The sequence below is a fragment of the Scleropages formosus genome, chromosome 7 (genome assembly GCF_900964775.1).
Source record: "Scleropages formosus chromosome 7, fSclFor1.1, whole genome shotgun sequence".
Taxonomy (NCBI): domain Eukaryota; kingdom Metazoa; phylum Chordata; class Actinopteri; order Osteoglossiformes; family Osteoglossidae; genus Scleropages; species Scleropages formosus.
In genome coordinates, this window is record NC_041812.1 from 26,943,446 (window position 1) to 27,015,534 (window position 72,089).

Consider the following 72,089-nt stretch of genomic DNA (forward strand, 5'->3'; position numbering starts at 1 on the left):
GGGTGCCCCTGCCTCTGAGAAAGGATGGCTCCCACTCCCACAAGCGAGGCATCCATCTCGACCACGAACGGCAGAAAGGAGTTGAGGTGTTTGAGCACTGGGGCAGAGGTGAACTGGGCTTATAGTTCCCGAAAGGCGTGGTCTGCAGCCTCGGTCCAGTGCAGCCGGGGGCTTTTGCCCGCAGTCAGGGGTGTGAGTGGGGCTACGATGGTGCTGAATCTCCTGATGAACCGGCAATAGACGTTCAAGAACCCTAGAAAATGCTGGAGAGCCTTGATAGTGGTGGGTCTGGGCCAGTCCAAGAGGGCACACACCTTTCCAGAGTCCATGTCGACCCCACCTTTGCTGAGGATGTACCCTAAGAAAGACACCTGGGGCTGGTGGAATAAAAACTTCTACCCTTTCACGTACAGGCGGTTTTGAATCAGTTAGATAATGGGCTCTCACTGGGCTGGGCTTCTGGTTCAGTGGGGTGCTCCGTGGCGTGAATAACACTGCTGTCTTGTAACTCCGCGATAAGCCCATGAAGTGTCTTCTATGCACTTTAGGGACTGTTCATGAGCCCCCAACTAGGCACTCTGCGTGGAGATAGCTTGACGCACGCGTGTAAATTCTGCTACGTCTGTAGTGTTGCCGGAACCTTCTGTCATGATGGGGATCCGGAAAGAATGACGGACACAGGTGCGGGTTCATTTCGTTTATTGAAAAGACTAAGCACAAGAATGGTTGAGTCGTTCGGGGGTCGATCGACTGGCAGATGTCATACAAAGGAAAAGGCAATACTCGTGGTCCAGAAACAATCCAAGGTAAACGACTGGAGCAACACAATCAGGAAGCAAAAGAGACCAGCACTACAGTTTTCTATCCAAGGTTCCGCGATGAGGGGCTGTCCTTTTAAGCTGTGTTCCCCGGATTGGCTGCAGGTGTCACCAATTGGCTGCTGGACGAGGGCATGATACTTACAAAAGAAAACATCACTGAGATTAACTTAATCTGTTTTAACTAATTTTTAGAAAATTAATCTACTAATATAGAAAGAATAAGAAAAATAGCGCTTACCTGTTAGAAATAATACAAATAATATTTATTCATGTCCAATTCAAGAATGGAACCGCTGCAAGATTCAGAAGCGGGAACAGCGCACTTGACCACTCCACCCCACGGTGCTCCGGCACATGCTCCCCTGTGAATATGTTCCAATATGGTTCTCAGCCAAAGCCGTAAAGTGCATTGCTGTTGTAGAAGTTGAACTGAAATGAGGCAATGACGGAAAAAGATATGGTTATTAACAACCGTCTAGAGTAGAAACGAAATCAATAAATAAATCATGTGGGTTACATTTACATTTGGATTTATTCATTTAACAGATGCTTTACTCCAAAGCGATGTACATCTCAGAGAAAAATGCAATTACAAAAGTTAGGATTATGAGGAAAACAGGGAATCAGATCCAGCACAACGAACAATGCCAAAGGGAATATAATGAAGAAGAAAAAATAAATTAATAAAAAACAAAAATGTAAATGAATTAAAAAGAAAAATAAAAACATAAATATACAGAAAAATAAATTGACATTCATCACAAATGGGGTAAGATGTCAAAAGAAGCACAGTACTCGCACCTTTCTGAGTTTTAGAAAGGAGAATAGTGTTCTTGTAATGTTTAATTTCTTTTATATACAGGGGAAAGAAAGGCTTTGAATTAATAAATGTACACATATGCATATAATATTTGGCTAATAAGAGAATAAAGTTAAATACATGGCACCTATTGTCATCTCTTTCATATTTGTGAAATCCAAGCAATCTGTGTTTAAAAGTAAAGAAGACATCAAATGAAAACAAGATTTCTACTACATAAAGAAGGTCTGACCAGAATTTCTGTGCGTATCTTCAGAACCAAACTGGTGAAGACCTGTGGCAGAGACACCTTCACAAAATGAGCACATGTTGTCGATATCTTTTTTAAGTCTTTGGGTAAAGCATTTACTTGGGTAAATTTTATTAATTAATTTATAGGAAACCTCTCTCATGTTATTGGTCAAAAAAAATTCAAGGGTAAAGTCCATACTTTTTTCAAAGGTATTATCCATCCATCTTACTCCGCTTATCCGGGACCGGGTCGCGGGGGCAGTAGTCTAAGCAGAGCCCCCCAGACTTCCCTCTCCCTGCACACCTCCTCCAGCTCCTCTGGGGAAACCCCAAGGCGTTCCCAGGCCAGCCGAGAGACGTAGTCTCTCCAACGTGTCCTGGGTCTGCCCCGAGGCCTCCTCCCAGTGGGACAAGCCCGGAACACCTCCCCAGGGAGGCGTCCAGGAGGCATCCGGAACAGATGCCCGAGCCACCTCAACTGGCTCCTCTCGATGCGGAGGAGCAGCGGCTCTACTCCGAGCTCCTCCCGGGTGACTGAGCTCCTCACCCTATCCCTAAGGGTGCGCCCAGCCACTCTGCGGAGGAAACTCATTTCTGCCGCTTGTATCTGCGATCTCATTCTTTCGGTCATGATCCAGAGTTCATGACCATAGGTGAGGGTAGGAATGTAGATCGACCGGTAAATTGAGAGCTTCGCCTTACGACTCAGCTCCTTCTTCACCACAACAGACCGGTACAATGACCGCATTATTGCGGACGCCGCACCGATCCGTGTGTCAACCTGCCGCTCCATTTTTCCCTCACTCGTGAACAAGACCCCGAGATACTTAAACTCCTCCACTTGAGGGAGCAACTCCCCCCTAACCCGGAGGGGGCAATCCACCTTTTTCCGACTGAGAACCATGGCCTCGGATTTGGAGGTGCTGATTCTCATCCCCGCCGCTTCGCACTCGGCTGCAAACCTCTCCAGTGCACGCTGCAAGTCTTGACTTGATGAAGCCAACAGGACCACATCGTCCGCAAAAAGCAGAGACGAGATCTCGCGGCCACCAAAACAGACACCCTCCGTTCCCTGACTGCGCCTAGAAATTCTGTCCATAAAAATAATGAACAGAATCGGTGACAAAGGGCAGCCCTGGCGGAGTCCAACATGCACCGGGAACAGGTCTGACTTACTGCCGGCAATGCGAACCAAGCTCCTGCTCCGGTCATACAGGGAACGAACAGCCCGTAGCAACGAGCCCCGAACCCCATAATCCCGAAGTACCCCCCACAGGATGCCACGAGGGACACGGTCGAATGCCTTCTCCAGGTCCACAAAACACATATGGACTGGTTGGGCAAACTCCCACGAACCCTCCAACACCCTAGTGAGGGTATAGAGCTGGTCCAGTGTTCCACGGCCAGGGCGAAAACCGCACTGCTCCTCCTGGATCCGAGGTTCCACTATCGGCCGGATTCTCCTCTCCAGTACCCCGGCATAGACTTTCCCAGGGACGCTAAGGAGTGTGATCCCCCTATAGTTGGAACACAATCTCCGGTCCCCCTTCTTAAAAAGAGGGACCACCACCCCGGTCTGCCAGTCCAGAGGCACCATCCCTGAACTCCACACGATGCTGCAGAGGCGTGTCAGCCAAGACAGCCCCACAACATCCAGAGACTTGAGAAACTTGGGGTGGATCTCATCCACCCCCGGAGCCTTGCCACCGAGGAGTTTTTTGACTACCTCAGCAACTTCAGCCAGGGTAATGGACGAGTCCCCCTCCGAGTCCCCGGCCTCAGCTTCCTCTACGGAAGGCGTGTCGGAGGGACTGAGGAGATCCTCAAAGTACTCCTTCCACCGCCCGAGGACATCCTCAGTTGAGGTCAGCAGCGCACCACTTCCACTGTAAACAGTGTTGGCGGAACACTGCTTCCCCCCTCTGAGTCGCCAGACAGTTTGCCAGAATCTCTTTGAGGCCGACCGAAAGTCTTCCTCCATGGCCTCACCAAACTCCTCCCAGGCCCGAGTTTTTGCCGCGGCGACTGCCAGAGCCGCGTTCCGTCTGGCCCGCCGGTACCCGTCAGCTGCTTCAGGAGTCCCATGAGCCAGCCAGGCCCGATAGAACTCCTTCTTCAGCTTGACGGCATCGCTTACCTCCGGTGTCCACCACCGTGTTCGGGGATTGCCGCCGCAACAGGCGCCGGAGACTTTATGGCCGCAGCTCCGAACCGCCGCCCCGACAATGGAGGTGTGGAACATAGTCCATTCGGACTCAATGTCCCCAGTCTCCCTCGGGACCTGGTTGAAGCTCTGTCGGAGGTGGGAGTTGAAGACCTCTCTGACAGGGGCCTCCGCCAAACGTTCCCAACAGATCCTCACTATGTGTTTGGGCCTGCCAGGTCTGTCCAGCTTTTTCCTCCGCCATCAAATCCAACTCACCACCAGGTGGTGATCAGTTGACAGCTCAGCCCCTCTCTTCACCCGAGTGTCCAAAACATATGGCCGAAGATCAGAAGAAACGACTACAAAGTTGATCATCGACCTCCGACCTAGGGTGTCCTGGTGCCAAGTGCACTGATGGACATCCTTATGCATGAACATGGTGTTCGTTATGGACAAAGCGTGACTAGCACAGAAATCCAATAACAACTCACCACTCGGGTTCAGATCAGGGAGGCCGTTCCTCCCAATCACGCCCCTCCAGGTGTCACTGTCGCTGCCCACGTGGGCGTTAAAGTCCCCCAGTAGAACGACAGAGTCCCCAGTGGGAGCGCTTTCCAGCACGTCCCCCAGGGACTCTAAAAAGGCCGGGTACTCTACACTGCCGCTAGGCGCATAAGCACAAACGACAGTGAGAAACCATTCCCTGACCCGAAGGCGCAGGGAGACGACCCTCTCGTTCACCGGGGTAGACTCCAACACATGGCGGCTGAACTGGGGGGCTATTAATAAGCCCACACCCACCCGCTGCCTCTCGCCCTGGGCAACGCCAGAATAGTGGAGAATCCACCCTTGGCCGAGAAGAGTGGTTCTAGAACCCAAGCTGTGAGTGGAAGTGAGCCTGACTATATCTAGACGGTATCTCTCAACTTCCTGCACTAGCTCAGGCTCCTTCCCCGCCAGTGAGGTGACATTCCAAGTCCCAAAAGCCAGAGTTGGCGCCCAAGGTTTGGGTCGGCCGGGCACTCGGCCCTGACCACCGCCTAAATCAGAACGCACCGGCCCCTTATGTCCTCTCCGGTATTCCAACATGGCACCATATATGGCACTGTAACAATATCCCTTTGAAATAAGGTCCTGATCGCTCTTTTGGGTGAGAAACAGATCTGCCCCATAGCAGAGGAAGACGGATGCATGTCTGGGGTGGCAGGGTTTAAAGGAGGTTGTTGGTTTTTTAACAGCAGGATGACACCTGAAGGAATTGCATCAAAAACTATGGTGAACTGCTTGGGGTAACAGGTCTCTAGTCTTTTATCATAATGCATCAGAAGTCCACAAGAATGAATGAGGTGCTTCACCAACAAAATGTCATTTTTAAACCAGTTTTCAAGAAATACACACACACACACACACACACACACACACACACACACACACACACACACACACACACACACACAGTGGCTGAAACCGCTTGTCCCGAGCAGGGTCACAGCAAACCAGAGAAAAACCGAAGAACGCAGGGCGCAAGGCTGGGGGGGGGGAAGGAACACACCGAGGATGGGACGCCAGGCCATCGCAAAGCACCCCAAGCACGACTCGAACCCCAGACCCACCAGAGAGCGAGACCCAGCCAAGTCCGCTGCACCTTTTGAAAAATCATTACTTGTTTTTATATGGGGGGTGCGGTGGCGCAGTGGGTTGGACCGGGTCCTGCTCTCCAGTGGGTCTGGGGTTCGAGTCCCGCTTGGGGTGCCTTGCGATGGACTGGTGTCCCGTCCTGGGTGTGTCCCCTCCCCCTCCGGCCTTACGCCCTGTGTTGCCGGGTAGGCTCCGGTTCCCTGCGACCCTGTATGGGGCAAGCGGTTCAGAAAGTGTGTGTGTGTGTGTGTGTGTGTGTGTGTGTGTGTGTGTGTGTGTGTGTGTGTGTGTTTTTATATAGAAGATCCCTATTGTTCCAGATTACATATTTGTGTGGAGAGAAGTTCTGTTTATAAACCAGTGACCAGGTCAAGAGCACCTGTTTTTGGAAATTTGACAGTTTGATGGGGATTTCACTAACTGTAATTACACATTAGAAGAAATCAGAGGCCACGTATGTTAGAGAAGACATACTGTGGGATGAGATTCGAAATAGAAGATGGAGTATTAAAGATTGTTTGAACTAGTTTATTTTAAAGGTGTTATTCAATGTTGCAAAGACAAGGAAATTCATACCCACACACACATTCCTGGAGTCTTCACACAGACACAATAGTGAGAGCAGCCCGTCACTGTCTCTACTTCCTGCGGAGGCTTAAGAGGTTTGGCATCTCCTCTGGCATCATGTCAAACTTCTACCGCTCCACCACAGAGAGCATTATGAGCGGCTGCTTCACTGTATGGTACGGCAGCTGCTCTTCATCACCGCAAAGCTCTTCAGAGAGTGATGAGAACAGCTGAGCTCATCACCGGAAATAAACTTCCAGCCCTACAGGACACTTACCAAAGACGCTGTTTGAGAAAGGCCCAGAATATCATTAAGGACTGCGCTCACCCAGCTCACCACCACCTGTTTGCGACACTACCGTCTGGCAGACGCCTCCGTTGTATCCATTCAAGAACAACAAGACTGCAGAACAGCTTTTACCTATGGGCCATCAGACTACTTAACAGCGAGTTAAGTAGTGTCATCTGCCTATTGACTCATGGGGATTTGTTCGACAAGATACCCTGTAACTTACTTTCCAACAAGTAGGCAGTGAGGCAATGAATGAGAAAAAGATATGGGGAGACTGGACAGCCCTGTCGACTCCGGCTAGATACACTAAATTTTGGGGATGTCCCGTATTTCAGGAAAAGGTGTCGCCTCTGCCGCAGAGTCAAAGTCGCCTTCATCAGGGACTTCTTTCAGTCACTGTGCAGCATGGCCTGCCACTTTGGTCTTTGCTGTCTGTTAAGTTACACTGTAACACTATGGAGATAACACAGAGCAGCAAAGATAATTCTCCCTCGTCGAATGAAGATAAAGACCGTGGACAATATTTATCACGCATTTAGCAGATATATGAAAGCAGTTTTAGGAACAGAACAGTACATAACTGAGTTAAGCACAGCGGCATCTCGGTCGCCGACCCTGCGTAACTGCCGGTGACTCCAGTACCGCGGAGAGCAGCACGCGAACTGCGCGCGACGTGCACACGCCAGGAGTACGGGGAAACGCGGGCGGTATTTATCGCGAGAATTGAGCCTCACGGCTGTTGGTCTGGAGCGGCTGCGTTGTTCGTACAGCGGATCCTGATAGGAGGAAAGGGAAGGTAGTTGTTATACACCCATCGTCGACCTCAGTGGAAATAAAAAAAATTAAGTGTGGAGACAATCTAGCTGTTTTAATTCGATGAAATCTGGTGTTACTATACGTCGCGGTCAATGGAAGTGCAGTGAGTGATTGAGGAGGACAGCGAGAGGAGCGCGCAGTGCACACTGGGACAGAGGAGGAGGTAAGGAGATGGAGGCGCTCGGCTCGTCCTGCTCCGTTGCACACCTTGGAGGTGCTGTCCGAGGCCGCCGTCAGGATTTGCACGTAAAATTAACGGTGGATGGAGATTTGCGCCGCTCTCGCAGTTTTGGCGCAGGCAGGGCTCAGCGGGTGCTGCTGTGAAAGTGCCTGCTGCTGTCCACTGGTCGCACTCACACTGGTCACTATGCACGACGTCCAGCACGTCCATTACGGCAGGCGGATGCGTTCAGGGTCACGATTCATCATGTCCCGTCAAACACAGGAGACCAGTCCCAGCCTGTTTTCTCCCTATCTTTAGCCATTGATGCTTGTCTATTGCCAGTACCACGTGACATGTCGGTGTCTTAGCGTTTGCACACCCAGCTCGAGACCCATTTCTGCCATTTCCTGTCCAATCAATGTCTTCCACTACTACTACCCTGTTCGTTGTCCTGTCCCTTGCACTACCCATTGTTTTCCGTGTCTTGTCTTCCATGCCATGGACCTCTCCACGGGCTTGTCCATGACCCTGTCCACCACCCTGCCCGCCATCGCATGTATGGACACCTCTCAGTTTACATCCACTTCCATGTGTGGACGGTGACACCCACTGCATGCTGCCAAGAGCTGTGTGACCTCTCTCTTTCCACAGCCGTGGCGTGAAGGTTACTGTTGACTGTAAACGGTGGATAGCAAAAAAGTCAACACACACTGCTGCAAAGGGTACAATGATTCTAACATGGACACAACTACCATTATATGTAGTGAGACCAAAGAAATTGACTTAGTCTTTCTTCCATGTGTCCACAAGAGCTCTTCAGTTTATGCAAGTAAGATATGCCTTGAGATGCAGAAATGAAGATATGGATGTGGATGTCTTTGAAGAGATGTACCCCTGTATATTTTAGGTTCTAGAGGAAGCACAAGACTGATTTATACAGCAGAGCAGCAGAATAAATCCAGGTGTCTTCATGGCAGGTAGGAACTTCAGAATTCTTTTGGGGAAGTAAAGTTTGGGTTTGTTTTAAGTTTTATGAGGAAAGGGGACAAATTGTGGGTGCTGATGAAATTTGGTTCCATTTTACTGGACACTTGACACAACATGGTGAACAGTATTATTAATAAATATGAACTAGGGTAGGAAGGGTAAGCACAACTAAATCAAATTCAACTGATAGTGATGACTTGCGTGGCTTTCTTGGTCAAGTAGGGTACGGAAGTGTTGCATCATTGCCTTCTTCTGCACACGTGGTTCTTGCTTCATGCGCAAACTCTACACACTGTGAGCTGGATTCAAACTTATGTTCGAACACACAGCTTACGAGGTCCGAGGCACCAACTTTTTCTGCTGCATCAACATGCAGCTTAAATTCGATTTATATTAGACAGCTGGTAGCCTATAGGTTAAAGTGGCTGCCTTTGGACCCAAAGGTCACAGGTTTGAATCCCCCCCCAGCTGTAGTACCCCTGAGCAAAGCACTCCCCCTAAATTTCTCTAGTAAGATTACCCAGCTGTATAAATGGATAAATAGTTGTAAATAGATTAACATTGTAAGTCGCTCTGGAGAAAGGTGTCAGCTCAACAAATAAATGTGAACTAATGAATATAAATGCATTAGCACACCATTAAACTGAATTTGTAATCCTCAATATTTGTTAAAACCTCTAATTAGTGGTACTCAAACACTTCTTTTTTGGGGATTTATATTTACAATTGCTAATCCTTGTTATTGCACTGATACGGAAGGCACTTAGTGATGTATTATACAGATCAACTTCACGGACCTCATAAAACTGACAGTTACAGTTTACGATGAAAGCAGAAAGACGGAACTGAACTTTGAGGAAACCTTCAGCCTGTCTGCGAACAGTCATGTCAATAAGCACGTTTTTGTGCTCAAAACTGCCCAGTTGTTATTGAATGGCTCCGCAAAATGCCGTTTCTGTGTGCTGCAGAAAACAATTTCCCCCCGCTGCCTCGCTTCATTCCCCTGAAGCCATGCTTCTACCAGGACTTCAACGAGATCCCTGACCAGCATCGCACAATGTGCAAGAGGCTGTACTACCTGTGGATTTGTGAGTATTCTCTGCCGATTTGGCCCTTACTCTAAGAACAAACTATCTATCCCTTGTCGGTAAGCACTTGGCCAGGGCAGGGTCACGGTGACTCATACCCATAGGACGTGAGGTAGGGTACACCTTGGATGGGGCATCAGTCCATTGCATGTCAGTCACACACCTTCATTCACTCGCACATACTCACAATAAGGGAAATGAAGAATCTCCAGTCTGCCTGGAACACATATCTTTGGACTGTGGGAGGAAACTGAAGGAGACCCATGCAAACACCAGCCAGATTCTAATCCACATCCAGACACGCACCCTCGGAGCTGTGAGGCACCAGCACTACCTGCTGCACCACCATGGTGCATTTTGGAAAATTGTACAAAATAATTGTGGTGTTCTTCAGAAGAGTTTGGTTCTCTGTGTTATGAAGATTGTTTGCCTCCAGAGAATTTCTCTTGTAGCTGTCATTTCTGGTTGTAAACCACTTTGCCTCAGCAATGTTTTGACTAAACAATGGACATGTGTATGGGTTATTCTGGCAAAACAGAAAGTGCACCTTTAATCTGACCAAACACCTTTCCTTTTTTTCAGATTCCCCTTAAAAAGGTAAACAAACTGAGATGTTCAGTCCCTTGAGTTTTGTTTTGTTTTGTTTGATGAGGTTGTCTTTTTTTTTTTTTCTCTTCTAACTATCAGGCACGATGTGTTTCCAGTAACAGATGACTGCACATCTGACACTCTTCGCTTTTTCCTCTTATGCTCTTGTCAGTTGCCTTGTATTTTTGCCTTGATTCTTTCCAAGCTGCCCATGACAGTTGTAACATTTGGAATGCTGTACAATCTGCTCATTTTACTAACTAGCAACTCAAGTTTCTGTTCAATTTTTAGCCACAAATAATCTTCTCATCTGATATATCCGTTAAGCAGAATGTGATACAAATGAGCTCATGTATACTGTGCTTCTTCATCATGTTGACAATTGACAGAGTTAAAATCTTTGGTTAGACCTCACATTCAGTATTTCCACAATTCTAAACCACAGTCTGGTTTCTGGTCATTGTGCTTCTGGAGTTCATTTCTACTGTAGCTGACAAGGTATCTTGGTAGCTCGGTAGAAATCTAGGGCCTGTGGTTAAGCCCGCAGGCTTCTTATCACATTGGTTGTGGTTATGTTCTTACAGTAATTGATGTCAGACATAATACATGTTGGTATAGTTACATAACATGTAATTGGATGTCTTCATGTATGTATGTCCATTTTGCATTAAAGTAATATGTTAATAATTGAAAAATCACACACTCATGAACCTCAGGCTGTTCAGGAAGAAATTTCCACTCATGTAATAATAGATACTCGTTCACTTTCGCTAACCATCTGTCCTGGTCAAGGTCATGGCCGTCCGTAGCCTATCCCTGAATAACTGGGCGCAAAACTTGGGGGGTAAACCTTGGATGGGATGCCAGTCCTTCACAGGGTTGCCACACATAGGCGCACTATGGGCAATTTAGTGTTACCATTACACCTGAACTGCGTGTCTTTAGAATGTGGGAGGAAACCCATGCACACATGGGGAGAACATTGCAAACTCCACACACACTGAGCTTGATTTGAACCTATTGCCAGGACAGCCCAGGCACTGTAAGGTAGCAGCTGAATGGCTGCATGAGAGTGAGTGAGTGGTGAGCGAGAAGGTGCTAGGCACAACAAATGCGAGGAGCATAGTTGGACCGAGAACGCTTTGCTACGGTAATCCCCTGCCAGTGTGCTGATTAACCACTCCCCTTTGCTCATTTTCTTTTGTTGGGCCTGGGTGTGTGCCTCAACCTGAAGTTCTCTGTATTCTCCTGCCCTCGCAGTGAACAGCGCCACCCTCGCAGTCAATCTGATCGGCTGCCTGGCGTGGATGTGTGGTGGGGGCGGAGCCACTAACTTTGGGATGGCCATCCTGTGGCTCATTCTCTTCACGCCCTGCTCCTACGTGTGCTGGTTCCGGCCCATCTATAAGGCCTTCAAGTGAGTGAGCCGCAGTCAGTCGGATGTCCTCCATTTAACAGGTCTTTTGATGGCCATTCTTGTGAAAACATTCTCTTGCTCTTCCTGGTTTTTTCCTTGCCAGGGGCTCTTTTGTTCATTTGTCATCATTTGCCTTTTGTTCTCACCAACAGAACGGACAGCTCCTTCAACTTCATGGCGTTCTTCTTCGTCTTCATGGCACAAGTAGTCATCAGCATCATCCAGACTGTGGGCATCCCAGGCTGGGGTGTGTGGTAAGGGCTCCGTTCCTGTGATTTGCATCATTTTTTTTCTTTGCAGATGCTTTTGTCCACTTTGTAAACAAATTCTGTAAACTGCCCCCATGCCATCATTCTTTCCTTCTTCTTATTGCTCAGTGGCTGGCTGGCGACCATCACCTTCTTTAGCACCAACATTGGTTCGGCCGTGGTCATGCTGATCCCCACCATTATGTTCACTGCAGTGGCTGTGCTGTCCTTTATCGCCCTCACTAGGGTAAGAGATGGTACTTTGAGAAAAGTTACTCCATTATGCATGGGTATAAACACCCAGCCAGGCACAGCAGAACTCATAGCTTTCTATTTGCTTAAGTTTGGCAAAGACCTTTGGTAGCAAGTACAGAGGTGAGTAAAAACATACAATGTATTCTGCTAAACAAACTCTGCAGACATGTGAGTCCTATTTAGTTGAAATAGTTCATTTTTAGTATTGTTGTATTTCTTCGGTTCATCAAGCTTATGAGCAAACTGACAGAACAGTAGGTGGCTCAGACTCAAGTCACAGTATGCTATACGGGTCCCTTAGCCATATTTTCACATACACTTTGGTTGATAAAGTTTGCGACTGGATTTAGTCATAAAGACTGCGTCCGGCTGGTGTAGTGGCAGCTGGTTTCAATCCACCTTTGTTGCAGGTCCACAATTACTACCGCGGCACTGGCGGCAGCATGAGCAAGGCACAGCAGGAGTGGGCCACTGGTGCCTGGAAGAACCCCCATGTGCAGCAGGCAGCACAGCAGGCTGCCATGGGGGCCGCTCAAGGGGCTATGCATCAGCAGGCCCCGCAGTATTCGGACACCCCTGACTATGGCTACGGCAACCAGATGTAGGGAGGGAGGTGGGGTAGAGATGGGGTGGGGGGATGGGGGACAGGGAACATGGGTGGTGTACATATCACAGGGTCAGCAGGTATAAGACGCCCATTGCAAAGAAACTTTGAGACAAACATCTTGTCACATACCGTTACACCTGGTTTACAAAAAGGGATGCTTCTGATATTTTTTCAGGGCCAGCTGGAATATGCAGTTCTGTTTTGCTTCCTAGACTCTAATTTGCAGTCTGAGTAAAGCTTTTCATTGCTGTAGGTGCATGTGGGAAAGACTATGTAATCCCACTGATATTTTCACCAGATTTAAAGAGAATGACATTTTCGAAAGACCACCAGCCTGTGGCTGGGCTCCGAGTACTGTTCTGTTTCTTGTTGCCGCCCTTCCCTGTCTCGACAGATCGCTGCCACTCATGCGGACACCTGTGAGCCATTGCGGGTGGAATGTGTGTGCAGCTTCCCAGCGCTGTAATCAGAGCACTCTCCACCACACACTGATTGAGGCCAGATCATTGGACAGCCAGCATAGCTTCAGGTTACCAAACAGCTCAGTTACACTGATTGAGTAAACTTTGTTAGAATTTTTGGAAAGTGGGCTTTCACGTATTTACCAGATTTTCTATTTATCAGACACAAGATGGCAGTGTGCTACAACATTTTGCAAATGACACTCCAAACTTTGCACCTACTGTACCCACCGTTCTAGAGTACTTCACACTATACAGGAGAGGCGTACATAGGTAAGGAAAGCAATAACAACTCCTTTTGCACATTTAAGTTAATAAGTTGCACGTTTGTTTCCCTCTAGTCTATTTTCTTCACAGTGCTGCTGTCAATTTATCATCTCGTGCATTTTTAGGCATGATGTATTGTAACCATGTATGCCATGACATGCAATATTTATTACAGTATGATTTTTTGAGTTTCTACACTCAGCAGGCTTCAACACATATGCTGCAGTGTAAACTAATACGATTTTGATATTGAAAAATATCAGGAAACAAAACTTTTTGTAATCACATATACAGTTAGAGGGATTCGTTGACTGCAATTTGGAAATAATGTGGGTGTCTAGAATGAAATTTGAGTGCAAGTTAATTCCTGCCTTTTAAAAAAAATATTAATGTTCATGTTGTGGTAAAGTGGACTATAACTATTTACCTTGTATTTTTTTTTTTTTACTTTTAATTCCTCTGATATTTGAAACTTATCTGAAGGGATGTGTTGCCTTAAGATTACACTTATTCTCAGCAATGTTTATCTTAATTACTCTATTTATTGGCTCTTCAAGCCTCTCTTCTCTGAAGGCCTTTGTGCGGCATGGAAATTACAAGCAGGAGTCTTTGCTTGCAAACATAGATGTACGTCGTGTGCCCTGTCCATAAAAATGACGAGTCCACAGACAGATCAGTGGAAAAACCTCATGCTGGACTATCCTTGCCAGGGCTATTACAACTTAGATCATACACACAATTCCAGTTTTTCTTAAAAGATTCTAACCATTTTAGTAAATAAGTAGACAGGAAAGACAAGATAAGTAAAAGTCCTCTCAGAATTGGGAGTTAAACATTCCAGAGAGATTGAGCCCAGAATCTCCCACACGTGCTAGTGACACAAGATCCCGTGGACACTGCTAGCTATGCTACTTTCAAATGTCTGTGTGAGGAAGGGCAGGCAGAAGCTTTGGTCTGGTCAGGACAATCAAATATCTTGGCACCCAGAACAGGCTGGTGTTCCCTTCTCAGTGTTTTAATGCTATTCCACGCCCAGTCACAAAAAAACAGATTTATGTATGAAAGTGGCACATTCCTGTGATCTGAAGTGATTTAATTAAGAGAATATTATCATTTGATCTGTTTATATGTTTGTGTAAAAAGTGAGCCCCTGGGACCTCCTCTCTGGTGATCATCCTGTCCCTGATAGGGAGCTTGTTCAGAGTCTGAGTTGTGTGTGTGTAGGAACCAGCAAGAGCTGTGCATCTGGAAGAGCGGTGGGGAGAGCAGTTAGAGAGCAAGGAGGAGTGAACAGGGTGCAGGGTACATTGAGGGGTGAGCTCTGTCATCTTATAGCCATGGGGGTGCGTCCTGTTCCCCTGAAAGTCCAACTTAAGATATAAATCATACAAATTAAAATTTTATGCTGTACAGAATGTCCTCAAAGTCTTAATAATATGATGTAGTGCAAATATAGTGCCAGAAATTTCAACGTGAGTTGCAGGTGCTGTGATACCCATGTATGACCATTTTCGTTTGTGTGCTCTTAATGAACCTGTACAGAGACCAGTATATGTGTTAAATGTTTTACTCAGTGCACATGTAACTGTGAAGCAATGCTGTTCTCCGTGTTTGTTGTTCTGTAGGTGTGGGCAGTGGGAGTGGTAATGTAATACATGTACAAATGGTCCAACTCTTAGATCACCATTTAATCATAGAATTGTGATGGGTGTTAACGCTGTTACTAGTGTACTACTGTGATTTCCCTTCTCTGTCTGTGGGTTCTGGGAGGGGGGGAGCGCAAACAATAATCAGAGTTAAAGCAACAGGTGTAAAATGGAAAGGGGCAACATCCCCTGCTGACTGCTACAGGTTGTCGAATGGGGAGTAGGTGGTGTGTAGGTGGCTCTGTCTGGTGACGAGTTTTAGGAGGCAATGGGGACAGCTTTCTGGCAGGCACAATCTCTTCAGTCTTACACAGGGAAAAAAAAACATCCGGAGATCCAGAACTAATGAATAGCTGTGCAGAATACAGCACAGTGCTCTAAGGTGTCATTGTGGAGAAGTTTAATTCGGTGTGTCTTGTACATTGCCAGTAAGGGACGGAACGGAACGTCAAGCACTGCACTAGCTAACAGGAAATGTTCTGCAACCATACGGAAAACAAATAACATTTGCTTTGTATCTTAAGTGAGCAAGCCCAGCACTGCCTGTGTTAGTCAGTAGTCTAAACTATGCCTTATGTCCAGTATAACAGCAGGTATGTGAGGGGGGGAGCGTCGGGGAGTGAACCTTTAGAGACCTGGGACTGTTCTGCTGTGCTACTTCGCACGCTGCCATAGACAGCCATCCCAGTGGTGGAAAAAGTCACCTGTGGACACAAGATTAGAAATAACACCATATATGATGCTACTTCCCGGTTGCGTAGTTGTTCCTCTTGATGTAAATTAAAGAGCTAAAGGTAAATTTCCGCTGATTGAAACTCATAGGTGTGTTTGTAGATGTGCCAATTATGTGCCATGTCGGTTTCCTTTAGGAAGCAAGCTGTAATATCACAAAAGTTTCCTTTTTACTTTTTTTTTGCTTCTATTTAAAGAATGTTCTTTGTTTTTTAATATTGCTTTGAATTTCATTTCTGTAAGAGCGTTTAAATAGCCTCATTGTATGTTTTGTTTTATGTTGGAAAGGCTGAGATTTTTAAACACTTGTATAATGTGCAAAGGTGACGCAGAAGGAGTACACATTTATTCTTGCATTTTCTTCATTTCCATATTGTTCTGTTTTCCTGATCTCATAATTTTTCCACCAACTGGTGTGTTTACATGTGGCTAGGACGTGCTGGATCTGATGTCTTCACGACTACTTTCCTTTCAGACTTGACCAGTGAAGTCACAAGGTTCCAGTAAATGACTAAAGTAGCAGTGCGTTCAGTGCCAGAAGGGGGCACTATTGTGTAAGTGCAGCTGACCTGAGGAAAACTGGCTGATTCACCAGTTCACCGCTGTATTAACTGTCTGGTACTTTCAAAATGATTTACATTCTCACTTTCCCTAGATACAGAAACAGACAGAGACTGGAGATAGTAAAGATTGCATAGTTTGCTTCGATATGTGATAATGGTTTCCAAAACAACTACGACACAAGATTTCATTCTCACAGAAGGTGTTTGATTCTGTATTAGAATATTCAATTTAAATATTCAATTTAAAAGCACAAAAATTATATAAGTCTTTTGTTTCTGCTGTGATAACTCTTCCTTTGCCAAATATGACTGGATGACTCTGAAGAGTGAAATAAAATAACATGATGATGCAAACAAAGTTCCACAAGTGTGACTTCCATGAACACAGAAATATAGCTCTTTCCATTAAAAGACTGCATTGAGGAAAAATGTGTCCATAAATAATCTGTGTAATCTGAAACAGAACAAAATGGCATACTTATAGCCATAATGTTGGAGGTCAAAATTAAAATATATATATATATAAATAATCTGAGGACAAATAATATATATTTTCATTTCAGAACGAGTATGGAGAAACTGAATAGACCGGAGAACTACTTTACCTGTATTTGAGGACTTGCTCCAGATGGAGATCTGTACATATGCCTGGTGCTTGGGCAGAGGGGATTAACCCACTCAGACAGTCCAGCTGGCCAGCTAACCACGGTAAACAGGTGGAGCAAAATCAGCATGAAAAAGGTCACCTGCTAAGGTGATCCAACTTAAGGAAGTAAAACCTATTAGTCTTTCCTAGCTGCTCTGCTGGTATCTGCTTCAGTAAGGGTTACTGCGGTAGGCATCTGGAATGGCCACACCCATTTACTATACTGCCACCAGGTTGATGCCAGAAAGTTTGGATCTGTAATATGAGGGCACTGCTGGTCTGCAGAAAAGAGTGGGATACAGAGTCTCACTGCCATACCTGATACCTGTAGGGATGTCACCTTAATTCATGGATTGTCTCCTACCTCAAAAAGTATTTTTTTTGTACCTTTTCTACTATGCAGCTTGAAAATGATAACCATTCTGTAGACTGTACATGTCTCATTGCTAATGGAATTTGCTGAACTTACACTCACTGACCTTGGCATGCAGCAAGGAGATGACCGCTACACATAACCCATATTCTTTTGTGCTTCGTCTTCGGCTTCCCTGCATCACTTCTCCTCAGTCACGTCTGCGGCGACAGCACAGTGTTGGCTTCAGGTTACTGAGTCCTGGCCGCAGTCCGCTCAGCGATCTGCAGGCGACACGGAACACGACTGGAGGTGCTCTCAGTGCCGCCTGAGTGGAAGCCATCTGTGAAGTCCAATGTCTCAGACACCTTGAGCTTTCTGGTGTGGTGAAGGCACAACATTGTTAACAGCAGGACGTGAACGTCCTCGACAACCAGCAGGGATGACACTCTGCAACATAAGACATCAAGCACTGCACTGGCTAACAGGAGATGTGTTTGGTCTGCAACCAAAGACGACAATCAGTAGTGTTCTTCCAGAGCACACAGACAGTGCAGATCCCGAAAAGGTACTGTGATGTGACCGAAACAGTTAAACACAGATGAAGGGCGCATAATGTTATCGAAACTTGACTGCAACCGCAGGTTTTGGGTTCAAAAGCACCTCTTTGACAGAGGTTGAAATGAGCCAGGAAACAGCAGGTATAATAATGGTTAAAATGCTGTTTTTGGATCCTAAAGTTGCAGGTTTAAATTCCACCTACTGCTGGCATGCCCTTGAGCAAGGTACTTACCCTGAAGTGCGCCAGTAAAAATTACCCAGCTGTATAAATGGAAAAACCACTGCAAGTAGCTGAAGTAAATGGGGTTGGAGAAAAGCTTCAGCCAAATGAATGAGTGTTAAATGTAACATAAGCCCAACTGTATACATGTAGATTTACATCAAGCCCAATTGTCACCACGACAATGGTGTCACCTCAAAGGGACATTGCATGCCTAACAGGATGCCAGCTGTCCTTGTAATTGAGGATGGAAGGAGAGTGGGAATGACAACAAGTGGATAAATATGATGACATTCCCTGCCAGAGAGCAATAAAAGCTCCCTGGATTTGATGGTCTTTTCACTGACTTCATCCACAGCACCCCTGGGCTTTAGTGCTATCGCGTGACAGAGCTTCATTACAGTGCACGCATTACTGTGCTTCAGGAGAATCCCAGCCATTTGTTCTAACTTCCTGAAGCCCTAACCACGAATGTCCCACCTTCAGCTCTTGCATTCTGCACATGACGACCCTTAATGAGAATTTATAGGCCCGTACCCGAGCTCAGAGACTCTTGGGAGCTGGGCTGTTTGCTTACAGCTCCAAAGAGGGAGGGAGAGTGCCTGCAAACAGGACGTGTCCATGCGAAGCCTGGCAGATGCTTCCCAGATGGTGGGTGGGAGCGGAAACTCTCTGGGTGGTGTGAGTGAGTGGGTGGCTATCTGGCGTGTCTCCCGTGCCACTAACGCATGTCGGCAGCAGCGTGCGGAGTCAACGTGTTCCACCGAGCTCCAGCTGGATTTCCACAACTTGTATGGCCAAGCCTCGGCCACCTGTGCATGGACACCTGTGTCGCTCCACCTGCAGACCGTTACTGACCTTTATTCGCTCTTCATTCAAACCATTACACTGGGGAAGCACAGCCAGGCCGGAAAGTCCAAAGGCAGGGGACGGTGTGACAGCTATGCAGGTTGTGCTTGGCAGCTGGACTCCATTTAGACTCTTTTCTTCTCAGTTATAAATACCCAAGGTACACATTTTTGAGGACAGGACCGTTCTGCAGTTTATTGAGCTGCATTTTCTTTTCTTATCTTTTTTCTAACAGTTCTGTTTATATCTGAGTGAAAGCAGTCTGTATTTATGTGTCCAGCCAGTAGATATCAGTGAATAAATGAAAAAATTAATACATGTAAATGTCATGGCAAGGAAGATTTTTGAAAGTTACAAACAGAATAAGAGGTTTCCAGCCAAAATTGTGTCTGTAAGTTGAGGAGTCGGTGCACTTGATGTGTACGCTCAATATTTTTTTAGGACTCGTGTTTTGTTTGCCTACCTGTAGCCCCATGGCACGCTCCAGCAATACAGTCTCCATGCCTGTTTGGTCGATTTCCCATGGTGGCTGTATTCTGGAACTCCACGTATCTGAGGACTTCGGCACTTAAGCCTTACTCTGTAAGGCTGTTCAGAATCTGGGTCTCCTCCAGAGCGCATCGGTAACAATCCAGACATTTCAACGTCACATCAAACCTGAGCCCAATAAGAGTTCATCTGCACGGCATGCAGAGTGTTAGTCATTAGTCACCAAAGGAGCAAAGATTTATCATGCTAATGTGCCTGCAACATGCCAGGCATTACCGCAGATATGTGTGAATAATGACAGCAATTAACATAGGAGGGCTTGCTGCTTGGCAACACCAAGAACCCTGCAATCTGTGATGGACAGAAAGGCCCAGTCAACGTAAAGTTTGCTTTTGTAGCGTGCTCAGCCAGAGGAAGGTCAACATTCCCAGCCAAACCCTCTCGCAGATCCCTTCCGAAAAAAAGCAACAACAACAACAACAAAAAAACAGGACCGCACATTTGCATTCTTCTCTGAGGCCACAACATTTCTGCAGTTTTCTGCAAAAATATCACTTAATGCTTCATACAATAACTTTTTTTATTGTTACTTTAAGGAATACCAAACATATTTCAAGCAAATTCGTCACAGTGACAGATTTTTAACAAGTTATGTTGAAACAAATCATGTCAAGGATTGTCTGGGACTTGACAAACATCAAGAATCCCTCACCTCTAAGGTCCTGAACTCATGGTAAAGCGACACCTTAGCGAGTCCCCTGAATGTCGGAAAATCTCGATTAAGCATTGCATAGACAAAGTAATAAGCTGTCCATTGGTAAATGGAATATATATGTAAACAGTGTGCAATAGAAAAAAGTCTGTACTACAGTTTATCTCCCACAATGCATGGAGAACATGTTCAAAAGATGCTCAAGTGTGTGGACGTGTTTAGAAAAATTGGTTATGAGAGGTCAGAGTGACTCATGATAATTCTCGACAAGGATCTGTGGCCTAAACCGTGCACCGAAAACAGTAACTCTTTACTGAGAGGCAGGTAAAGACACTTTGCAGCTTCAGGCCTTGCAGCCGAAATGGTCTCGAATGAATTCCAGCAGCACTTGCCCTCCCTACGCTATGGGCTACAGCTAAAGCTGCTGGACATGCTGAAGTACCAATCAAACCTGACAAGTATGAATCTCCTTTTCACAAGACCAGCGAAAGGTCAGACACAGTACCAAAGATCTTCAAAACTGAACTTGGACTGATCTTGTTCTGGTTTAAAAAAGCAATCAAAAGAGAATAAAGAACACAAAAAACTCAAAGGATCAAAAAAGTACATGCCTCGGTGGGTAAAATATGTACATTCCTACAACGGTGATGATGACCAAAATGTTGGCTTCAGTGCTCGTGGCAAAAGGAAATTCTGAAATAAAGTTAAAATCCTGTTAATTTAAGGACATTTTTCAAGTCTGGAAGGACTTCTATGTACACACACATCAGTACCGACAAAGTTAGCTCTGCAGTGTGTTTAGGTATGTTTGAGGTGTGTTTCAGGTCTGTTCCAGGTGTGTTAGCTGAATGAGAACCCAGGATGAAGGCCAGAGTACCTTTTACAGCAGGGGCTCAACTGTGAAAACATGGCCCATGAGGGGCTTAGCATCTTCATACCTCTCAGCTCCATTTTGTTGGCCCTCAAATGTATCCATCAAGAATGCAAAGACAAAACATGTAAACATGACAAGAGCTTATTGTAATAGTTCATTTTAACTGGTGAACACTGAGGTCTCTTGTTCCAAAAGAACCGGTGAGCCCTGCTGAAATGCCATCTCGAGCGTGCGTCGAACTGCTGCCAAACCTTGACGCATCCTTGCTGGTTAAGTGTTCGCGCCCATCCAACGCACCAAACGGACTGGCTCCAGAGGCACAGGTCAGAGCGGTGCATGCACCGTAATGCTGCCCATGACACATACAGAAAATTGAAAAACATAGTGAGAATTAAGGGGAAGACAATAATGTTGACCACATACTGGTTATTTTCCATTTCAGTGAGTAAATACACGTGATGTCATGTCTGTGCCGCTGGGACCGTGGCTTCCGAAAGGTCCGCGAGAAGGGACCAGCAACGATATAAAAGACTCACCAGGGCGGTCTGCTGCGAGTCCAATCAAGATCTTAAGAGAGGACAGAAACACAGAAAGACAACATGAAGCCTGATCTTTACAATTGTGAATTAAACACACTATCTGGGACTCGAGGGGGGTGCGGTGGCGCAGTGGGTTGGACCGCAGTCCTACTCTCCGGTGGGTCTGGGGTTCGAGTCCCGCTTGGGGTGCCTTGTGACGGACTGGCGTCCCGTCCTGGGTGTGTCCCCTTCCCCCTCCGGCCTTACGCCCTGTGTTACCGGGTTGGCTCCGGTTCCCCGTGACCCCATAAGGGACGAGCGGTTCTGAAAATGTGTGTGTGTGTGTGTATCTGGGACTCCTATTTCCCTGCTGCACTGCAGCAAACAAGAAATAAAGGCAGATTCATTTGCTGGTAACTAAACATAATTCTAACGTTTGTACAGCTTTATGCTTTGTTGTCATATGTGGAATAATTATTTTGCAGCTAGTCAATTATTGTTGTCAGTGACTTAGTTTTAAACACCTACTCATATACATAAAGCTGCTGCTATGTTAATTACAAAGTCACAATATGCAGCAGTCAACACTGTACCGAGATTAAGGATGGAACGTGTTGACGTTTATTCCAGTTCCATGTACCATGACATTATATACACCTTACTAGAAGATCAGTGATGTTATAACACTCTTCCTGAAATATGGTGAAAATAAATCAGTATGATATTACCAACGTATAATTTTAACCGTTAAGCTTCTGTAAGCAAGGAAATCAAGCGGCTCATTTAGCAGGTGCAGACCACGGGAGTGATGTGGGATACTCACTGCGCCAGCTTGCAGTTGGTCGCGGTGACGAAGCGGCCCGTGTAGTGAATGTTACATCGCACCACGTTGTTGGTGAAATCCAACTCCAGCACTTTGTACTTCGGGTTCACATGAAGCTGAGACATGGTGGGGAGAACCAGCTGTTCCTTACACTCACACACAAGGGCGGAACTTAGCTGCCTACCATTAAATTACCACATCTTTTTTATTTGCCTGGCATCCCGTTGGTCTAAAATGCCCTCTGCCCGGATCAAATTTAAGACCCTGGTAAAGGCCTACAAAAGCATCAACCGCTACACCCCAGCCAGACCCCTTCGCTCGTCTACTTCTGCTCGCTTGGTGGTCCTGTGCACAAAAAGTAATGCACAAAGGTTCTCAGTTCTAGCTCCGTTGTGGTGGAATGACCTCCCCCTCTCACTCAGAACTGCTGAATCTCTGTCCACATTTAAAAAGGACCTGAAAACTCACCTCCTCCTCACTTCGCCCATCATCTCTTAAATTCAAGTAAGCTGTAAAAGTTCATGTACTATAACTTTAAGATCATGCCCAGATAAGCCTTTACGCAGCTACTCCTTAATGTAATGTAAATATTTCCATGTATCTCAAAAAAACAAACAAAAAAAAACAAAAAACTTATTACTAGGAAGGTGATCAGGAATTGTGAATATTCTGATAGTTTCATGCAACTCCTTGTCCGACGTACATTGGTTCATATGTTGGAAAGGAACTGTGCTTAAGAAACACGGGTCTGCATTTATATCTCTCTTCTTGTTAATGTGATTAACACATAGTATTTTCTATGAGATGTACATCGCTTTGGAGAAAAGTGTCTGCTAAATGAATACATGTAAATATAATGTAAATTTAAAGTGACCATATATAACCGCATTGCTGTTCTGTACAGAAAGGCAAGCTATCGAAGCAGTTCAGGGGAGGGCGCCTTCCTTAAAGTTGCCTCGTCACAAACCCCCGTGACGTGTCGTTTAACCACCGTACCCTCAAATCTTGCATAAGTGATAGTGAGAAGCACAAAAAAGAAAGACGGTTTACTGCGGTCACCTTAAGGATGTACTTCCCAGGCTGGATGTCTGTGATGTCAATCCACTGGCAGTCAATGTCAGCATTGTAGGTATCATAGCAACCTGGACTCAGGCCCTGAGAAGAGAAAAGGAGCGGGTGCGTGGCTGTTTAAGAAGAAACATTTACTCGCCTCTCCTCACCTCATTCAAAACCTGGAGCACTTAAACATTTCACGCATATACGAGCATCTTCATTTGGCCGAAGTTGTTCTTCACAACAGCTTAAAGTTTGGTACCGTTTACACAGCTGGGTAGTTTTCCCCAGAGGTATTCAAGGGTCATACAGTAAGAGATGGGAGTGAAACCCTTCAAAGTCCTTTGAGTCCTAAGATGGCAGCTCTAACCATTACCACTAGCTGGCTGACCGCTCACTCCAGGTTATGAACGATGTAGCACTGAGAAGTTCAAGGAGACACTCCAAATCCACGGTAATGGATGTGATTCTGGGCGTGGTAACGGGTAGGGGGGTGGTGTACCTGAGTGTGCGCCGTGCAGGCATAGCGCTTCAGGTGGCCAAAGTCACACGTGGTGTCTTCCAGGCAGAAACTGGCCTTGTGGCCCTCGGCCACCTTGCGGCCCGTGCTGACCTCCAGAAGGTCGTAATGGCTGAACTCATCCATGCTGTGGTAGTGTCTGCAGGGTGGGGGTCAGGGAGGGGCGCCATCACAGCGGGGGAGAACGAGCACAAAGCACTGTCTTAGGTAAAGTCTCGAGAGAACATAATTTTGTTGTTATTATTGGGTCGCCTGATTTATGGGACTCTTTTAACTTCAGTGTAGATTTACTTTAATGAATTTACCTGCATGCTGCAGTACATTAAACACTACTGCTCTCAATTAACTAATTTAAAATGATCTAGTTAGTGGCTGGCAGTTTCAGAATTGTGAAATGACATGGAAAAATGACAACAAATGCATTTAATTCAAACTAAGAATGCTTTCCTTACTGACCTTGTAAGATTCTGTGTGCAGGCAGAAGATCAGTCCAACTGGCTCAATCATTCACTTGCACAGTTCTTAATACGGTAATACGGTACAGTGCGGTACAGGACGAACAAACTAGACCTAGTCAACCATTGCAAAATGCTCGCAAAATGGAAAGAACGCTTTAGCCTGTCTTTAAGACAAGCTCCCAGGTTTAATGTGGGCTGTAGTAAAGGCAGAAGTATTTGATGCAGGGTTGAAACGTACACATCAGACTGCTGCCACGGCAACCGAAATCCTGGAAAACACTTGTGTCAATGGCAGCTGTGCTCTCCAACTCCTTGGGTCAAAGGGCACCGCATACTTTTGAAAACCAAAGACCGATCGAAAGTCACTTGAGTACATCACCGAGTCCGCAAACCCAAAGCCAAACGTGCGAGCCTGTCAACACACGTGGACAAGTAAGCACTGTGGCACTTGCGGAGCTGTGACGAGTGCCACCATGATGTCACCCTCCCGAATGGTTCACGTGGGGGTGAAATTTTGCTGCCGTTACATGGCCTGTTGGCTCGATGGCCTGCACAGACTGCAGAACGGAAAAACGTGGACCCGATGATGTCATTTGGCGTGAATAAGCATGAGTAACGCTGAAGACAGCCAGCAGAGCAGGAACTCGGGTCTCCGGAGGACGCGGTCCAGCAATTTATAAGACACGCCCTGCACCCAAAAGGTCACATATGATTGTGAGTCACTAAGGTTGCTTAATTTCTGTCGTGTAACAAAAATCCTGAACCATTAAACACCTGTAAAGTGATTTATTATACTGTAAATACAGTCAGACACCCATACTGTGTTGGTTGTGTGCAGAAATGCCCTTCCCCTTCCAGCCTGGACTTACTGGTGGCAGCTGTGCCACTCCCATGTGTGTCGGGGTCGGTTGGGCATGAAGTCAGCTGTTCCCTGGTTCTTCACCCGCTGAGGGAAGCGCAGCAGGACCCGGGTGTCATAGTCGGTCACACCGGAGCCATAGGCGGAGCTGTAGGGACAGATGGCCCAAGTCACGAGGAACTCTCTTTGAAGAGTGACGTGGATGAGGAGCCCTCACTTGCAGAGTCTGTCAGTCTTACGCTGGAAGGAGCTGGGAGTTACTTCGGATTTTTACACCTTTCAAATACTTGAAGTTGCTGAGAAACTTCAGTAAGTAGTCCAGAGCATTCTAGAAATTCAATATTCATGTCTGATACTTTTGGCTGCTGCCAGCCCAGGTGGACAAGGAGCTATAGATTACTGGCAAAGGGAAAACAAGATGTCTTACTATGAATGCCCGTATAATGCTTTGGAAAGTGTCCTCACACCTGCTTGTAAACATAGCTGCAAGGGATTGCAGAAGACCCTTGCCAGGACTAATCGAATTTGGGAACTATGGGATCCACGCTGCCACCTGGTGGCTGGAATGCAGTATAGGTTGTCCTGGGGACTTGGTGGACGACCGCAGGGAATAACAAGTGACATGAAGCCATGTGTCTGTGATCATTGAGATACAGTACTGGCGGGATGTGTGGGGTGGAGCCTCTGAAGAGCCGTTTCCCCATGATTTTTAAAATGGTTCTTAGAGCCAAGAGAGCAGCTGCCTGCAAATTCCAAAATCCTCTTACATGTAGATGGAGAAGTAGTGCGGAGAACTGCAGGAGGTGACAGTCAATAATTGATCCCTTAACCACAAAGAAGAGGAGAAATCACAGATCTTGGACACCTCTCAGAGAGTGACACACCTAGCAGTTTCACCCAAGGTGACCAGAATGCCATTTCGGTCGTTCTTAAGCATGTTCGGTTTACCGGTTGGACTTCTCCCTGCTTACCTCCGATGGACTCTCTGGAGAAAAAAAACTTTGACTACAGCGAGAAAATGGATTTTCAACCTATCCAAGATTTAGGAAAGCAAGAAGAAGTATAAGCCAATTCAATTTGATGTTTGAGACCCAATGAATTACATTATCTGCACTGCAGAGCTCGAGCACTGCATGGCGACAGAGCGATATGTCAATTAGCTGGACGGCAGTGAGAAGTTCAGCTGGATGGTACACAAGAGTTTGGAAACCCAGCTGAGGGAACAATACAAACAAAACTGAAATGTGAGTACGCCGGTTAAAATACAGTAAACTGTTGGAACTGTGTTGTTATAGAAAGACTGTGGGACGGGCAGATACGAGAACGAGCAGAAAAGGGAGACAAACAATCAGTGAACAATTAAAACAAACTGAAAGAGAAAAACTAAATTGGAAAGGAAATATATAAAGTGAATAAAAGAAATGACAAAATACACAAAACTGACCAGTACGTCGATGAACAAATTACAAATCTATGCAAGAATAAATACATTTATGTGCAAATTAAAATGTGCCTACTTGCTTTTTGTCTGCGGGACGATGGGCACTCGTACCTGGCCAAACAGTTCTCCTCTGCAGCACAGCGGAGGGAGTACAGGTGGGCTCTCTGGACGTATGTAGAGGCTTGCACGTAGTTTGGGTCCGGGACCAGGTCGGGCAACCCTAGGATTTCACATTGGCGTTAATATCACTGTTGTCCCTCTGTGTGTGTGTGTGTGTGTGTGTGTGATTGTTCTGAAAGCTAGCCACATGCATAGGCTGAGTGATGTGCACCCCAGAGTGTCTGACGTCCACCAGCCACAGCCTGAAGTGGATAAGCAGCTTCTGCGCAAGGACTCTGGACACGTGGATGAAATCCGGTGACTCCTGAAGATCAGCTGATTTACCGCACCAGGACCTCACCGCTGCGATCAAACCATTGCGGACTCTGCTCAGCTGGGCTCCCGCCAAGAAACTTGTCCAAGTTTGGGCAAATTTGAACAAAGATGAGCTTCCAGTCAATTTATTTTGTTTCCATCCCTGACACAATTGAGGTGTCTTTTCCGAGTAACAGGAGTACGTTGTTCGCAGCTGAAGTTTGGCACTCAAGTGACTCAGCTGTCGGGCTCGGCAGGGGCGATTTGGTGTAATCAGCGCTCAGTAATTACACCGGATTCCAGATTGTCATCATCAGACCACTCAGTTACTGGATCCTGAGATGAGTATTGTGCTCAGAGGGCGTGGGCATATGAACAGTGGCTCAGGAGGTAGCACGGGTGCCTTGCAGCACCTGGGCTGTGCATTTAGATGTGGGCTTGAATCCAACTCAGTCTGTGTGGATTTTACAAGGGTTTCTTCTGAGTGCTCTGGTTTCCTCAACCAGTCCAAAGACATGTGATTCAGGCAAACTCTAAGAACGCCTGTAATGCGTGTGTGTGTGTGACTGAGTGTGTGTTTCACTGCTCCGCCATGTATGCAGTACAGTAGATCAGTTCTAAGACTGGTCACTGTGGGGAGCTGCTGTAGTTAAAGCAGAGCTGTTATAGCATTACATGTAACAAGCATGTGTTCATAGCTTGCAACCACAGCAGCATCACATGACGGCCAGTCTGAAAACTTACTGACTGCACCTTGTATGTGGGTGAATGATTAGGTTTAGAGCAGTGTAAGTACCACTGTAAGTCACTACGAATAAAAGTGTCAGCTAAATTAAAGTTAATAATCATTGTATGTCGCTTTGCTGTCAAAATTGTGCCAAATTAAATAAGTAACATAAATATAAACTGGGGGAGGCAATCGATAGATGGGTACCTAATAAAAAAACCATTTTTATGAACAATTACTTCACTGAATGGGGGGCGCAGTGGTGCAGGGGGTTGGACCGGGTCCTGCTCTCCGGTGGGTCTAGGGTTCGAGTCCCGCTTGGGGTGCCTTGCGACAGACTGGCGTCCCGTCCTGGGTGTGTCCCCTCCACCTCCAGCCTTACGCCCTGTGTTGCCAGGTTAGGCTCCGGCTCCCCGCGACCCCGAATGGGACAAGCGGTTCAGAAAATGTGTGTGTATATGTGTATTTCACTGATCTGTCATTGATAATATCTGCAATACCTCCCTTTACCACACTTCCTCACAAAAGTATACGTAACGAAGGTGAAAGGCACCCACAAATATTATGTTGTGTAAAGAAGCCAAATGAAAAAGAAAAAAGGATTTTATTGACGTACACAAGTCCAGCGCCCATGGGTTCCATATATGAAGCATGCCTGTGAGGTCATTTACTCACAGTTTTCCAATTAAAACGCATTTTGTTCGCATGTCTGGGTTTATCATGCAAGAGATTGCAGCAGCTTGCAGTCTGTAAAACGATTTTTAACACTAACCTGCAGCCTGCAAAATGATATTTTAATGCTGCTTCTGATGTTAACATTTTACAGCTGAGCTCTAGAGCGCAGTGTGAATTACAGTGCGTTAACGCGCAATGATTATGTTTCAATCAGTATCCACCTAGTAAGAAATTAGTTCTAATTTTGTTCACTCAGAGGAAATTAACAGCTTCATGTGTCTAATGAGTGACACATCAGTCTAATAGCTGCTTCAATAATCTTATAGCTGTACCAATGCCATGTGTTATTAAAAAAATTGCAGCCTGTAAGGTACTGTATATCAAAAACAGAGGACACAGAACGCGTAGCTGTTAGCGGGAACTTTTTTTTTTTTTTTTTTTTTTTAACTTAAAACGATTCGTAAACAAATTTTTCCTTTTTGTGGTTCGGGTCCAACATTTGAGCCGAGGGTCGCTTAGGTGACATAACTGAAAACCTCTTTCAACACTTTCTGAGATATAAAATATTATCTGGAATATTACACATATCAGTGCGGATTCACTGAAGCTCTCCTTAATGTTCTCTTTTGTAGACTTTTTCAGGCTACATCTGGGATGTCTGCCGGCTCCGGGAGGGTCCCAGACAGCCTGGTTGGGATAGGATGAGGTAAAATGCTGTTTGGGCAAAATAATAAGCAACAAGTTCTGCTCTTTTCATAATGGGTGATAATAAAAAATAAAACTACTAAAACTAGATAAATAATTTAAATACCATTGCCTGAGGAAAGCCAAACACAAGGCTTCCCTATCCAACATCTCCCACCCCCTTCATGAAACACCCTTCTAGACCCTGCTCTTGTTCGTTCTCCTTACAGGTTCCTGTGGGGGTTAGGTAATTCACCATGCTCAGTCACACTCACTGGCAGAATACAGTATTGTGCCCTAACACCGAAAACAAATAGACTTAGAAGCAGAAGGGGTGACGTTCACAGTGATCTGTGTCCAGATGTATGAAATCCCCCGGGAACCTGAGAAACACAGAGGAAGGCTGTGTGTGAGTTGAAGTGCAAAGGAAAGAGGCGCCCCTTTCTGGAAACAGCGCAGCCTTCTGCCCCAGGAATACGGGAAAAGTGAGCCATTGCATCACCTCTTTATGGTTTGAGCCCCTGATGTAAACATGGGCTGTTTTTTCATCCTGAAAACCTGGCCATCTGATAAAGCAGGAAGCGCTCACGCAGGAACTGCCTGATGAACGGCTCTGACCATTAAACCATGGTCGTGGTGATCACAAACCATTACTACAGACCCATAGAAAATGTGTTTCCCATTATGAAACACGTCTGTTCTTCTGGCTGGATAGCCAAATGTATTGCTCAGAAATTTTTTTCGCTCCCTTCCCCCACACCCCTGGGTTTAAACAAGATTTTTTTTTTTTTCCCAGGCTTTCTGAAGAACTGCACCTCACATTTTGCCAGAACTTTCCACTACCACACTCTCCGCAAATGCTCTCCCCTCTGCCCCACCCCACCCCAAGCCATGTTCTTATATCAAAAACATTTATAGGAAAGTGAGCCAAAGAGTAAAGGCTCCCACACTGAAGGCGCCATAAAGGACACACTTCTCGCAGTGACTGAAAGGTTTATCAAAACATAAGCTTTGTGTAAACCACAGTGTGCTGTACCTTTTGACCTCTACATGAGCGTTGGGTGACTGCTGTTACCAGAGCAGCAGTCCCAGGGCTCCTGTAGCTGGGTCATGAAAAGGACAAGATCAACTGGACATCCTTTAGGGTTCAACCAACATGCCTAGGAAGCAGATTAACCAACACTGTATAGTGTTGCTGCGATTAACGTATCTCACAGCCATATGGAGTTTAAATGACGATAGAGCAAAGAACAAAAAAAGAGATTGCGTATCATTGAGTGGAGGGTTTGTAGGTATCAGGATTCACTGCGTATCTGCCATGAACAAACACAAATCTGTCTGTTTTGCCTGGCCTCTACTTGAAGTTTGGGCCTGCTGTTCCAACGAAGAGGACCCTTTGTGGTGTTCTGTAAACTGGATGTCTCATTCCAGCCTGGCTATGTCCAACATGCCCAAGACTATGACAGAACGGTGGAAACCAGCTACTCGGTTTTATGAGAGCAGTCACTGGACTGGCTAATGATGAGCAGCTTTATCCAGTGCTTCTCTGAAATACTGAAAGGATTAACAGACAAAGTGAGAAAGCATCACGTCAGATCTATGAGACATCTAGGAGAAAACACCAGGAAGGCACGGCAAAGAACCATGCAGCTCGTTCTTAGGCTCTGGAAAGTGTAGCGACAGGAAAATAGCACAAGTGTGGTGTGTGAGAGCAGGAGTGTGTGCAGATCTTGTTACCTCTCTGCTGTGGCCGGTACCCACTCACCACACCGGTGCTGGGGTTATCTGCGGTGTTGGGGGAGAGGGGGTTCCTGCCTGCAGGTACAGGCTGGACGAAGGGTGGCTGGGGCTGCACTCTGCCAAAGGGGGGGAACTGTTCGTACTGGGGGCTGCGCAAGGGCATACTGTCCACCTCCGGGGATGCTGGGTCAGGGGCTGCAGGCTCTTCGTTGTACAGGCTGTGCATGTATCTGCGATCCAGCCTGTCAGAGAAAGGAGGCTCTGCCTGGGTTCCCACGAAGGGCTGGTAGTAACGGTAACTGTCCTCACCATAGTCTGGTTGAGAGCGTGGCGAGAGTGGTGCCAGACCTGCACCGCCGTATACCCTGTCCGAGTAGCCACCCCCCCCATACTGTCCTCCTGTGCCAGCTTGATAGAAAGTCCCTCTCTGGAAGGGTGGCTCGAACCCCCGGCCTGCTGTATCCTCAACACTGGGGTCAAAGGCTGCAGGAAAGGGGTACTGTGGGTAGTTTGGCCCACTGAAAGGAGGCTGAGGGAAAGCTGATGATGATGAGAATGTGGATGATGATGATGACGATGATGATGACGAAGAACCCATAGAGGCTCTGAAACGGGCACTGGAGGACGGCTGTAGACGACTGCCAGCATCACTAGCGCCTGCTGTCCCCTGCTGCCAGTTGTCTGGCACCTGTCCAAATCCATAGGGGTGCCGGGTCTGACCTCGCAGCGTCTCGGACCGGCTCCTCGGGGGAGCTTGCCGACGCACATTGCCTCCATGGGGCCTGCGGGATGAGCTGGGTGGCTGATCAGCCAAGAGCACACGGTGACCGTTCTCTTGTTCCTGGGCCCTGGCGGGGACATACTCAGCACCACTGTTGAGCAGGCTGTACAGCCTCCCGTTGTTCTCCCACTGGATCATCTGCCTCCAGGGCTGCCCAGCACCGTCAGTCCCCTGGGCCTCCACCTGGCCAACTAGCAGTATCCATACCAACACCAGTGCAGTTGTAGGAGTCATGGCTGCACAAAGTACCATCTCAGCCAGCAACAAACAACAATAAGTGTGTTAGGACAGCTGACGGTACTTGTTCCAGAGCAAAGCTGTCTTGTGTGTAAAATCCCTTCAGCTGGCAAGGTGCACCTGATGAGCAGGGCCAAGGATGAGGATCTTCTGTAGGGTTCTGCCCATGTGCAGCCCTTTCCCTTAGAGGTGGAGAGGATTGATACTAGTCCATGCCCTTGTGTTGGAAAACCAAATTTTTGATGGGTGATCCCTGCCTGTGATGATTCTTCCAGTCTTCCTGGGTCCAGAGCATGTCCCTCCGACCTCTGTGTGCAACCGGTCGTTCAGCTGAGCTGCGGGCTTCATGTACTGCACCAGTGGCTTACAACAGGCAGCAAATAGTCTCAAAGTTTTTCTTTCTTTCTTTCTTTCGTTCTTCTCCTCCCAGACTGCGGCCACATGGCCCTAGTGCTAGTGTAGTTTCCTGAACTGCAAGAGCCGAGCCTCTGTGGACGTTCCAGAGTCAACATTGCCATCTGCAAAGGAATTCAAACTCGCACTGCTCTGCCTTTCCCAGTATCCCTCGTATCTTGAACAAGCAATGACGCAGTAAGCAGAAATGTAGTAATAGACCCGATTTAGCCATCGAAGTGCCATGCGACCATCTGGGGTCTACTGTTTTATTTCTTGTGTCTGAAAGGTCAATCAGTTTCACATGAATTTCACGTGATTCAATAATTAAGGTAAAAAAGAACTTTTGGAAAATATCAAACATGGAGACAAAATAGGCCATCAAACCTTCACATTTATCTTGGTACTGAAGTGGTTGTGACTGTGCCAGGCTCAGGGATAGAAAGGGGTACTATCAGGGTGGTTGGGTGGCCTGAATGCAAGGCTGCTTCATGGACACATGTTGAGAAGAAGGAATTGTCGCAACCCCATTGGAACAGTAAGGGTGGTTTTGCAGCCCCGCCATTCCTCAATCCCTACATTACTAATGTCAGGCTCAATGCAATATGTATAGTGACAGAACGAAGTGCAGTACTAAGTTTCCTCTCCCCCCCAACCCCCACCACTGCCTGTTTTGCAGTCTAGTTATGATTAAGTGTCAAAATTACTCTTCCCACAACTAACCTCCAGCCCCACTCCTTCTTCTCCATTCTTGGCACTACCCAATGTCTTTCGGGTCATGTGAAGTACTGTAAGGGCCTGAACAAACACAGATTTCTTCTCTGTAGCCCAGGTGTTTACAATAACATTAAAAAACATTGAAACACTGGAAAAAAAAACTATTTCAACCCACGGATTTATTAAATACATATTTCTGTGCTGATCTTCGCCACGGGGGACAAACAATTTTCTGAAATGGAGGTTTCTTTGAAAATGTGGAGGGTTTTTTTTTTTCAGATATTACACAGCCAGCTAAATGCTCCGCATTCAAGACATGTGGAAGAGAGGAACGTATGACTGCAGTGCTACCTTGGAATAGATTGAGGTAAGAACTAATATCTGATAATATCGGATCTTTCCTCAGTATCAGTCTCTTGGGAGTATCCATGGCCAATTCCAAAGCCAGAAGCAGCCAAAATATGAGAGAAACCAAAGATCTGGCAACATTCCTGAGAAGTGGACTGTTTGTCCAACTGTGTGTCCGATCCATTATGACTGCAGTACTTCTTTGGAACAACAACCGCTCAAACAAATGGATAAGTGGTGTTAATGGACAAATGCGATCAGTTTTCACTAGACATTCCTGCAGAGCAGGCAAGTTACACCGGAATTGTTTAATTACCTAAAGAAATAGGGTTTGAGGGAAAGACAATGGCGTAAGAGTGTACCCAAGAAAAATAAGCAAATGTTGGAACTGCCACGCACTACATGTTCACAAGTCACACAACACGTCCATTCAATGAATGTCTGCATCTGCAGCTTTGATTGTTGTCAGAATACACACACCCATTCATCAGTATTCGCCAGGAAAATGTATCCAGTGCAGTGCGATGCAGGAGAACAACCCCAGGCAGTGCAAATTTGGCTCTTTCTCACCCCCTTAGGATGTGACTGTCAGAAAGGCTGTGGAACAAAATCCCTGGCTTCCAACATTATGTTATAAAGGAAATATTTTGAAAGGCTTTCTCTATTCTGCCTGAAATCATATCCAGGTGCCCCATGGCAGAGGCGCACAGCAAGCTGAGTCAAGCTGAGAACACGGACCCTGGGGAGAGGAATGAGTGGGCAGGGCAGGGGGGAGTGGGTTCTGTTGAGAAGCGCTGCACAATGGGCAACTTTCACAGTAACATCCCATCAGAGACATGAAATATATTGCAATCCTACAACTTCATTGAGGCCTCAGGTGCTACACCAATGGCCAAAATGGGAGGCCATACTGTAGAGACAAACCCATACACCCTTGAGCAATGTAGAAAGTGGTACCATGGTTAAGGATCTGCACCATAAAAGTTCTTAGAGTTCCTGGTGGAATTTTGCGGAACCATCCCATGAGAATTCATTACCTTTATTGCTCCAATAAAACATCTAGCTGTGTAAATGTGAATGAAATCTATTTTGATACAAGATGCATAATAATGGGCAGAACATTTTTTATTAGGTTTTTCTGAAGCAATATTGGTCAGCGTAAAAAACTCATCCAGGTGTTTTAAAAACTAATTCACACTCACTAATTTCTTTAATGAAATCATTGACTAAAATGTTTCAACTCCATATTATTTCACTTTTACAGCACACACACATTTTCTGAACCGCTCGTCCCATACGGAGTCACGGGAAACCGGAGCCTACCCGGCAACACAGGGCGTAAGGCCGGAGGGGGAGGGGACACACCCAGGATGGGACGCCAGTCTGTCGCAAGGCACCTCAAGCAGGACTCAAACCCCAGACCCCTGGAGAGCAGGACTAGGTCCAACCCATTGCGCCACTGCACTCCCATTACTTCACTTTTAGAGCAGAATACTTACAAATTCTTAAATGCGTTAGATGTAGCCAGGCCAAATGACAAAATCAGGGCTTAATTCAAAGAGCAAAATGAGAAATGAGTAAAAAGACCTGGGAAAAAAAAGCATATATTACTGCTATTGAATTAAACTAAGATAATAATAAGACAAAATTAAGTGCATTGTTGATAGCTTTGCATTTTAATCTCTCTTTTCAATGTATCCACTCTTGATATTTCCCCCTGATCTGTGAAAAGGGCAGCACTGACAAAGAGCAGGTCTTTCCTGCTGGATCTGTCTGAGACTGAAGTCCATTACCTTTTCTGATGACCATAAATAACAGGTCTTGGTCTTACTGTGCGGTTCCTTCCTCTTGCAGTTCCTGTTCGCTAATGTAGAAGGACGTGGAGTTGTCTAAGAGCACAAATCACAGCTCCACTGCCTTCAGCCTAGCCAACAATGAATGATGACATAATCCTGATACCGATCTCATCTCCTGCACCTGCAATGAGTTCCCCCCACAGCACGTAGAGTACCAAAAATGAAACAAATCCCACCAACTGTTATTCCTACTTCAACAACATTAATTTTAGATTTTGTGAGATAAAAATTCCATAAAATGTCAGAAAATGTATTAAAAATAATTGTTTAATATCAGACAGAATCCTTTGGACTACTCAGTAAAGTATACTGAAAAGAACACTGCAGCTGCTAATGAAATATCAGTTTCAGTGCTTGATCTACTGGACAATTTAAGTCCAGGTTAGGACAGCCAAGTATTAGATAGTTCAGTATTAAACAATACATTTTGTGTATAGAATCAAACGCATAATGCAAAAAGAAAGATGCAAAAAGTTCTGAGGTTGAGCTTTGGCAATTATTTCAGAAGAAAAGACATCTTTGTCCATCCCTTTGCATATGCTTTTGTAGAAAAAAGTCAGTTAACACTTCACTGAGTATGTCCCCTGCCATTACCAAAGGCTAGCCAAGAATGCTTAGCCAATCCTTTATGGCATGGAGAGACTATTGTTGCATTAAGGGGCAACCAGCCCTTGATGTTAAAACGCTAGGCACTTTCCAGTCACAGAGGGAGGTGATTACAGGTTGGAAATAATTATCCTCCTTTTTCCCAGAGCGTCAACACTAGGGCCATTGCTGGAACAGAGACAAGAACTCCTTTATGGAGGCAATCTCCTGGAATTGGTCTCATTTTACCTTACCTCTTAAAAACACTGCTGCATTAGAACTTTCTCAACTTCGCTGAGCAGGACATGTTTTTTACTTGCCTTCTCACCTTGTAAAAAAAGTTCACAGTACAATTGCTCAGCTGGAAACATTGCAGGGTCAGGTGGACTAAAATCAAACAGCCAAAAGAACATGTTACACCTGCAAGGAACTGTCTTGTGAGATTTTCTTCTGGCACTGCATTCCCAAAAGTTCTCATTACAACACAATTTCCAAGAGCATCTCCTACTGGTATCTTGCATACCATCGGGCAGGACTTGATGTAATGCATCACGAAATGAGGTGTCGTACCTGCTGACAGTTAGAGACTCTCACAGTGTTTGGGGAACAGGACTGGCATTGTGCAAGTTGCTGAAAGAGGGTGTTGACAGGAACAGCATCAAGAGGAGATTAAGGACTCTTGAGGTTCAGTAGAAACTTCCCAGTATACTCCTCCTGCCTTCGGGACCTGTCGTGAACAGAATGTCGGAAAAGAAGGTGCACATGTTCCATATGAACACCACAGTCTTGCCAGATAGACAACCCATTTCGTTCCAAAATCTGCACAAAAGTAAAGAGTTCACCAGATATAAATTCCATGCATTTTCCAGTCTCTGCTCTTTGATCAATCACCTTTAGGTATTGTATTTTGACAAGCTTCCAGATGGTGGACATTGAAATCTTTTTGATGATATAAAGAAGGAAAAAAAATCCAGAAAATCTCATTTAGCCATATGAGTTGACTCACCAACAAACATTCAAACCGTAATAAGTTATTTCCTTACAGGAGGTTAAGTTGGACTCAAAGGCAGCACTTTGAACACTGGGTGTGTTGAACATTGTGAGTGGGTGTAGCAGAGCAGCTGTAGGTCCTCATGCTGCCCACCGGCTGTCCAGGAAACTACATTTTCTTCTAGAAAAAATAATGCTTTGATATGTATCCATGTGTATGTTAAGAAAAACAGGAACTCTCTCATAAGGAGCCAGCAATGAATGCCCACATTGTTCAAAGCATCTGAAAAAAGTCCACTTACCGACCACATGGGTCTATTGGAGAGAACGTCAGCTCCAAGCTACAACAACCCCTACACATGCAGCCTAGTAACATCCCAGGAACTGTTACAGACCAGCAGGGAAATCTTTTTAAGGTTTTGTCTTCCTTCTATTTTGTTTTGATTGTTTTGCTTGAAAAATATGGTGTCCTATTTAAGTCTGCTGTCAACAGATCTGTTGCATCAACAGAAATGCATACTGTGAACAAAGGCAGAGGGTATGGTAAGTTTGCCATTAAAAAGGTTCAGGTTATTTTCCTTGGATGTGGTCGCCTAAATTTGTACAAACTCGTCTTAATGGAAGAACCATCCCTTGCATGAACATGCATAGACGACAGTGATGAAATGTGCTCTGTAACAGACACTGCCTTGTATCATAGTGGAATTTCCACCACTGAACCCCATGGTGTGACCTTTTTATCATTGAATTTTTGGAAAACGGCCTTTTTCCTGCTCAAACAACCTCAACATTTGCCACTGTTGTGTAAGGTATGCTGGTGTGACTCAACCCATGAGTAACCAGATTGAGAAAGCCTTTGTGCAGCTGACACAGGAATGTTAAGTCCAAGGGGCAGAGAATGCATATGTCATATGTCCTTGAGGGTCCATAGTAACTTGCCTGTTTTTGACAATGATGGAGGGGATCTCCAATGGTACAGTTTGGTACTGGTCAGCCTGTTACTATAATGCCATATCTGCAGAATCCACACAACCAGAAACAAGGTTCCCACCGCTAAGGCCTGGTTTCAGGGCCCATGTTATTGGTGGCGAGTTTTGCCTTCATCTGGGAGTTGAGAAGAGGCAGATCTAAAAACAAAACAAAAAACCCCGGCACCAACCAGATATGATGCATGGTGTAGACTTGACTGATGGTGTAGTTTCATGGCAAAATATTACCGACACCTCTAGAAGTCTGGGTGCGATGGCTGTGAGGGTCGCATTGATATGGAAGATTGTAATTCTTCACATCTCAGCTGCCCGTTGCACAGACTACAACTTTTAAGGCATCACTGTGATATGCTGTGACCTGAATTCTGTAAGAGTAAACTAGAAAAAATAAAGAAGAAGTAAATACATGAAATTAACATACTGGGTCCTCAAGTTATAATTACAAGTAGGACTGGAAATTTCCTCAATTCTGTTGTAAATCTAACAATTATGTCTGTCTATCAAAACTTAGATGTACCTGAATTTCATTGTTTCGACTCTCTAAAAACACTCAGAGAAAGCTATAATGCAAGATGAATTAAAAATGCTCAATAAGACTTTATATATACTATTTTCATAAATTCCTGATATCCAGAGCTTTTGTTCTCCATAGCTTATCCTAGAAACAGAGGGATGTGCTCCGCAAAACTGGAAAACTAGGCTCAGGGACCACACTTTTCTTATCTCTTATTAAATTGAAACACCATTAAAACTGTCTACAATACCCTATTACTGTGTAATATATTCGCTTTGGAGGATTGCCACTACACTTCATCATGATTCCTGTGAGTTTATTTGTTTTGCTACCACTATGTCCAGATGCGCATTTTAATCGGGTAGTTGTTCTCATAGACAAAAGTATCTGTTTTGCGTTTGTGCAGTTTTTGATCATATGTATTTATCTTATTTAATTTGTGGTTTGTCAGAGTGCACTGAAACCTGAACTGTGTTCCGTACTGCAGACTGGGTGTCACTCAGGCGCTTCTATTAGTCATGCTGCCCTTTTTGTTTTGATTACAATCTCGGAGTAATTTCAATCTGGCCTGTCAGCTGTTGTGAATTAGCCTTTTTCAAAAAAAGCGGGTGACACGTAGCAGCAGCCTCAAGGTGCGAAGACTTCCGGTGCAAAGACAAGACAGTCTACCTATGGGAGTCCACCGAGGGAGGTCTCTGCCACTACGTGAGCTCTACCATCAACATCGCATTCCGTGAAGGATCATGCATCGAACGTGTTGAACATCAAAGTTGTCTACAGCAACCAAACTGTGGGTCATCCCCATCATCAGACACCCAGACGCTCCCGCTGATACAGTAACCTGGTTTATATTCATCTATCAAGCCCTCCATCCTGTTTCAGCCTGTCCATGGGACTCTGGAACTGCCAGTCTGTTGTGAGGAAGGTTGACTTTATCCCTACCTACACCTCCCACAGGACCTCTGGCCTCAAGTGAAACCTGGATTACCCCGGATAACACAGCCTCACCTGCAGCCCTCTCCACAAACTACCCATTCTCCCTCACCCCTCGTGTCTCTGGCAGAGGTGGTGGCCTAGGTCTGCTCATCTCTCCCCAGTGGGAATATTCTGTTGTTTCTCTCCACGTGCATGACCTGTCCTCCTTTGAATTGAATGTTGTCTCTGTCACTGCCCTGATCACACTCGTTGTGGTTGTTCTCTATCACCCTCCTGGCCCTCCCAGCAGCTTCCTAGATAACCTTGATATCTTGTTGAGCTCTCACCCAGGGGACAACTACCCATTGGTTCTCCTGGGTAACTTCAACCTACATGTCGAGGACATTCATGCAAGCGGCCTTCTTTCACTCTTTCAGTCCTTTGACCTCTTTCTGCCCCAATCCTCTCCGAATCATAATGCGAGCAATTGCCTTGACCTTGTCTTCTCCTGTAACTGTGGCTGTCCTGTCCTCTCTGCTACTCCACTGCATGTCTATGATCAGTTCTTCATCTCCTTTCAGTCCTGCATCACTACTTATCCCTTTCCTTTTTCTGCACCCATTGTGACCTTCCGTTGCAACCTAAATTTTTTCTCGCCCTCTTGGCTTGCCTCTGCCACACTATCCTCATTCCCTTCTATTGCACAATTCTCAAATCTGTCAACAGACAGTGCTACTAATGTTTTCCTCTCTGCCCTATCTTCCTTTCCAGACTCTCTCTGTCCCTTAACCTCCAGACCAGCATGCCCCAGTTCCACCTCATGGCTGACTAATATACTACATGCTAACAGGACCAAACTCTGGGCTGCAGAGCAACAATGGCAAAAATTCAAGATTCGCAAGGACCTAGATATCTATAACGATCTTTCAGCATCCTTTCACTCTGCTTTCTCTTCAGGTAAAACCATGTTCTTCCACAACAAAATACAGCCTGCAATAAAGAAACCACACAGACTCTTTGCACCTTCTCATCCCTACTCTGCCCTCCGCTGCTTCCTTCTTCATTTTCTCTCACTGCTGATGATTTTGCTTTGGTTTCCAGAGAAAAAGTCAACACAATCACAAATAAGTTCTCATACACTTATACACTGCTCAAAAAATATTAAAGGAACACTTTGAAAACACATCAGATCACAGTGGGGAAAAAAATCATGCTGGATATCTATACTGATATGGACTGGGTAATGTGTTAGGAACGAAAGGATGCCACATCGTTTGATGGAAATGAAAATGATCAACCTACAGAGGGCTGAATTCAAGGACATCCCGAAAATCAAAGTGAAAAAATGATGCGGCAGGCTAGTCCATTTTGCTGAAATTTCATTGCAGCAACTCAAAATGGTACTCACTAGTTTGTATGGCCCCCACGGGCTTGTATCATGCCTGACAACGTCGGGGCATGCTCCTAATGAGACGACGGATGGTGTCCTGGGGTATTCCCTTCCAGATCTGGACCAGGGCATCACTGAGCTCCTGGACAGTCTGAGGTACAACCTGGCGGTGTCAGATGGACCGAAACATAATGTCCCAGAGGTGTTCTATTGGATTTAGGTCAGGCGAGCGTGGGGGCCATTCAATGGTATCAATTCCTTCATCCTCCAGGAACTGCCTGCATACTCTCGCCAAATGAGGCCAGGCATTGTCGTGCACCAGGAGGAACTCAGGACCCGCTGCACCAGCGTAGGGTCTGACAATGGGTCCAAGGATTTCATCCCGATACCTAATGGCAGTCAGGGTGCCATTGTCTAGCCTGTAGAGGTCTGTGCGTCCCTCCATGGATATGCCTCCCCAGACCATCACTGACCCACCACCAAACCGGTCATGCTGAACGATGTTACAGGCAGCATAACGTTCTCCACGGCTTCTCCAGACTCTTTCACGTCTGTCACGTGCTCAGGGTGAACCTGCTCTCATCTGTGAAAAGCACAGGGCGCCAGTGGCGGACCTGCCAATTCTGGTGTTCTATGGCAAATGCCAATCGAGCTCCACGGTGCCGGGCAGCGAGCACAGGGCCCACTAGAGGACGTCGGGCCCTCAGGCCACCCTCATGAAGTCTGTTTCTGATTGTTTGGTCAGAGACATTCACACCAGTGGCCTGCTGGAGGTCATTTTGTAGGGCTCTGGCAGTGCTCATCCTGTTCCTCCTTGCACAAAGGAGCAGATACCGGTCCTGCTGATGGGTTAAGGACCTTCTACGGCCCTGTCCAGCTCTCCTAGAGTAACCGCCTGTCTCCTGGAATCTCCTCTATGCTCTTGAGACTGTGCTGGGAGACACAGCAAACCTTCTGACAATGGCACGTATTAATGTGCTATCCTGGAGGAGTTGGACTGCCTGTGCAACCTCTGTAGGGTCCAGGTATCGCCTCATGCTACCAGTAGTGACACTGACCCTAGCCAAATGCAAAACTAGTGAAAAACAGTCAGAAAAGATGAGGAGGGAAAAAATGTCAGTGGCCTCCACCTGTAAAACCATTCCTGTTTTGGGGGTCGTCTCATTGTTGCCCCTCTAGTGCACCTGTTGTTAATTTCATTAACACCAAAACAGCTGAAACTGATTAACAACCCCCTCTGCTACTTAACTGACCATATCAATATCCCAGGAGTTTAATTGACTTGATGCTATACTCTGATTAAAAAGTGTTCCTTTAATTTTTTTGAGGAATGTATATTTAGCAGACTCTTTTCTCCAAAGTGACTACCAATGAACTCTATGTAGTGTTGCCAGCCCACACACTTTATTCACCAAGGTGACTTACACTGCACTTACAATGGGTCACTCATCCATGCATCAGTGGAACACAATCTCTCTGTCACTCACACACTATGGGTGAACCTGAACAGCATGTCTTTGGGCTGTGGGAGGAAACCCACGCAGACACAGGGAGAACATGCAAACTCCACACAGATTGAGTGGGGATCAAATCCACCTCCTTATGCACCACCCAGGTGCTGTGAGACAGCAGCGCTACTCGCTGTGCCACCGTGCCACTCTTTTCTGTCAGAACTATGGAACGGGCAACCTGTGATCAATTATCTGCATTCCTCACCCAGAATCATCTTCTTTACAGATATCAGTCTAGATTCAAAGCTAGACATTCCACCGAGACGGTGCTCCTGGTAGTGTCAGATACTCTCCAATCAGCTAGAGCAGCCTCCCTCTCCTCGGTCCTCATCCTGCTTGACCTGTCTGCAGCATTCAACACTGTCAACCACCAGATTCCACTTTCCTCTTTTGCTCAGCTTGGCAGCAAAGCAACAGCACTAAAATGGCTTCAGTTCGACCTATCAGACAAATCCTACCAAGTGGTCTGGTGGGGCTCCCTTTCATCCCTTCAACCTCTCCTAATTGGTGTCCGACAGGGTTCGGTACTGACCCCTTTACTCTTCTCTATCTACACCTCTTCCCTCGACCCTTTCATTGCCTCTCATGGATTCAACTATCACTGCTCCACCGATGATAACCAGCTCTTCCTCTCATTTCCATCTGGAGGAACAGACATTTTGTTGCGCATCACTGCCTGCCTATTGGACATATCTGCCTGGATGTCTGATCACCACTTACAGCTCAATTTCTCCAAAACAGAGATCCTTCACTTCCCGCACGTCTTCCTGTCATGAACTTGCTATCAAACTGAACAACTCGTTGATTTTTCCTACTTTCTTAGCTAAGAATTTAGGTGTAATGACTGACTCAAATTTGTCTTTCTCTCAGCACATCGAAGCCACAACTTGGACCTGCAGATGTTATCCTGCATATCATCCGATGGATCTGTCCCTGTCTAACAACAGACTCTGCACAACTACTTGTCCAGGCCATAGTGATATCCCACCTGAACTACTGTAACTCTCTCCTGTCCTGCCTTCCAGCTACTGCCATTAAACCTCTACAGTTGATACAGAATGCAGCTGCACAAGTTGTGTTTGACCTGCCAAAGCATTTCCATGTATCTCTCCTCATCTCTCTGCATTGGCTTCCTATAGCTGCCCAGATCAAATTCAAGACTCTAGTTATTGTCTGCAAAAGCATCAATGGAACTGCTCCAAGATATGTACAAGACCTGATCATTCGCTAAACCCCAACCATACCTCTACACTCCTCCACTTCTGCCCGCTTGATGGTCCCATGCAAAAAAGGTCCAAAAGCAGGAAGGTTTTCTGGTTTTGGCTCTGATGTGATGGAATGACCTCCCCCTCTAACTCAGAACTGCTGAATCTTTGTCTACATTGAAGATGGGTCTTAAAACTCATCTGTTCTGGAATCACTTCTCCCATGATCTCTTAAGTTCATGTATGTGTAAATGTTCATACTCTGTAATTTTGAGATGATAACTGTTTAATAATAAACTTTCGTGGAGCTATTCATGTGATGTAAATGCAATTTCTTGCAATATCTACAACTGCCTGACCCAAGCGGGGTCACGGCAAGCTGGAGCCTACCCAGCATCACTGGGTCACAAGGCCGAAGCGGGGGGGGCACCCTAGACAAGACGCCAGTCCGCCGCAAGGCACCCCAAGTGGGGCTTGAGTCCCAAACCCGCCACACAGCGGGCACAGGCCGAACAGGGAGGCAGGGTATAAAGAGGCTGCCCAGGCTGCCTTAGAACCTCAATCTGAGAAGCCTCAGCTCTAGCATTTGAACCTGTCATCCCCGATCCTCCCCAGTCCCTTCCCGGTGCCCCCATTTTCCATGTTCTGGCTTTTTTGACCCTTAACTCTGTTTAACTGACCACGTCCCTTGCCTTGTCCCTTGAACGACATCTGTAAATCAACCAAAACTCACTTGTCCCTGACCACGTCTCTGTCTGCTCCTTGTTGGATCAGCATTAAAAGGACCAGCAACAGGGTCCATCTCTTCCATCTTGTCTGTCTCCTGTCTTCCACCATGATATAATTAATGATTATTGACTGATTTATTATGTATGATGTGCATCATCTTGTTATTGACTGTCAACACTCAGGAACACCTGAGAAGAGCTGTCAAGACTGTATAAGTGAGCTGAATCATGTTGGTTCAACACTCAGTGTAAATCTGTTTTACTGCCAACTAATGGCTGAGCGGAAAAGGGCAGGTTGCATTCATTCCAAACAAAGACATTTCTGTAAACAGACAAGTAAAAAAATACAGTTAAAAATAAACTGAAAATTTTGGGGTCTTTGAAATTCTTAACTTGAATGTTTTTCACACAAGGACACAATGTACATATAGCCTCAGTTCTATCATCCAGCTGAACTGACTCGGACAGACTATTTTCTCTTAAAGAGTGCCGTACACAAAGAACCACTGTAATAGTTACAGCAAAAACTGGCAAAAAAAAACCTGCAAAAACAAGTGGAGCTCGTCCTGATCAGAAAAAGAATGAATTGCTTTGTCATTCTCTGTGCTGTAGACTTTCAGAACTTCTGCTCTTACATTTATTTACTTAGCAGATGCTTTTCTCCAAAACGGTTTCCATGCTATGTAGTGTTATCAGCTCAGACACCTTATTTACCAAGGGAACTTACACTACTAGAAACATTACTTACAATGGGTCACTCATCCATACATCAGTGGAACACAGTCTCTCTGTCTGTCACTTACACACTATGGGGAACCTGAACAGCATGTCTTTGGACTGTGGGAGGAAACCCATGCAGACACTGGGAGAACATGCAGACTCCACACAGACTGAGTGGGGATCGAACCCACGTCCTTTCTCACCACGCAGGCACTATGAGACAGCAGCCCTGTGTCAACATGCGCCCATGCTCTTATGCTGATGCTCTTATTTACTGGTTAGAGACTAAGTCCCAAACGTACCAAGCTTCATCATGTGTACTGTACATGCCCAGGGAAAGGACGCTCAAAACAAGCAAACGCCATATATTCACATTTACACATTTCACAGTGTACAGCCCAGGCATTTGGCATGATGGTGGTGAGGTATAGACTCAGTCAAGAGGCCAAAGATGATATCTAACAACTGATATCTAACAACAAAGTGACAGGTAACAGCACAGAACAATACGTCTGGACCTGCTTGAGCACAATCCCCAACCAGTTTCTTTTAGCCCAAGCAGGGGACTGGGGTTCTGGTCAGTGCCAGTATACAGTTCTGCAGGTGTTCTGTCAGCTTCCCAAAACAAAAAGATGTAGAAGGCTGTAGAAGTCAGTGTCCCCAGGAAAGCCACTTGTACAAATGCTTTGCAAATCTCCATTGCTGCTGGAGACACCTCCTGCATTTTTGGGACTAAGGGGATTGATGCTTGCCGAGGCTGGCTGAAAATTTAGGGCTACCCTCTGTTTAGCATCTTGGTGATAAGAGCACATCAGTCTGTGTTGCTTTCTTTGTCTATGTCTGCGGAGCTCTGATCCAAAGGAAATAACTGTGCCCATTTACTGGCAAAGAGTTTCTGATGTCACTTGTAGAGTCTGCTGTGGTTATAATTATCTAAATTACCTTGTGTTGGTCTGCCAATGCACACAGATTCCACATGCACACACACCCTCTATGGTAATTTGTCTATCACTTGAAACTTTACTTTCTTTTTCCAGGCTGTATTGTTTCTGTTTTGTTTTCAACACATTCAATATTGCTATGGTTGTCACCTATCCATCTATTTTTAAACCGACATTCTTAAATAATAACAGTAACATTGAAATATTCTGTCACCCAGATGTAAGCTCTTTCTGACCCCCTGCAGCCTGACGTATGGAAATTAGAGGGTTTCCGGTCTCTTGTTGAATGTGAAGCCTGGTTCTAAATTTTACACTCTAGTGTCAAACTTGCAAGAGATCGCTGAGGGAAAGGGGTGCAAAGAGATCTTGAGGTACAGGAACAGCTCCAGAGCAAAGACAGAGAAATCAGGGATTATCACTGACAGGAGAGGGTGCAGCGTGCCGTAAATCCTGTGTTTCCATGACACTTTCATCTGCGGGGATGGCAGTGTCTTATCTGTGCATGATATATGTGGCACAGCAAATGACGTGCACTCTGGCTGCAGATTTGCAGTGAATGAGAGCATGAGTCATACAGCTTTTGGGGAAGTGAATGAGCGCGGAACGCGTCCACAGGGGAGGCACAGTCACTAACAGCGCAAGGCCATCCTCCACTATTTTTATCACTATCATCATCATTATTGTTATTGTTATTTGTTGCTTAGCTGATGCTTTTTATCAGTTTATAAAGCTCTATATTTTAACTGGAATGGTTTAGGTTAAGTGTCTTACTCAAGGGCACTATAGTAGTAGGCCTCCATGGAGCACAGCTAAAAACCTTGAGGTTACAAAAGAGTTTTGACGAGAAGACCTCTACTTATTCAGGCCCCACAGTCCAACCAGGAACCCAGTCATTATAACATTAGTCAAATAACCACAGTCTCATATGTTGGTGAATTTAACAGGTTTTACTGGTCACCTGGTTCAGAAACCCAGATACTCAAAGTTTTTCAAATTCAGGCATCATTGCCCAAATCTGTTCTTCAGTACATACGGGAATTCTTTATCAGAATAAGTTTCCTGTGCTTTGGAAATGTTGTACGATTAATGTGATTTCATATTTTTCACGACAATGAAAAATTAATTCACGCATTTGTTCACTACAGCAGACTGCAGCTGTCTGAAAGGACATTATATAAAAACAGATAAGAAATATGCCTTGGCAGTCCACATAATGGTCCTTATGAGTGATGTGCTGAGCCCTCTGGCTCCAGGCTTTTCACAGGCCCTGAGTTCAGTCTCTCCAAAAGCAAAACAATAATGAATCCAAAAGAAATTTGCCTATCAAGCAATGCCAAGGGTCAGGAGTTAAGGGTCTGCTCTGGGTGATGATCAGCCAGACGATTCAGTTTAGGAAAATTATTGCAGGCGGAATGAAGGATAGATCCTTGAAGGACCCTTGTGAAGAGCATAACATATGTAAATGTGGTTGGGGCCACTCCGGTTATAAAGACTGGTTGTGACACTTTGTTGCTTTACTGCACCTTCTTAATTTTTTACTGTATTAAAGTGGCATTCTACTGCATATTGCACTGAGCACTAGGACAACAATCAGACTGACTGCTGAGTAATTGCTTTTTATTGCTAATAACCTGGTATCGGCTTCACTTCTGCTGAACGCAAGTTTTCACAAGGGAAAAAAAATTAAAGAATTAAATTCAGATTTAAATTGAAAAAAATCCTCCGAAATCACTACATCTTTGCTCTCAACACAAATATGTCATAAAACAGATTGACCCGAGCTGGAGAACTGAAGGCGAGCTCTGGGTGGGGTGATGTCAGCTGTGTAAAGACTGTGGGCGGGGAAATAACTGGAATGTGGGTGGGATTTATCATTCTGGTCTTAGCTAAAGACCAGGACCCTTGAACTTTTCAGCAAGACATGTTACAAGTGCCAGGACTGCCCATCTCTGCAGCTCCCACCTTCCATCACATGAAAGCACTCATAGAAGCCTCCAGATAAGCTATAAATAAATTTCAGCTCAACCTGATGGGAAAACAAAACAGCATAACTCCAAGACATGTACACAATAAAAGACAACAAAAAGTTTTGTTGGAACTCATGATTTGGTTCTCTTCTTCAATGTGCCCTTCAAGAAAACAGGAAAAGAAGAGGTGAATCAATAAAGGGAAGGACATATTCTTCTTCTTGCGCTTTGCCTCTTACTGTAGGTCTTTATCCGTCCCCCCATTACAATTCAATCTCAGCCCCCTTCGAGCAGGAACTAGCCGGAATGTTCTTCAGCTGAGAGATAAGAGGACTGACCTTTATTTACCAGCAGATTACCAGAATAAGAATTCACCCTATGTTCCCATTGCTACGAAGAAAAAAGGCGTGGAACGGCGGCCTCTGGCCCCCACCGTCGAAATGCCATCCGGACCCTGTAATAAATCACACGCTCCCCCCGATGGGCTTGCTTACGATAGCGAGCAGCATCGCTGTCACCTCCTTATTTATCTGCCTCTGCGGCCTCCTCCCTCACAGGGGTACACGGGTCTGCTCGCGGCCGCCAGATGAGCCGTTTTATCCAGGGGATTTGCGCACCTGGGCCGCGGTAATAGTGCCGGTGCGAGCCGAACTCTTTGCTGACGTGTCTGTATTGTAACTAAGAGCTCAGAGACGCTAATAAAAACAAAAATGATGGACTCGGTGCCCTCATTTTGAGGAAGGTAATACACTTAAGCAGACCACGTTCTTCCACCGAAGCGAGGAATCGGTTAAGGATTCCTACTCCGACGAGGACGAATAGAACAAAGGACAGCATTCTGAAAGTTTATGGAACTCAACTGGACACCTGCGAACGATTACAGCAATGAGCAGTGCTTTGGTAAGGAAACAAGTTCTAAAATGCAATAAGACGACACGGAGCGCAGCGAGAAGCAGACCGCGCTCACGCTGTTCCAGATTGGTTCAGTTACGTGGCGTGGGTTTGCTGACGGAGGCCATCGCACTGCATAGGCCACTTTGTCCTCTGCTAAAACAAGATGTTCTCCACAGAAAGGCAGCACAATTCAGCAGGGTGTGGGGAGTCTTCAGTCTCAGTGTGGCACTCTGCTCTGTGAAGGGCAGCGACTGGCACTGAATCACTGCGAAACATGACAAAAAGTCACCTCTCATGGACTAGATCGCAGGGATCACTACATTATACATAGCCATAACCACCCATAATCACTTTCCATAATCACCCAAAAATTTCATAAAATTTTTAAATGGGTGCTCATATTTGGTCTTGATGGCCTGCTATGTTCAGTGCTCAATTGTGTTCCAGCTTTTCGATGAAATTATCCTCAGTTGAACAGTTGTTTCAATGTACTGCACGACTTCAAGCATATTCGAAGGTATTTATCGCAGTAAACGGGAGACGTCTAGGAGCGGGTAAAAAGTGAAGCTCCTACAAGTGCAGACGGGAACCGTTCTCAGTCCAAGATGTCGGTGTGTGCAGCAGGGCACAGAGAGTGGTAAACTGAAGACACACCGGAACAGTGTGTACAGTCACATGTAAGGATCCTGACAGTGTCTGGCACACACCTGTACAGAGAGGGCGTGGCCTCCACTGGAGACATATAGGTAGCCCTGTGGTCAGTGGACATGTGGCCAAAAGAAAGTATGGTAGCGTCACAGCCAGTAAGGTTACATTGCGGTTGTAAATATCCAGGTGCATGCGTGGGAGACATCGAAAAACACGGTGTTCTGATTGAGGGCAGTGATCTGTGTTTGTAGATGAATTCACATGCACACTCCATCACCCTTTATCAGTTGCCCTTTCCATGCCTTTTTTTTTCCCCCAAGCCAGCTGTCCTTTGCCTATCCTGTCATCTCAGCATCTCAGCACGGATCTCCACCATGAGGCACGGCAAGACACACACGACCAGCGCACAGGTTAGCTAGATATTTACTGGTTTGCCAAATGGTGAAAAGCAGCTCTGTTGATTCCTGAAGTGGGAGATGAGTAAGCTGGCATTAGCTTTGATGGCACCCATGGGGCTCTGTCCTCACAAGGTAACATCCTCTGCACTTTGTGGCCTAGACGCCCAGGGCCTTGCAGTATACGCCACAGGGGCTTCCCGACATTTCCACGTAGCACCAGCGGCCCACAGCTAATGGTGATGGTTCCTTCCGTCAAGGGGCAACTAGGAATCCCGAAACTCTGAACAGCATAACTAACATGTACAATGAGTTGAGTGTTGGAGTAGTATTACATCAATGTGAAATCACATCCAGATTTCACAGAAAAAAGTTAGTGAATGGAAAACAGTGCAACACAATGGCACAAAATGAGGGGCAGGAATTGCTCAGAGCAAAAGTTGCTGTGGTCTAGCAACAGGTTCACGAATATAGGAGCAACTAGGTGTGCTAGGGTCACTGGAGACTGTGTCCAGAGACTTCCCATGAGCCTCGGAACACATTTTGAAGCAGGAGAACCTAGGATCTTACACTGCATGACACATCGGTCCAACCACTCCCACTGTCTTGTGTAGATATAGAAGGCACACAGCAAATATCGCAAAATGGACTTCATTTCAGACCCCCTCGCCCCGTCAGATATATCCAGGGGTGCTCTGAAAGCCTGGCTGTGATTTCCGTCTGCCTATCATGTGATAGCACCTTTGTCACAGTGCATGGCTTCCTTAAGAAAACAGATGGTCAGCTCCCATCATGCTCTGGGGTTTGACTCCCGCTCAGCACCCACACCACCAGCCCTGCAGATTCAAGGAGGTGGTGCAGGGACAGGGTGAAGAGCCGGGCACGGAGCGAACACACGGAACACGCTAGTCCCACCCTCTCCTGGTGTACGGACCTGTCCTCCCACGAGCCCTTAGGGCCGCTATGCACCTCTTACTGCAAGCAGATGTCACATTATCATTCTGCAACGACACAGCCGTATTTGGGAGCGGCCAGTTTTCTCAGCCCAGGAGCTCTCCCTCGGGCTTTCATTAATCCCACTCAGAATCCCTCTCCATCCTCACCAGTAGATGGGGATGTCGCCTTGCCTTGGCGCTCCAGTTGACCTAAGAGAAACAATATTATATTTCTTGTGTTCGATCAACTTCTAACGATGCACCAATAATGCTGCTAAACACGCGCAGGGTGCACAATCTATAATTATGCCATCATAACTTCTTATCGCATCTTGACAAAACGCAAGCATTGTTTTACCAAAGATACAGAGGTCTCACTTGGGGACAGTATAATTATTTTGTACCAGAGAAACACACATTTTGTGCGCTGAGCAGTTAACCTGTTGACTGATGCAATTATAGGGCAGCTTTGGTGCTCATACAAAGCATCTGCTTTGCACGGACTAACTCAAAATGTTATTTAGCACACTAGACAGAATTAAATAGCGCTTGGGATTAGACGGTCATAGCTGAGAGACTTAAGTGGATGTTGGAGTTGAGCTGGAGCAGAACGAAAACATCCGGTGGACACACTGGCTGTGGAAGGAGAACGGTGAAAACTCAGAGCCCTGGGGGGGAAAGCCATCTTCGAAAAACCAGGAACCTTTCTGTGAACCTGAGCCACGCTCTGTATGCCGCCCGTGTGCGTTCCTGAGCTGGAGGGTGCAGGGATTATGCTACCGGCCCAGGAAAGCAGCCAGACGAGGAATGGGCTCGCTGGACCCATACACAAGCAGGGCTGTGGAGGACACCTCACACTTATTTACCTTGCGAACACAGCAATCCAAAGCTCTTTGGGGAAACGGACAGTTACGAGTGCTAGAGCTTCCCTTGCGGGATTGGAACCAACAAACTTCTGGTTACAAGTCCAGTTTTTAAGCACCAGACCATCTGCTGCCCCAGACTTGATGGACACCAGCTTTGAGGACAGCTCTCAGAGGTGCCGTGTCTCATTGCACAGTTGAGGCCCAGCTGTGTTTCTGCTCATGCCAGCTCCTCCGGAATACAGGGAAGGCCGAACCTGGGGCAAGGAGCAGGGGCTCAGAGGATGCAGGGAACTTGACCTAATAGCCACCAGTGTTTATCGTTGGACTGTTGAGTTACGTGATGTTTCTCCTCTTAGCTGTGGGTTATTGTCTGAAAAAAGCTCTGCTTTTCCAAACTATGCACTCCATGTCGGTCCCTAACGGTGTTTTTAGGCATTTACTCTCAAAGTGATGCTGTGCTAGTTCTAAGATAACTTATTACCATTATTTGCGCATGTCCACAATTTACAGAAATAGCGCATATTTGATCTCGTTGTTACACGGAGGTACAAAATTTGGTGTGTTCAGTCCATCCAGTGAAGTGTGCAAAGCAGTATTCCAGGCCATGGAGTAAAATACATTTAAGCATTTAAGAACAATAGAATTCTGCCACCACAGTGGGATATATTCATATTCATGTTGGCCATAGCACTTCAGTCTAATAACCAGACTCTGACCAAACAAGTCAGCATCACAGCACAGCAGATGAGTAAACACATGCGCACACCTGACAGCGTAAAGCTGAAACATGTTGACATCAAATCAGAATGGCATTAAGGCATTAGGGTTTGTAATCTAGAGAACAATAATGTAGGGTTCCATGCTAATGTTGATGTTCTTTTTCGGAATTGAAACGATGCCATGAACATGAGCGTACAACGATCTTGAGTGATTATACAAAGACGCTTTTCTTCGAGAAAATTATTTGTGGCAGTACAGCACACTCTGGGTTTAATCCCAATTCAGTAGCAAAGTAACTTGGATTATTTTCTGAAAACTTCCAGAGCACCAGGTCTTCTATTTGTTTTCATGACAACGGAGGTGGGGGTAAAGAAACCTATAGGAAACCACACAGCAAGATTATCTTAAAAGTGAAGCCTGTTTAATTCTTGGACAAAACAAACAAACAAGCAAACAAATAACCTTGATCTGAATCTTACTTTTAAAGCACTTGATTACCGCTTCCATGGAAACAGAGTCTCGTCCTCCTTCCACAAGGCACATACTAACAGCTCAAGCTTTCCAGTCTGCCGTTACCAAGTCAATACCGCCTTATGTGTTGAACTGACTCGATCGGGCTCCATTAAGCCGTGGTAACAATCCCAGTGTCTTAGGGCTCACTTCTGAGATCCAGCTTTCTGGAACATATTTACTCAAAGGCATATGCTACCAGTTGAAAGAGCATCCTTGTGGAGTCACCTCGGTGTCGTGGAAACGAACATGTTCCCTGTGGCAACACTGCTACAGAGCTCTCCCCTCAGAAAAGATTTGAAATTAACTTTTCAAAAAAAAAAAAAAAACTTGCTTCATTTATTCATCCATGGATTGTCAATAACTACACGTCCCGCTGCAGGGTCATGTAGGTCTGGAGCCTATACCAGAAACACAGTGTGCGAAACAGGGAACATTCTAGATGGAACTTTATTCCGTGATTCACAGTCACACACATATATTCACTGACATTTTCGTTTACATTTACATTTATTCATTTAGCAGATGCTTTCGTTCAAAGCGACGTACATCTCAGCAAAAATACAATTGATGGATTATGCAGACACAGTCACACCCTACAGGCAGTTTTAAAGTCATCAGAAGCACGTATCTTTGGAGTGTGGGAGGAAACCAGAGCACCCGGAGGAAACCAGAACACTCAGAGGAAACCCACACAGAGTGCGCCAAAGTTGTAGATTTCCAATCTCGCCCCAAAATCTCCAGAAAGAACGGAGCAACAACATGGATCTACACTGAAGGTTTACAGGAACTGGTAAACAAAAAAGAAATGAATCCAGATACACTGGTCTTAGTTTCACATTGGCCTCCCTGACTCTTGGCCATCTACTGTAAATGTAGACAGAGAGAATCACATCTCATGGGGAATGTCATGAGGGAAACCGGGGTTTACATTTCAAAAGAGACATTAAAATAATCCTATAATAAATGAAACAGGACATAGCTGGTGACTCCCCATTTTCCCGCAAATAAGCCAATCCAAAATTTGCATGCTTAAAATTCTGATTTCTGGAAAAGTTTATTAAAACCGGAACTTCCTCCCTCTAGTAAATAAACACCATACAGACTGGGCCAGCCTTGAACCGACATCCAACCCCACAGCCCGGCATTAGCCGCTGCACTGCAACGGTGCCCAGTTGCTCAGCTAAAAGTGTGAGAGTTCAGTGCGTTTTGCCGTTCACGCCTCGTGTGTTTGCGGTTTCTCGCTTTAAGCGGTTAGAAAGGAGACAGATTTTGAGCACGGAGTCGGAGTGTTTTGTTTGGCTGACATTATTCTCTCAATGAACCCTTTCACCCCGACACTTGTATGCTCTGGCACCCAGTGAGCGCAAAATGATGTTCGGCACATTGGAAGGCTGGAAGACGGCATACTTCTGACATAATTTTACAATGATGTCACTGTTCCGTGCCAACCGGCTTCCTTATTTAGTGCTCTCTTTGGGAGGGAAGAAGCAGACAGAAACAATGGATCACTGCAGCGGCCTGTGCGCCAGGTGAGACTGACAGTGACAGGAAGCAAATGACCCACTTGACTGAGCCACATGATGCAGTGCTGCCCCCGGAGGGCTGCAGAGCCGCTAATGAAATTCACACACCGGCTTCGAGAGGACAGAAACGCACCGAAGGTCTTGCTGCTAGAGGGAAGGTTCCGGCACACGCAACCTTTGTACCTCCATAAATGTGTGCACAAGTGTGTGTTGCATGGGTGTCGGTGTATGACCAGTGCTCCTGGAGTCGTCCGTATGTGCGTTGTGTGTGTGTGTGTGTGTGTGTGTGTGCGTGCATGCCTTCCAGCGGAACCCAAGAGCAGGTGTGAGTGTGTTCCCGCACTGAGTCAGATTGCTCCAAAAACAAGGCGCCTCTGTCGGCATCATACAGGCTGTGAGTGATTTCCATTAATTCTCGCTGTCGGCAGAGAGAGCAGGGCGCCGAGCAGCAGAACTCTGCCTTCGCCGTGCAGGAGCCGCACCCTACAGCGCACCCTTGTCTACCTCAGGCTCTGTACCTGAAGCCTCCTTTTGCTGTTCCGAAACACATACATTCAAGTGGTGATTTGAAACCACAAGAACGGGCGTAGGGGGGCCATTGAGATACCTGCAGACGCACGGTCAAGCGATCATTACTGGACCAAACACTGTTTTCTGGGTGTTGACATGAACAAGCCTGCAACTAGTCCCTGGTGATGGAGCAAAACACGGGCTTGAACAGGAATGGCTGGGCTTCACACTCCTCCGTGTCAAAAACGAGGGCTCTTTCCTTTCGTGGTCCTGGGGGCACAAAAGCCACATCTCAGCAGCAGCAGCAGCAGCAAAAAAAAAGAGAGACTAAAAGAAGTCATAAAGGTCACTGAAAGGCCAACAATTAAGATGTTCCATCCCAGACATGCAAACCACAGCCTGTGCACATGGTTCATCCAAAACAGATATAAAAAGTCTTTTATTGAACTGATGAAAATGGGAGATAAAGGCACCGTTTTTTTGGGTGGGGGATGTAATGACTTTTTTGAGTAATGGGGGAGCAATTTCTAAGGAACACACTATGTGAAGGTAGATAAAGCACAGCCTTCCGGGCTATCGAGGAGCCGGCAACGCTTCAATGACAAGGCCCCTGGGCCGCGCCACAGCACATTTCCATATTCGCTGGCCCGCAATGTCACCTCCATACTGTGACTCATCGGGAAAAAAAACTCCGCATCTGCTGGGGTGTCCTTGCATGCGGCAACGAGGAGCCAGGAGCCATCATCTTTCATCGTAATGGCCGCATCAGGGAATACTAAAGAGCCATCTGCTGCCACTGCCAGCCCGTTTCCCAAGGAAAAGGAACACCTTCACCAGGCTGGGGGGGGGTCCCAGCCCCCCCCTTCCCTCAGGTGAGCACAGGCTTTTTCTCGATGATGTAGGCAATGGGTCATGGGACTGCTTTACAGCCTCACGATGTGGGCTTGAGTCCTCAGTGTAAAACGTTCCTCCGTAATTGACCGACAAGCCAGGGCTGTACCCAGACTGCACTGCTGTGTGCTTATTGGGCGTCACCGCTGTCCTCCAGCAGGCTCTACAGTATTCAGCCTTCCTGCAGCCCATAAAGGCCCACGATAAAGCAAGTCACATGCTGTTTCTACATGGCACGCTTGGGTGTTGGAAGCCACATCACAATATGTTTTTTTTTTTTAACATGCTTCCTCTGGTCCTCGAGGGAGCAGAATAGAGCAGTGACAAATACTGTCGAGGTTTGGAAACAGAGTCTATATGAAATACACAGCCATCATATGTACATTTACTGATAATCTTACTCCATCAGTTATTTAAACAGGGATATCACCTACAAGGACAATGTGGCCAGAAGGAAGTTTAAAGTTATTTAGTCTGTACAGGGCTTACTGTACAGATATTAATATGCACAGACACTGATCACTTTTCCATTGCCTCCCTCACTCATGCACACGCACACACACACACACACACACACAGACTTACACAGGGACGTGAAAAAGAAAGTGCACCCTCTTTCAGTTCTCACGTATTTGGACGTAACTATGTCCTTATCAAGTCCGAGCAGAAAACTCAAACCTCATGTGACAAATTAGACACAACCAATTTTACACACACACACACACATTTTCAGAACCGCTTGTCCCATACGGGGTCGCGGGGAACCGGAGCCTACCCGGCAACACAGGGCGTAAGGCCGGAGGGGGAGGGGACACACCCAGGACGGAACGCCAGTCCATCGCAAGGCACCCCAAGCGGGACTCGAACCCCAGACCCACCCAAGAGCAGGACCATGGTTCAACCCACTGCGCCACCGCACCCCCCTGACAACCAATTTTACTTTGTCGCTTATACAAAGGAAATAATTAAGATGTAAGTAAGCACATAAACACACACACACTTTTGAGCTGACTGTGTGGCACAGGGACTTGCAGCCAACAGGCAGGCTGGTGTGAGCCCACGATGGGGGGTCTCTAATAGTGTGGCTGGAGGACCTGATCGAGTGTCTCCTCTCCCGGCTCTTAGAGCTCAAAGCCCCTCTCAGAGCTCTCTCTCCTCCTTCAGTGCGAAGGAGACACAAAACGACTAAACTCACGCACGACTCAACTGTTAGAGCGTGATGAAGACGCAAAGCGATGACACTTCTCGGGAAGCAATCCCCGACGGTAAGCGAGCGACAAACGACTTGACAGAAAACTGAAAATGTCAAGTAGCTGTTTACTCATCGACGCCACTCTATTTAATGTCATCCCTCACAAAACAATCTTGCAAGCAAATAATAAATAAATAAAGAGAACGCACGACAAACAATTAACAATCAGTCATTAAACATACAATGCAGCTGTCAAGTCGGCCTCGTTGTCGTCATGCCTCGCGACGAGCGCCGAGTCTGAGCACGATGCGCTGTGCGCGGCGGCGCAGAGGCACAGCAGCAACGGAAATTTAGAGAAATAGCAGCGGCCCGTGCTATAATGAATGGTGAGGTGTTTCAGAAGCAGTCCCTCGCTCACTCATTCGTCTCATTAGGTCTCAAGGCCTGATAACCTAAGTCACCTCAGCCGCAGCTGAAACTACGTGTGCATAGTGTCTAGCAGCTGTATCAAGTAATTAACGTTTATTATAGCTTTTAAAGGTGTCCCCACCTGTGGCGAGGCCTTCATGATGCTGAAGCTCTTGTCCCCAACTGACCCCCCCCCCTCGCTGGCCTGAGGGCCCTTATCTGGCCGGCCCTGCGCACTGTTCGAGAGTCGAGCCTTCATTAACGCCACTGAGCCAGTACTGAAATATAGATAAGGCCGTGCTGCTCGGCTAATGAGCTGAAAACATGTCCAGCAGTACAGAGCCCGGAGCATCACAGACAGGGGCAGCAAAGTAACAGTGGACTCTGACAGTTTTTCTTTTTTTTTTTGGAGGGGACTTTTTCAATGGGAAGGGATGACTGCAGGAAAAAAAATGCAAATCCACTCTGCAGAAGTCCCCCGACACCCAGCAAACAACCCCGACCGTTTCACGGCTTGCAGATTTGACGGGGATGCAGCAGCCCTTCCGGTAGTTGTTACGGAGACAGAAGATGTGGATCCGCACCCTGCTCGGTGTAAGGGGGAGGGGGCAGGGCCACTGCCGTGACCCAGTCAATTGCTTACTAGACCAGGGAGGAGACAGGCGTCACGGACCAGACGCCGAGCGATCTTAACAGTTTCGCATTTGAAGGATAAGGCATGCCGTGCATATGTGCACGCTTTGTACCTCAATTATTAAAGGAATTAATTGTTAAGACAGCCAGGGAAAAAGAATGAGAAACTATTAGATTTAATTGTAACTACTAACAGTACTGTTATTTACATGTTATTGCTTTCATTGCCATAACTATCTGTTGTTATTTCAGTTCATTAGTTTTCGCTCATTTACTTGACCTTTAACTGATGAAGTATAAATTCTCCTCAGGAAGACACATGAGAGGCTCAGCTCGGGATGTAGTGACAGTGAGAATGTTCATGGTGGCTGGAGCATAGATTACCCAGGTGACAATAGAGTCATTCCCGGAGAGGCAGTCGGCATTTTGGAGGGGTGAAAAACCATTTCCATGCAAATACACCATACACGTAAACAAAATGAATGTCAATGCTGAAATTTCCATTTCAAGCGACTCTCTGATATTTTTACAACTTTTTCCATGCAACTTTCTCTCAGTCCAAGATCATCTTTCACATCCAGCAGCTGGAGCAGAGCAGGGCAAGGTTGTCAAGCGGGCCATCATTGACAATCACTGCGGGGCACAGGCCTCATGAAGCATTCCCCCCAATGGTCAATGAAAAGGTTTGTTGAGGCGGACACAGCTGTGGCATTGGGATGGTCCAGTCCTGTGTGTGTAGCCATTGTCCACCTTGGTCATGAGCTCTTTCTGCCACAGCCGGAAAGCCATCGTCAGTCCTTCTTCGCCATTCGCTACCGTCTTACTGCGATTTCCTGGCACTTGCAATTTTCTCTAGCCGTCAGTGTATACTTCTTTCTGAATTACAGAAGACCCCTTCTTCTGTGCTAACCAAAGGATGTCCTGGATACTGTCACACCATTTGCAACAGCCAAAATATACCCAAGTTCCAAGAGTCTATAAATCTCAGCAGCCCTAATTGGATAAACAGAAACAGGTAATGGATGGATGAAGGAACTGGATGCAGACAAAAATATAGCGCACCTCAATTTAGAGTTACAGCCATGTGGCGTGAGCAGGTGCCCTGCTAACAAGCCAAAGAGCTTGTCTTTGTGAGCTGGAATGGCCCATAAATACAGTACATTTGTTCAGTTCAGGGAGTGTCACGCGGGAGCCATGTGGTCGCCACCCTGGGACAAGGTGCTTCGGTACGACCCGATCACTTCTCTGGACCCTGAGACGAAACCTTACTTGGGATTGTTGAGTCTGCAGGAGATGTTCTGCTCACCTGAGCCTGGGTAGCAAATGCTTTTCTAACGGGAGAGGCATTTTCTGCCTTTCTTGTTCCTCTCTGGAGTAACGTGGGATGTTTCTAGGGTACGACACTCCCACTTCCCCCCGCGCTCCTTCAGCAAGGTGTATGTGATGTACAGTGGAATATTAGTGCACGCTACCAGGCAGATGTACATTTATTGTCTGCGCTCTGCAAGCACTGCTTCTCTTTAACATAATGTAAGGAGTCTCTGCAGGAAGCTGGGTGGCCATGCACGTCACGTCTGCGGTGGCTTTCCTCACGCCCTGCGGACGAGCCACATATCACGGGGCCAGCGGCAGCCGGAGAGGACGGCTGAGCATCAATAACCCACAAGTGCGATGGTGAGCTGCCGGGGAAAATGGGGAACTTCCTCCTAGTGAAAAAAGCGGGGAAAAGGTATTAAGTTGTCACTGCTGCCTGGAAGGCTGGATTTAATAATGAAGCGATTAAGGTCAGAGAGGACGCGGAATAATTTTACCCCACAAAATTCACAATGACTCTGTGTTCTGGGGAGAGGAGGCAGTGCCTGTGTAGCCGCTATGGACCTTTTTTTGTCCAACCCAGCCCTCTTTGATATTCAGGGAAGAACTGCACGAGGTTGGAATCATGGTACCTTTTCAGTAGGCAGAACACGTCTCAGCGGGATCCTCTGCCTCGCCATGGGTCTAAATGCTTACAAAGGGACTGCTTGTGCAGACTCCCCCAGGAAACCAGGCCACGAGCCCCAGCAGGCTCTCTGTCCCTCAGTGGTGCAATCCGGGCTTCCGTTCCTAAGGGCAGAGTGCAGAGGATGGGGGGTACGGGAGTCTGACAGACCTCTACTTAGAACTGAATGTTTTGTACAAGGAGAAGTAGTCAGGCGGGCATGTAACCAAATTAAAGTGCATTTAACACGGCGGGGGGGTTGGTGGGGATGCAGCTGTGTCAGATTGCTCATTCAGAACGAAAACAACACTCTTCGAAATCAGTCCCAACCCCCCCCCCCCCCCCCCCCATTGCGAGGCATTACAATAACACTAGCAGACACTGTTAACTCAAGTGTTGAATGCAAAGACGTTTAAAATTTGATAGCAGAGCCTGCAGGGACTGGGGTATCCACAGTATTGACATGTGGGGGGGGGGGGGGGGCGCCCTCACTGATATGACAGTGCTCCGGGACCCAGATCTTGAATGACAGCCTCATAATAGGATTCCTTCACTCAATGGCTCCTTTCCACAAAAATCCTGGAGAAATAAATGTGGATTTATATAGGAGGGAAGGCGGGTCAATATTGAACAGATGGCGTGCAGAATAGAACTGGAAATTATGTTACCATTTCATACCTTTTTCAAACAGCCGTCAAACATGGATCAAAAGAAAATGCGATTTTGAATGCAAGGATGTGGTAGAAACATTTATTTTTTTCAAACATGGAGATGTTACGCCTGCCCAACAGTAAAGATGGTTAGTTTATATATGTCAGGTGCAGTGCAACATGCATCCATTTCAATTTGTGTTGCTGTCTGTGACTGTGTGAATGGAGCTAATGAAGAGGCTGCAATAACCTTCCGTAGGGGCAAAATGATACTTAGCAATGTTTCTATCTTCTCTGTTTACCATTTAACCCAAAAGGGGCATCACAGCAGTATAAAAGCGCCTTTCTTGGCCCTACTATAGATGAAGTAGCTTACCTCCTCCAGTTAAAGACCCAGTATGACGTCTACATTCTACCTGCTCCCTCATGGATTTTTTTTTCTGTTCTTTAAACTCACATTGTGACTACTCTGTTGTGAGACAAGGAGACAAAACAAATAAAAACCGAACGTATTTAGGGATTTCAGGTCTGTCTGGGTGAATCAGGGTCCTGGCAATACTTAGCGAGCCGTGGTGCACTGTGATCTGCGTTTTTGTTCGAGCCTTGCGCTGCTGCGGCACTGTCATTGAGCTAAATGACACGGCGGCAGCCAATAATGAGAACTGCTCATGTCTGAGGGATGGTAATTATATCAGCCCCTAACTTGCACAAAACGGGCTGCTTTATTTTTGTAATGACAAAGCTTTCGGACTAGACGGCTTTATTTCGCGGTATTATGCGGCGGTACTGCAAAGGTGATCAAAAGAGCCCCAAATATGAGAATACAATCAATGTCTCATCGACCGTGAACTGTTTACAAGATGTCTTTCAATTGCACATTTGACTGTAGTAGAGACTAAAGCAACCCACACCAGTGCAAAAGGTGGCCATCAACAGATTCGGAGCCCAACCTTCTTCCCCCGAAACATGCAGCAGTGGAGGCTGCAAGAAAGTGGCACTCAATTGGAGACATACTGAACGCGCTATATTTGTGTCTTTAGTGACTACGTGTCAAGATTTATTTGACAAATTCCTGACATGCATATCCAGCTCCGGTTGCAGCACTTCTGGTTTACCAGAGAACATAACGGCTATGCATATTTCATAAACCAGCACGAGGAGCAGGCTTAGTACTTTTCAGAGAGGTAATGGTACATTCCAATCAAAGAATGGCTGCTTCCAAACAGATACTGGTACCTCCCCATGAGCAATAATAGCAGCAATGGATGATCCTTCCCGTATGTGGACACAGTTCTCAGTATAATGCATGAGTCTAGTGCATCATCGCCGTGGTCCTTCAGAACCTCAAAAAAAAAACCCAACGTTTTCTGCATGGACTCCAGCTGCCATATATTAATCAGTTCTTAACTTTGAGCTCTGCCTTTACGCAGTCCTTTCGTTCCTTAAAACTGCTAACCCTTCAGATTTCTTGCCTCAGGGGTCCACGTTAATGTAAGGCTGATTAAAGAAATATTCATAAAACAATATAATGTCAAATTAAAAAGCTGGTTGATTTCTATATTACACATAGTCATTACAGATCATTAAAAACGGTGCTCAGCGCCTAATTCAATTTAACACATGGACAAAAGCATTTGACTAAGCAGAACCATAATTTGCCATTATACGAACAGGGTTGGAAGCATTCTTTTTTTTTGCCAGCGTAGCATGAAAACCAAAGAGGGGTTTCGATGTGGGAGTTGAGTTTTCCCAAACGGTTCTTTCAAAAAAGACAAATGCTGTTTGAATGCCGCCTTTAACCACAAGGTCTTTTTAATAATTGCGCTTCATTGTTCTCGCTGGCATCTGAAAAGGGAAAATAAAAGCTTGCATAACAAAGCCTCGCGCAGCCTGTCGCAGTCGACGCATTTTCCCATTGTGCTCCAGGAAGACCGCTCGTCATCTCCGGCGTCAATGACCATTCAGGAGGGGTGACATTCGCCTTGAGCACAGAGAACGCACTGATTCCGAACAGGCCGCGTTCTGAAAATGAGCCACATCGTACGTGTTCTTCCCATGCCGTGTACATCGGCATGCTGGCAGTGAATGGCCACACTTCTGAAAATCCCAGACAATTACCTATGATTACCCACGCCTTTGCCTGCACGCACTTACTACACTTTGCCGTACATGACAAAACTCCCCCTTCAGTGACAGTAGACTGCAGACTCTTCAGTATTTTTTCTCATACAGGCTTATATAACTGTATGGTATTTTTGAGAGATTCTTATCCCTGTTGTTGAGGTCTAATGGATTTTAACAAGAGATATTCTAGCATTTAACACTTCTTTGTTTTACTAAATCACAGCAAAAAAATACTGAGCTGCTTGATGGGCAAAATGATCCATGTAGAGGGTGAAAAGCAAACTATTTTAAAAAGCTTCCGACTTATTGGAATTTACCAGAATAAATAATGGAATTTGAAACGCACTTTTATAGTGACGCTAAGGTTCCCGTGAATGTATAACTCCATCGAATCCATAGACAAACAGGAAGATGTTTACATTTCCTAGCTTCGAATTCATAATTTCACAACTCAAGTCTATAATTGTACTTTCATTTCTAGATGTACACACTCACATATTTTTCAAATGCAGTGCATCTTAAATGCACTTTTACAGAGTTGCCATTTTCACGGTGGGGGTCAGAGCTTACCTCATTTTCTACACCTGAGATTGCAGTGATTCATGACAGCTGAGTGCCCCATGTGATGCTAAAAAAGATTACGCAAAGGAATTGTATCAAATTACATTTTTAAGTGGATGAAATGCATTGCCTTGTATTGCTGAATATTATCTATTGGAAATATGCTTCTTAAAGCGTGTAAGTAAAAGTATACTCTTTATTTATGGAAACTGCAGCATATCTGAAATGGCCCATCAAGGGTCCAAGTGCTTAGTTTTACTGTTTCGAAAAATATATTGTCTTTTTAAAATCTGAACTGAACCAGAAACCTTCAGTTTGTGCCCTTTACTGTGATACTACTTGCTGTCCTGTCTTTTCAAAACTACAATAACATGAGCAGAAGGGAAATATCGAAAAGAGAAGGAATTCTGCGTTTGAGTTAATGAACTGGCAGTTTCCCATGATGCAATCTGCATCCAAAGATGGTTAACTACAATCTTCAACACATTCCTTTCTAAAAATGTCTTCCATTAACATTCGGCACTGTACCAAGGACAAGCGGTTTTAACGCCGTAAGTGAAGTTGTTAAAGTCATTATGGGAATGTAAATGATGCCCTGTGATGAAGACCTTTGTTTCTTTGCCTGGCGAGCACAACACGAGACCGACTCACAAACTGTCTTTAGAAATTGCTGGAGCCGTTTGAATGAGCCAGATGGACAGCACCGTCACGTAGTGCTGAGAGACAATTATTTCTTCAATCAGAGTGCCTACCCACCGACCCCGTGGCTGCGAGCCGCTTGGCAAGAACACCAGCTGCAGGACACTCTTCTAACATTGTCCCCAACAAACAAACACACACACACATAATTTTACACATCATTACTGGGACTTCACACTGACTCACTCAATTCAATGAATAATCCCTAACCCCAACCCCAACCCAGTAAAAGAAATGATATTTGGCACAGAACAATTGTTAGGCTGTTTGGTGCTTATAAAAAAAGGCAGCAATGTTCAAAGGGGTCTCATTTTCAAGGTTTCCTATTGTTTTGATGTTCATTTCTACAAACACTGCACAGAAAGCTCATATGATTCCAAACAGAAGAGCAAAAGATTATGATTAGAATGGTATTTGCCAAGCCCTTCCTGCAAACCAGCATGTGTCCTATATAGATCTGGGCGTCTGCCGGTCTCCACTAAAACCAAAAGAGCTGCTGGGAGCCCGTGGTTCCTGTCAAATGACTGATAGAAGCACATCATCAGTGCGGTAAATTAGTAGAAATTCAGACAGGAAAGCTCACATATTATGTAGACACTGCTTCAAATGTTAGTTTTGCTACACCATTGTTGTTCTGCCCCGAATGATTAAATATTTCCTAGTTATCCGATTAAAATGGAATTCAGCTCTTTATCCAGACAAAGGCAGATTGACGATAGGCTTTAGAAAATCATATCTACGGCAGATGAAAATGTATTGGGAAACAAGGATTTTTGCTGACCAGAAGAAATTGGGACAAACCATGATGGGCGAGAGTGGGAAACAGTGATAAGGACAGACACCAGCGGAAACACCTAGGAACAATGTTTCATATGTCACGTTGGCCTGGAGTCTATCCTGGAAGCATGAGGCATGAAGTAGGGTACACCCTGGAAAGGATTCCAGTCTATCGCAGGGCAGTGACACTCACAGACACACACACACTCATTGTCTCATACAGTCAAACTATATAAGCAGTTTAGAGTCACCAATCCAGCTATAGCACTCACAGGACAGCTTCCTAAACACAGTGAGAACATGCAAACTCAACACAGACTGAACCAGATTCAAAACCACATCCAAACCTACGGCCTTAGAGCTATCAGACACCATCACTGTCCAAAGTGCAACCATTCTGGCATCTTCCATTTGAATCCATACAAAAATGCAAAATAGTTTTTGCAAAATGAACAACTTTTGGAGGTTTTGTAAAGCTGTCAATTGCCCGTGTGCTGGATGTTGCAGGTTTATATTTTTTAATTCTGCGTTAGAGCACATGCAATGACTGTAATGCACAATATTTGTTCTTCCACACAGTTCACTTCCTCACCACTGCACCCCTTCCAGCCAGAGCTGGCAGCACTGAGGTTGGCTGTGCAGTTGGATGCCCACGGCGACTTCCCTGTTGTACGCACTACGGTGTTGTACTCATCATTCTGTTCTGTAGTCCTGCTCGGGTGAAACATGCCACAGGCCGCTTCTGCGAGCACCTCCGTTGCACTTGTTTTTGTGGCACATGGCAGTGAGACATTTACCGGACTTCACTTTTTTCTTCCAGCTCACCTGTATATGGCGTGCGGCTCTAACGGTCTCCCTACATCACTGCGGTGTTCAAACAGCTGATGTATACAGAGATACTGTATCTCAGAGGCACCAGGGAATATGTAGGACGTTTATGCTGACTCTCACTGCCAGCGGCGCCGCTATAAAGAACTTTTCCCTCTTAAGAAGTAACTGATGGGAGTGATAGGTGCAAATGGGCGATTTTTTTAGTACCTGCCTTAAACGTGCTTAGTATATAAATGCTCAGCAGTTGGATAAGGAAGCAGACGACTGTCAAAATAAAACAAAATAAATCTGCCCCTTCTGTACCAGCCCAGCATTTTTGAGTGGTTATGCTGACCAGGAAAAATTCAATCTACATACTTTCCATACCTAACGGGGTTAATTCATCCAGTGAAATGTCACCATTAAGCAAATTCTTGTTATTAGGGAGATGTCTAACCATTATTTCTGATGGAAAAAAAACCTGGTCTCTGATTAAAATTAAACAAATAATTTTTTTTTTTTTTAATTCTGTGACACTAATAACACAAACCTATTTTATAATATATGTAACAAAAATTATTGCTTTACACCACTTCTCCAAATTATTAAAACTGGTATCATCAGAATATTTTTTGGACAGCCACCTTCGGACTCTGACTCTTACACTACAAGAGAAACACTTCAGATTGTTTACAACTATTCATATTTAAATAACTGAGTTAAAATTTCCATATTTATACTATTTCTTTTTTTTAAATCAGCATTGATTCTGCTGTTGTAGCTGTGGGTTACGTTTACCATAATAATTGTGATTGCTTGAGACTGCCAGTGTGACAAGAAGTAAGACATAAGAAGTATTTACAGTAGCTGGTTTTGTCATAGATGATCAGTCTCTACGAATTTTGCAGAGTGAAACGTATAGTAGGCACTGAATAAAATACCAGTTGTAGAAAAAAAAGTGATGTGATGTAATGAATAATAAGCCTGTTGTATGAAAAAACTGTATATTGTATGTTTTTTAAGTAATTGTAGTGGTTTTTCCATTGAAAGAATAGTGAATAACGAAAAAATAATGGAAGGGATCGAAGTAGCTCTGTCATATTCCCCGACCCAACTTAGAATGCTGAACGAAGCAGCTGGATTGTTTCATTATTGCTCGTAAGGCAGCAGTACAGAGGATAAGGAGCACTGGCCACAATCCTAGAAGTTCAGAGCAATAAACCAGACTCTGGATGGCTCATGAGCCACACTGCATATTTACGTACTCTGTTGACTGAGATGAATTGAATTCAGTTTTAAAATTAAACAGGCTGTTAAAATTTCATTAAAATCTCTCCGCTGAAAACGTATTATTTTGCAAGTGCGAGATATGTGAAGGAGATGGAGTTTTATTTCCTGTGCTTATCTGACGGTACCCACCAAGGTGAATGTTTCATATTGCATACATGCTAAAACGAATATAATAATCAAGGGTTAGGAAGCTCAGATACACAAGTGATGGCACAATGCTTCATGCAGTACAAAATAAAATACATTCTGCAGCAGTTCCCTAATAATAATGGATGCATCTCCTTTTAAAACTTATTCAAAATGTTCTCCTGATGAAAGGGAGTTTCACCATCATTAAGCACGAAAAGAGAAGGGAAAAAATGTAAATGTGGGAAGCAAGTTGATCAAACAGAAGGAAGTCGGTTCAAAAGACTGTTCAAAGCCCATCCATCCATACATCCAAGAGTAATCTCATGTCCAGGGCAGGGTCATGATGGCCCAGAGCCTATCTCGGAAACTTAGGGCGTGAAGAAGGGTGGGACCTGGATGGAGCAACTTGGACTTACACTTACGAATTCATACATACATAGTGGTAAATGGCTTAGCTTAGCTGAAATATATTTACATTTTTTAAGTCACTTTTCTCCAAAGTGACTTACAATGATTTACCCATTTATACAGCTGGGTAATTTTTACTGGAGCAATTTAGGGTAAGTTAAAGCAACAGCTTTATCCCCAGCTGCCAGCTGCCCTTTATAGTTTTGGACTGTGGGGATAAACCTACACAAACCCCATAAAAAATGCAAACTCCGTATAGAACCCACAACGTGTGAGGTACAAGCGTTACCCGCCCTTAATAAATAATTATCAATAACATGAATACAATGATATGAGCAATACTTAACTGGCTGGTGGGGGTGGGATTCTGAACAAACCCACAAAGACTAGCGCATACTCATGATTCATCTCACCCTACATGGTCCCACAGAGAGCACTGATGACAAAGAGAAAAATAGACCCACTCAAGCTGGAGCTAAGAGGAGGCTCGTGATGCACAATGGTCCCCATTCTGTATCCAGCAGCCCTCCTGCCCAATCAATCACCATGTGCTTAATCACGAGGTCATCTAGAGTGTGAACAAGGGCGTGCTCCGCAAAGCTCTGGAAATCCACCACGATGTCCCGACACAGCCGTTTCACTCTGAAGGATGCAGTTCATCATAAACAAGACTGAGAAATTAATTAATAGGTAAATGAGGTGTGGCAAAGAACAATGTAATTAAGACATCATTTGTAAAACAAATAAAAGTCATTTATAAATGGGCTATGCTGAGTAAGTCTATCGGCCCGTTAAAATGGACCATTTGGAACTGATTCAGTTCTGAAATGATTGATCAGTTTTTGCTTGAAAAAAAGTCTAGAACTGACATAAAATATGCTTAGCCACATTTTCAGCCACTGCTGATCTACATCTTCCATCAGCAAATAAAAATAATGCAAAGGTGCATACAAATGAATCCGTGAAATAAATAGTATTTTTTAAAATCTGGAATTCCTAAAAGATAAATGTTGTGAGGGTATATGCAAAAGGACGGACAGACGTAACAGAAGCAGTGGCTTCTTATGTACGGCACAAACATAATCAGATCCTGTGTGTTTCAACTGAAGTGCTGGTGTTAGGCTAATGTTGAGAGCAAAGGTTTTGTGGCGGAAAATGTCCTTAAAATGAGAGCTTTGGCATTCTTCCCTTGGTTGCAGAACGTGTCTCAAGTTGGGAAATTGCTCTTGGGTTCTCTGCTCTATACAGAAATCACACTGCGCAGAGAAGGTGCACTTTACAATAAAGGCGCTCTGCTACAAACTAGCTGCACTTTAAGCTGTTCTTACTACCTGTCCGTTTGTTGTCTACGCCTCCGGCAGAACACCTCCTATAAGTTTGGCGGCCGCAGACGGCTGCTCGGGGAAGATGCACACACTCCCTCGGGGACGGAAGCTCAAGCCACTACAGGCGGCGGGGAGGCAATGCGGGTTCGGTGGAGCTAATGCGGTAAATGTGTTGCTGACGTGCCGCAATTGCTGGAGAAGACGCTTGAAACGGTGGTGTCCCAGCGGTCCCTGGCCAGCAAACAAGGACAAGAGGCACGCAGTTATCTCTGCAAAATCAAAGGCCGAGCTTGTCAGAAGCTTCTGTTTGATTCAAGCGCTGCTGTGAACTACCTTTACAAGGACTCTTATGTGCCGAATGTACAGGACACCGCTTTTGCATTCCACAAGGCAGAATCCACTCTGTGGCCTCAAATTTAAATTTAGAAAATCTAATAAAATCAGTGCACGACACCCACACGATATGCATAAGCGGGTGAATGGCATCGAAAGGAGCCTGCATCTGCACTCACAGGACCAAGATTTCACTGGGGTGACATCACTTCAGACTCCGGGTCCCATTAGGACACCTTCTGCAGAGTGCGGAACGAGACATCCATGAAGACGGGCAAGGACGGGCCATGGGGTAAACAAATTACCCACTTCACGCACTTAAGTGGCACTGAGCTACTGAGCGGAAATATGAACGCAGTGACTTTGCGTATCACCTTGAGGAGTGCAGCACTGAACGGTAACCCCTGGTGGTCAGGCCTTCAGCGGCTTGAAGCCTTACGTGGGCTTTCCCAACACGGCCCATGATTCTACGTCACCGGTTTGCGTTCCAGGCTGATCATGCTGCTGTTTCCTTTGCCTGCCATATTAGAAACCCATCAGGAAACAGGGCTAGTTAGCAGAAACACACATCAGAAGTGGTAATCATTAAGTGCTAAAAAGTGGAACTGGCACGGAAAGAGATAAGGGCGCTGTGCTGACACTACAATTGATCGGCTGAAAAGAAAATTGGCCAGCAGGAAAGAAAGTCGAATGCAGGATGTCATTTCAACCCATCAGATGATTCTTATCCATCATCGGCGATGGCTCTCTTACAGTCAGGATACGACTGGAACCATCCGGATGCAGGCAGAGCTCCACATGCAAGCAGCACTGTATCGGAAGGCAGCATCGAGAGAAAGAGGTCCGGCTCTGTACCGATAGCTGTGTTATTCATACACTTTTGGCTCCTTGGGGGGTGCGGGAAGTGCAGGAACTGAGCAAGAGTCCCTGTGCCCAGTGTCCCATGCTGCGGCCCGTCTGGTCCTCACCAGCATCCCGTCTCTTCCGCCCCGTTCCGCTCTGATAGTCTGCCTCTACGAGACAGCCAATACGTGCTGTTGATGTGGGAACATTTTCGCCGCTAGGAGCTCCACCGACTTCCTTACGGGAACAAAAACCCTTTTTACTGCATTCTTCAGATCTCAGTGAGCTTACATCTCAGCTTTTAAGAACTTCTTGTAGAACGCATACCAGAGGTAAACCACTGGCTTTGAAATACCAAGGACACTGGGGTATTTTTAATTATGCATATAGTTAAATTTAATTATCTTGAATGACTTACACAGCAAATTATTGAAGACCTGCTTTCTTCTAAAAAAGAATGATCTGCCCTGGTTTTAGAAATAGTTGCCTTACTTGGTCGAAGTTTCCGAGTCAGCAAGTTCTTAGGTTGTTTTCCAGACGATGAGAAGCCAGACTGATTGCAAAACGATCAAGACATCTGAGAAAACAATAACAACACTACAATTTACAGAATTATAACAAAATCAATAGTGAGGGCAATTCACTGAAATAGAGTCCATTATGTGACACCAATTTAAGGGTTAATTAAAGGCTGGCATCCTTATCGAGTTACACCACAGCTCCTTGAGCATGCTTACAGACTTGTCACATCCCTCCAGTTTTAATGTCCATCTGATTAATTGCTCTTCAAAGCAATTTGAGAAGAGAATATAAAACTCAGTCACACGGAACCCTGAAGTGAATTTAAGCCAGTAGTTATGAAATGTTGCCATAATCAAACGTACATTAGGCCTAATTTAGGTGTAATCATCTTATTCTCAAGTGGTCATGTATAATAAATTGAAATAATGAGAGAACTATTTCTGAAGCAGAAGCAAGTTTCGGTGTGTGAAAATTCAGCACAAAGTGAGACTTCTAGACAAATCCACATTCTGGGCCATTCTGAGACGCTGCTGGGAAGTCAAACGTATTGCTGCTGAATTCTTTGTTGACTTTGAATGTTGAGAGAGCAGAATGGAATTAGTTTGAAATCCTTGATGTTAAGCATCAATGATGTTCATGCTGGATTTATTGTGCCAGAGGACAAACAACTGACTTGGAAAAAATTTTCTCTCCATCTTCGAGTTATGATGGAGGTGCTCTGCACTGAAAACCTTATTGACTGTTCTGCTGAGTGAAAATTATTAAAACTTCTTCATTAGCAACTTTCCTTCATTATTTGAAAACCAAAGTGGAATCTTGGCATGGGGTGGGGTAGCACTGACTGGACAGCCTCCCAAGTGGGAGTTCCAAGCCATCTCTCATGTAATGAAGAGAAGCTGCCTTGAAAAGGATCGTTCAGGACTAGTACATGAGGAAGCTTGTTGGAAGAGCTGGGGACGATGGACAGAGAGGTGATGGTGGATGAGTTGGACTTTTTATATGACAATACCGGTTTCAACTGCTGTTTTTTTGGTCCAGGGTTCTTCTTGAGTTTAGAGGCCACATCTCCTATTTTTGGTATGCAACGGTACATATGTTTTTTCCTTGCGGATTACTTATACACATTTTGCTTTGCTTAAAACATGCGGTTTCATTGCTCTGTACATGTACTTGACCACCTCCACCCATTCTCCTTCACATTTTTAATTCTTTCTAATGACTCACTGTATGCAATGCATTTGCTGTATGAAGAACATTTTTGCAAAGTAAAAAATAATGGAATAAAAATAAAAACTCAAAGGAATCCACCAAAAATCTTGAAATGAATGTCACTTCATGATAAGTTTAGGTAGACATTCTCCAGTTCACTAAATACACTAAGTATACAGTGTATTGTCTATTTGCAGACATTACTGGTCTTTCAAATATTTGATTACATACAAAACACGACCACAGTTCTCCCCAAATATGAAACAACATAAAGCATAAATGTGCTGTGTCAGACCGTATTCTCAGATTCAGACTCCACTTAAACAAACTATAAAGTGATAAACATTCCTGATTGTTAGAGTGAATAGTTGATAGGTGAAGTAACAATTTTTGCACATGATGGAATATCCTGTTGAAAAACAAGTTATGTATTCGCCACATACATGGAGGAAGAATAATGTCACCAACACCAGTAAATGAATAATGATTCAAGGACCAGTAAAGCAGAAAATGGAATAAGAATTAAAAAAAATACAGAAATGCACACC

The 72,089-nt window shown here is 45.5% G+C and overlaps 2 protein-coding genes and 1 long non-coding RNA gene across 4 annotated transcripts; 1 reads left to right on the forward strand and 2 right to left on the reverse strand.

Moving 5' to 3' along the window:
- Positions 1 to 688: 688 nt before the first annotated feature.
- Positions 689 to 7,169, reverse strand: LOC108926363 (uncharacterized). 2 transcript variants are annotated; one of them, XR_001965476.2, is made up of 3 exons: positions 7,097 to 7,169; positions 1,060 to 1,250; positions 689 to 958 (listed from the first exon to the last, which is right to left on the reverse strand). It is a non-coding gene; the product is annotated as an uncharacterized LOC108926363 (long non-coding RNA). The 2 variants fall into 2 exon arrangements; XR_001965477.2 differs by having other exon boundaries at positions 6,739 to 7,109.
- A 74-nt stretch (positions 7,170 to 7,243) lies between these two features.
- Positions 7,244 to 16,698, forward strand: LOC108926362 (secretory carrier-associated membrane protein 5). The gene is made up of 7 exons (XM_018739031.2): positions 7,244 to 7,494; positions 8,402 to 8,471; positions 9,450 to 9,569; positions 11,418 to 11,574; positions 11,727 to 11,828; positions 11,952 to 12,069; positions 12,488 to 16,698. Exons 2-7 carry the CDS (start codon positions 8,465 to 8,467, stop codon positions 12,680 to 12,682), a joined length of 699 nt encoding a protein of 232 aa, XP_018594547.1. The 5' UTR covers positions 7,244 to 7,494; positions 8,402 to 8,464; the 3' UTR covers positions 12,683 to 16,698.
- Positions 16,699 to 20,059: 3,361 nt separating this feature from the next.
- Positions 20,060 to 32,495, reverse strand: LOC108926177 (lysyl oxidase homolog 1-like). Its single transcript, XM_018738733.2, has 8 exons — positions 30,966 to 32,495; positions 26,840 to 26,948; positions 25,298 to 25,435; positions 23,953 to 24,109; positions 23,457 to 23,552; positions 22,398 to 22,513; positions 21,593 to 21,623; positions 20,060 to 21,405 (listed from the first exon to the last, which is right to left on the reverse strand). The coding sequence occupies exons 1-7, from the start codon at positions 31,999 to 32,001 to the stop codon at positions 21,617 to 21,619; spliced, it is 1,659 nt and encodes a 552-aa protein (XP_018594249.1). The 5' UTR covers positions 32,002 to 32,495; the 3' UTR covers positions 20,060 to 21,405; positions 21,593 to 21,616.
- Between the last annotated feature and the right edge of the window lie 39,594 nt (positions 32,496 to 72,089).

Bases quoted from the DNA above. Each gene is read 5' to 3' on its own strand.
- LOC108926362 (XM_018739031.2), top strand. The intron at 11,575-11,726 runs GTGAGTGAGCCG...TCTCACCAACAG, and splicing joins CCCATCTATAAGGCCTTCAA to AACGGACAGCTCCTTCAACT. The intron at 11,829-11,951 runs GTAAGGGCTCCG...CTTATTGCTCAG, and splicing joins ATCCCAGGCTGGGGTGTGTG to TGGCTGGCTGGCGACCATCA.
- LOC108926177 (XM_018738733.2), bottom strand. From the start codon at position 32,001: ATGGTACTTTGTGCAGCCATGACTCCTACAACTGCACTGGTGTTGGTA. The intron at 26,949-30,965 runs GTAACAAGATCT...GTGAAATCCTAG, and splicing joins GTACCGGCCACAGCAGAGAG to GGTTGCCCGACCTGGTCCCG. The intron at 23,553-23,952 runs GTACACCACCCC...TTCTCTTCTCAG, and splicing joins CCTGCACGGCGCACACTCAG to GGCCTGAGTCCAGGTTGCTA.